General features: G+C 39.9%; 3 protein-coding genes across 3 annotated transcripts in view; 2 read left to right on the top strand and 1 right to left on the bottom strand.

Annotated features, from left to right (window-relative positions):
- Nucleotides 1–3,700: 3,700 nt before the first annotated feature.
- Nucleotides 3,701–30,368, bottom strand: smarcc1a (SWI/SNF related, matrix associated, actin dependent regulator of chromatin, subfamily c, member 1a). The gene is made up of 28 exons (XM_037676110.1): nt 30,121–30,368; nt 28,462–28,581; nt 28,297–28,382; nt 27,875–27,956; nt 27,641–27,733; nt 27,488–27,557; nt 24,341–24,410; nt 22,260–22,335; nt 21,791–21,916; nt 19,833–19,951; nt 19,412–19,542; nt 18,392–18,451; nt 18,224–18,261; nt 16,522–16,640; nt 16,181–16,252; nt 15,985–16,098; nt 15,548–15,707; nt 15,037–15,144; nt 14,749–14,811; nt 14,274–14,532; nt 13,578–13,739; nt 12,493–12,548; nt 11,495–11,648; nt 10,952–11,124; nt 10,624–10,758; nt 7,680–8,049; nt 7,017–7,142; nt 3,701–5,874 (listed from the first exon to the last, which is right to left on the bottom strand). Exons 1-28 carry the CDS (start codon nt 30,304–30,306, stop codon nt 5,783–5,785), a joined length of 3,420 nt encoding a protein of 1,139 aa, XP_037532038.1. The 5' UTR covers nt 30,307–30,368; the 3' UTR covers nt 3,701–5,782.
- A 5,818-nt stretch (nt 30,369–36,186) lies between these two features.
- si:ch211-215k15.4 lies at nt 36,187–44,786 on the top strand. The gene is made up of 7 exons (XM_037676553.1): nt 36,187–36,226; nt 36,456–36,533; nt 37,532–37,820; nt 38,478–38,626; nt 41,560–41,839; nt 41,986–42,136; nt 44,580–44,786. Exons 2-7 carry the CDS (start codon nt 36,470–36,472, stop codon nt 44,784–44,786), a joined length of 1,140 nt encoding a protein of 379 aa, XP_037532481.1. The 5' UTR covers nt 36,187–36,226; nt 36,456–36,469.
- Nucleotides 44,787–49,088: 4,302 nt separating this feature from the next.
- The window catches only part of trim33l (tripartite motif containing 33, like), a 15,233-nt gene continuing 11,297 nt past the window's right edge, over nt 49,089–53,024 (top strand). The window contains exons 1-3 of the mRNA XM_037676552.1: nt 49,089–49,107; nt 49,561–49,687; nt 49,791–49,907. Coding sequence (XP_037532480.1) covers nt 49,089–49,107; nt 49,561–49,687; nt 49,791–49,907 — 263 coding nt within the window. The remainder of the gene's footprint in view (nt 49,108–49,560; nt 49,688–49,790; nt 49,908–53,024) is intronic.

Genomic DNA, 53,024 nt, shown 5'->3' with positions numbered 1-53,024 from the left:
ATACACACACATATATATACACATATATATACACATATATATATATATATATATATATATATATATATGTATATATAACTACCACGCAAACAAGAAGAATTCAGTTTCCAACAAAGTCCATGCTCAATAATCCAGGAATAAAATCCAACATTTTTCAGTCAGGTCATCTGGACAGTTTCTTTTTTTTTTGTGCTGAAACGAGTCGCCTTCGATCCAGAAGGCTTCATCAGTCAAGGAAACACAACAAAACTGATTCTTCCCCCAACAGCTTACTCCAAAGTGTAACAAACCAGTTCTGCTTGTGACTTCCTGCAGGTCGTTTATAATGAAAACATCTGGAGCTCCAGAACGATGCAGATGTTCGTGATCAGATCTTTTTTTTTTCCAACCTTCCTTTATTTAGACAGGTTAATGAGCCTCGAGGACTCGTTTACAAGAGAGACCTGATTTCAACAAAGAATGATGACAACAACGGACAATTATAAAAAGACAGTTTTTTTTATATACAAATAAAATGGCAAAAAAGTAACAAAAACAGCTAGATTTAAATTTAGATCCTAAAAGGTAGTTCTGAACGCAGACTGCCAATCGTTGTTCACAGAATAATTTATGGCTCTTGTCCGTTAGGCACTCCCCCCCCCCCCCCCCGTTTCTCCCCTCCTCCCTGGATGCGTAATCACTCTCCGACCCCTCATCCTCCTCAATAACATGCTCGTGCTCAATCTGCTGGACGCAGAAATCCCTCCTCACCAGATTATATCGCCAGGCGGCTGGGATTAGGTTTCAAATGACAAAACCGACTCATTTATTCTCATCATTTCCTCATTGAGCAAACGTAACTCCTGTGTGTGTTGACAGACATAAAGTACGGTGACAAACAGCCTGATGAACCGTAAATGTTTTTCTTCCACTAGAAGAACCACGAAAGCTGAATAAGCTGTTGAGGTCACTACTAACTGTATAATAAAAACAATGTGAACCTATTATGTGCAGATGTTTAGCAAGCAGCGGCTTTATTCCCAACACAAAGGCCGAAAACAGATAATCCAGCTTCTCATCCTGGAGCTGCAGATGGTGAAAAACATGGACAGGAAGACGAAAATAATCCAACGAGTCACATCTTCACAGTACAAACCCTGAAACATAACTGACCGTGTGGTTTGAAGCAGTTTTTTATGTTTTGTTCCAGTTTATTAGAAATACATGTTTTATGAAGAAGGTACGTCATTATAACAGATGAAACAGCTTTTCAGTAAAACATTTTTAACTTTTGTGTTTGGTATGTGTTGTTCCAAAATGCACACAAACACCGATTTTAATGTCTTAAATTTGTTTGCATGTTTGTATATTTTTATCTAGGAGCCGTTATGCGCAACACTTGCTGTGCGTTTATTTTGTTGTGAACCACCTGCACCGGGTCACCGTCACACGTGTGATGCTTTACATACAGTTTACGGGACTAAAAAATCCGGCCCAGCCCGAACCCGTATAATTTTTTCCGAGTCCGACCCGGACTCAACAGATTAACTGTAATCACAGGCCCGAACCCGAAAAAAACAACTTTTTTTATTAAGCTTTTACTGCTTTTGTAAGCAAATCAGTTTGACATAATAGTTTAAAAAAAAAAAAAAAAGGAAGATAAGATTTCTTGTTTCACCAAATGAACAAACAAAACAAATAACCTAAAAAAAAAAATCAACTCTAAAGATCGGCTATTATACAGGTGAAAATATTTTTAGAGCAAAATCATTTGGACAAATATAGAACAAAGCTATTTTAATTGAACGGGCTGCTCGCTTCGGCTTTTGTAGATGCTGCTACTTCCTTCACCGCAGAAGACAACAGGTGCGGAGACGCACGCGGCCGGTGATCAGCTGATCCATCTGATCCATCTGAGCTTAACTGGACATTTTTTTTACCTCTTTCTTAACACAATTTTATATTGTGCATTTTTATTTAGTTTTATTTGTGCTGTATGATTCGTAAAACAGCATTAAAAGCCCGAGACCGGCCCGCACATTATTATGGCTCGACCCGAATTCGGGTCGGGCCGGGCCAGGCTTCAGGTCCGGGTTAGAAACAAAAGCTCTAGCTCAGTTGCATTCATCGTGCATAAAGTTTCTGCATGTAGAGTTGCATTCGGGCCTAAAAAAATCCGACCTGGTCCCGTATCATTTTTTTTCCGGCCTGACCCAAAACCGACCAATTAACTGTGATTACAGACCCGAATCCGGAAAAAAAAAACAATATAAAAAAAAACTCCACGAAAAACAAGAGTCAGTGGATTATTATAACTATAGTTATTAACCATCGGCAGACGTGCGCGATTTTGGATTTTATTAGTTTTGCTCCTACATGCTGAAAAAGGGTGAGCGGCACAAAAACACTCTGCTCTCTGCCGTTTATTATAACTGTTGTAAAACTTTGAACTGCAGCCGCCTTTAGTGTGCATGTGTCACTTCACACTTGGAGCGTTTCACGCCACCGTGGGGGGTTCTCCTGAAAACAAGACTTGGATTCAGAAATCTTTGGTTTCAGAGAGAATGAGGGCTGTTGTGTAAACGAACGGTCAAACATTTCACGTCTTGTAAACGGGGCCTCAGACTAGCTGCCCTGTATGTCAGTCAAGTGACAAATGATGTCTAGTTTTTTTAACGCAATGTGATCTACCCATAATACCTTTGTGATCGACCGGTAGATCACGATCAACGTATTGGGCACCGCTGCTTTACAGCGTCTTAGGAAAGAGTTCCGACTGTTTGAAGAGATGAGAAAAGGAAACAGTGGAAGTTAGACATCAATCTTATAGAAAACAGTTTATTTGACAGTGTCTAGGTCCAAGTACCAACAGACCCCATACAAAATTAAAAAAAAAACAACAAAATGCTACAGAGAAAACGTTCATCTACACAAAATTTCTCCTTAAAAATACATCACCATTAACACAAAAAACATATTCATTAAAGATAATATATGTTAGGGGAACTTTATCTTATCTGAGTGAGTGAAGTTACATCACGAGCCTGTGAGATGCTACAACTTAGGAAAGGTGGGTGAGGCGCAAGTGAACGAACGCTTGTGTTTCCTGCTTCCTGCAGACGGGGAGAAGAGGCAGCAGTCGTGTGGGCGGCACACGCACGAAAAGAAAAGTCTCAAAGAGGACATGGAAAGGAGGAAAGGCGTATGAGAGGTAGCACAAGGGTGTGAGAGGTAGCAGGCAGCAAGAGGAAGATTTCTAGAAGAGGTAGCTAGCCGGTGAAGGAGGAGGAGGTAGCAAAGACACTAACAGTGCTAGCAAGGCAGGAATATTAGCAGTTTTTAATTATTCACAATAAAAAATATTTAGGTTAATCAATAACGTGTGAACAGATTACTGTGAAGCCAACTTCTATGTTAGACACAAATTTCTAAATAAATATTGTAGCAAAATTATCAATCTTAAAGCAAAAAAAAAAGGTTGGCATTTATTTTTATTTTTTTTTTAGCCTGCAATTATTTTAAACACAATAAGCAAAATCTTTGAAAGAGAAAAGAACGAGGGATCGTCTACAGTTTTAAGAAGAATAAACTCGTGGGAACAAAAGCTCAAGAAACACGACGAGTTTCAAAAGATCATTTTACTCGACTTTTCCGATCCTTTGACGCTCAGACAAAAAGAAACGGAGGTCGTCACATTCTGACAATATTTCTAGAGTCGAAGGAGAGCGTTTCAAATAAAAGCACTGTGGCAGTTCTGCTAATGGCTTTAAAGAACAAACGTTCAGTCTAAACGACAAAAGTACTAAACACCGACTTAAGCTTTTATCAGGATTATAACTGGTTTTACAATGATGGGTATTTAAACAACAAAACTTGACGTTTTACTTTACAACTACAGGATCATGAAAGAAACGGGCCACAATTTAAGAAGCATTTACAATAAGTTGCTGTTTTTTGTCCGTCTAAACCCGGGGACGATCAGTTAACCATACCATGGCACTCGGCTGCTTTTAAACGTGCGTTGAATTTTCCATTTATTAAAACCTCTCCTGAATCACTGATTATTAAATAGTACAGGTTAGTGGCTCCTCCCTTGTGTATTTTTTTCAGTCACAGTATCAGGAGACAAACTATGAGGATCAACAGTCACGCAGCTCCGTGTTTGTTTTGTGTTGACAACCGTCGCCTCACATAAGAATATTGAGTTCAAGTGGCCGAAAAGCAAAAAGTGTGAAAACAAGGACGGGTTAGCGAGGTAGGCAGCAACAGGTGCAAGGAGCAGAGGAGAAGGGTTGAACCGCTACAGGATGAGCACCTAAAAACATCACCGTGCTGAGGAAGAGCGTTTGTCACGTGCTGATGCTTCGGTCGCCCCGCACCACAGCGTCTCTCACTTTGTTCAGGCCGTGTGAAGGTCAGCAGGGGATTGGTGTGTGTGGGATGAAGTCAGTGTGTGCATGCAGCCTCCAGTGTTTGCCTGAGCTTTAGCTTTACAATTTCTGCGTGTTCCAGTGCTCTGCGTGGTGCGACAGGAGGAGTGCTAGCCGTCTGCGGCTCCTCTGAAGGCCTCTTAAGCCAGTGAGATCTGTGATATTTGGTTTAATCTTTTCGGAGGAAAAAATAAAGGATGACAGTTTGCGCCATAGTGCAAACATCAGTGAAGCGCATCAATGCGACCTATAATGCTAGTTTATGTTGACCCAATTCTACTCATAAACTCAGAGAACTGGATTAAGATCAATCTGCAGCTGGAATTTACATCTGCAGGTCAGAAATCATCAAGTCAGACTTGCATTTCCAACCGGTTTGGTTGTTTACATTTAAAGGAAATTATGGTCTAAAAAGAGAAGAGGAAAAAAAAAAACTTGCACAAATGTGATGCGTTAAGAAAATCCTTGCATAATTCTTTTACCGATATTTCGTTCCATGTGCCATAAATATTAGAGTAAACCGGTTTCGTGAGCTTCTAATAATTAAACACTCCCCAGTGACACTTTGACGTTTGACCGACTTCTAATTTTGTAGCAGCAGAATATTCATTATTCTGTGTATGCAAACTTCTTGTTCTTCAGTCTTTTGTAGTTTTTTTTAATTTATTTATGTAATTTAACTAGTCCAACAGTTGAAATGAGCTCAGAACTAGGCAGAGACTGCCACCAAACATCCCCCTGTCTTACGCACACACAGAACTACAGTGTATCATTAAAAGTAGAGCGAGAGGTAGATACTCGATGAGAATAGGGGTAGGCTGGGTCTGCTGTGTCTTTTATTCATGGGACTGTCTAAAATCTGTTGGCCTGGCGTGTTTCAGCTCAGCCTACTCGACACACGGACCCTGCACGTCTCACAAGCTTCACCTAGTGCTCGTCTCGGAGAAAGAGGGACCAGACAAAAAGCAGTAAATTACCATTTTTTTTATACAAAGTACAAAGTTACAGTGTCACCTAAAACCTGTTGTTTCAGTTTAGAATGGAAGATTTGTATTATTATTTGATTCCTTACTTAGTTTAATGTACAAAGGGTCACTGTCTGCAGCCTCCCTTTAGCCCAGCAGAGCAGAAAACAGTGTTTATTACTAGAAGAACCTCGCCGCTGTGCCCTGAGAGGAAGTCTGCATGTGTTTGTGTAGCCGGGTTGCTGTTGCTGTAGAACCCTGAGTGTGAGTCTGTGTGTAACAGGGTGAAGTTCATGGCTGCTTTAATGTCAAAGGGAAAAACATTGAGCACATAAAGATCATCAAAAACGGGCTCATGTTCAGAGACAGTTAGCACGTGTGCTTTGTGTGTATTTGTGTGTGTAGGCCTTAGTTATCCGCCACTCGTCCACTCGGAGGCGCTGGAGGACCCACAGGAACTGGAGGTATCGCCTCAGGTTGTGCAGGCGGGGGACCCGGATCTGGAAAGAGCAGAATGTTGGTTTCAGAACAAGGGTAAAAAAGTCTGAGTAGACTTCTGTACTATGAACCTGTAGCTGGATAAAAGATGAGAAACGTTACATAAAACGTCCGGTCCAGGTTCACTTCGGCTTTAGAATGAGTTTACAGTCTCCACGAAAAATTAGTGACCATCAATGTGACCGAGCAGACAAAACCAGCAGGACCCAGTTTAAGGGAGCTGCCATGTTGTATTTTTGGAACCAGAGTCCGTGCACTGTGAACATCTTCATCCCTGAAAGAGTGACCGCTGGCCTGGAGATGAGTGTAGACTGCAGAGTCCTGGCCTGATGATGTTGATCTTCTGTGCTGGGCCATCCTTTTGGCCAGTGGCTGTTTTGTTTCCCCGATGTAAGACTGATCACCCTCCTGACACTGAACAGCATACACAACATTACTCTGTTTGTGCCGGGGGACTGGATCTTTGGGATGAACCAGTCTTTGCCGTAATGTATTTTGGGGTTTAAAAGCCACAGGGACATTTAACCCCAAAATACATTACGGCAAAGTTTGTTTTGTTTTTTGAATGTCCAGAGGACCAGACTTAACTTTTTTAGATTTTTCTACCTGGATTATTGAGCGTGCATCAGAAAACTTTATTTTGACTTGATGATGTTAAAGACTTTATTTCTGTTACACAGTCTTGTGTTGCACAACAATAAAACGATCCTATTAAAATGGCTCCATAAATATCAAGGAAAACAAAATGCTGGAATACTTTTATTTATAAAATCAATAAAAACACGGACCAGGTGCTGTTCAGCGTTTAACGAAAACAGCTGCAGATCAATGTGTTGCTACTTTTTTAATGCTAATGGGCTTCAGAATAAACAGAGAAATCCCTGCAGTTATGATGTACGATGTGATGCTGATGAGCATCAACTATCCAAATGTTTTGACATTTGCACCGAAGACCAGCTGCCTGCTTTGATGACACCTACAGCATAATTTGTTTTTCTCTATGTTAAGAATATGAAATTCATTAAACACACCCACAATTTAAGGTTTATTTGGTTAATAAAATATTTCGACAATAAACATAAAATAAAATCACAGGTTGCTCATCAACAACCACTATGCAACAAAGAGTGATTTTTGTACTCACACATGCCGTTGGGGGCTCCAGGGTGGCGTGGGGGCATCATGGGAGGAATGCCTCCAGGAGGGGGGCCAGCAGAGGGTGGAACAGACATCATACGTCCCGGCATCGGCTGACCTGGTTCCAGTGGTCCTGCGGTTTGGACGGTGCAGAGAAAACAAATGTCAGGCAGAGACTAACGGCAGCCGTGACTCGGTGCGATTTTATCAACTCCCACATGAGCAGCTTCAAATCTAAACAAATTATTTTATTTATTTTTTGTAAAAAATATAAGCATTTAATTCCACTGGTTTGGTCTCTTAAAACAAAAGTCTGAAGACTTTCTATGCATTTAACTGAAAGCAGATATATTTTTATGTATTTTTAAAAAAAATCCAAATTATCAATTTGATAAAATATTATTTTTATGTTTTTGTACAAGGCAAATATAAAACATAGTAAATGATGCAACCAATAATTTGCATTGAAAACTTCTAGCCATTACGGCTAATATTCTTTTATCTATTCTGGTTACACTTTTGAGAAAGTGAAGTTTTAATAGATTTTAAAATGTGTATAAAGTCTGACTCCTGCTGTCCAAAACTGTTTACAGACATTTCAACAGAAAACAAACATAAAATAACAAAAAAATGTTTATCTGTACACAAACTTTATTTTCAACCATCTCACCGGTCTGTCCTGGGTGGTGAGGTGCCATCGGGTGGTGGCCCATTGGGGGGTAACCGTGGTGGATTGCAGCGCCGGGTGGGGGCCCTCCATGATGAGGTGGGGGTCCTCCATGGTGGGATGGAGGTCCTCCATGATGAGGCGGTCCTCCGTGGTGGGGCATGGGACCTCCGTGGTGCATGCCAGGCGGATGGGGGCCAGGGTGGGGCCCTGATCCAGGAGCCTGCCCCTGTCCTTGAGCCTGGGCTGCAGCGGCTGCAGCAGCAGCAGCCTGCTGCTCCATCTGCTGCCTCGCCTTCATCTCGGCGTATTTGAGCTGCTCCATGTGAAACGCTTGTCGCTCGGTGAGGAGCTGCTGCCGCTGAAGTTCCAACTGCACAGAAACATACGGCAAACACCAAGAAACATCAACGGCCGAGGATCAGTGTCATCTAAACCAGGAGGAACCAAAAAGACACAAAAGACAAGTGGAACTTCTCACAGTCCAACCTTAGGTTTGATGATGTTTGGGAGGAAAGCATGAGGAAAACCCATGCATGTACAGAGAGAACATGCAACCTTCATGCAAAACGGCCCCAGCCTGAAAATGGACCCAGGACCTCTGTGCTGCGAGGCAGCAGTTCTAAATACACCATGATGTGGCACCAAGAAAATTGCTATTGTAACTCATAAAAAATGGAAAACCAGAAGTTTGAGCATGCATCAGGATAAAACCAGAAGTATTTTCATCACTCAACTTTTCTACATCAAAAAAGAAATCAGTTAGTTTTCAACATTTTTAGTTGTTCCGAGACGGTTTTATAAGACATAAAAGCAGTTGTTGTTCTTTCCTAACACAGAAAGTCGTCCATCTGAAAACTGTTTCGTGTCATTTCTTTCTGTACTGTGTGGATCTTTAGACTCGGTGTTTAATTAGCAGCAGCGCAGGACTGGTGTTACTCTAGTCCTCTTCTTTTTCAAGCGGCTCTCTTCATGCAGCGTTTGCAGCTGTGAAACTGGGCTTCACTCCAAACGCTGCCACCAAGAAAACACAGTTTTACTGGCGTCTCCAAGGACTGTTCCAGGCAGGACACACCTAAACACATACGAGCTACATCATTAATATGTCCTGTCGAGGCACACAACTGTTTAAATAGCATCAACAAACAACTCTTCTGCTCCTGAAAATATTTAAATATCTTAGCTTCCTTATAAAGAAATCATACTATATCTCTGTCAAAAACCTGAACCATGTGAGAACAACTCACCCAGTGGGATCATCTGCTGATTTAACTAATATTTATCTCGATATTTTTAAAATATTGAGATAATTTCATTTGCAATACAAGATGGGACTATTATCGTCTATATCGATATTTCTACGTTGCGTTCTAATTAGATTTGAAAAACCATTTAGTTCTTCCTTTTCTCCCGTCTGTGCTCATCTGCACATGGCCCCTTCTTCTCCCTCATTGAATACAAACACACAGCCCCTCAGCCACGCGCTCCCCTCGCTTCCTGTCTCTCCACGTGGGCGGGAGACGTTTAGCGCAACAAGAAAATACGGGAGATGTCGAAGAGCAGCATAAAGAAAAACAATGGCTGTTATTTCGGAGATGGTTTGGATTAAAATTGTCAGATGAGCTGCAGAAAAATGTTTTATGTAAACAATGCTGAAAACAAGTCCTGACAAAGGTCAGAACTACGAATCCTTTTCACCATCCCTGTAAGTTAAGTTATGAGCTGCAGCTCCGATGTTTTCAGCCTCCTTCCCTGAAACAAACCACGGTACAAAACTCTACCTGTGCTGTGCCTTATGAGAGCAACAGAGAGGTAGCGTGACATTAATAAAGCAGCAGCTTATCATATCGCCAAGACACGGTCCCAGTCTCAACTGTGGAATAAGGACTGTGTCTTTAGTGATACAAGCTGCTGCTTTATTAATGTCGTGCCACCCCTCACTGTAAGACTTGAAAATCTGTGTACACTAGTTCTTTTTCTGCCCGTCCAACTTCACGTGGCCTCTTTCTCCCTCTCTGAATGCAAGCAGCCCCTCACTGCAGATTACGAACGTCGTGAAGGCGGCGCAGCTGGGGAGGATTATTATTCAATATATGCAAATAGTTTTTTTTTTTTTACATTTATTTTGTACAGTTAGTGACAACTGGGACAAAGCTTTGACTCAGAAATATATTTTTGTTATTACTTTATGGAAAGAAAAAAATAAATCGAGATATATATATATATATATATATATATATATATATATATATCTTAAAATATCGAGACATTAATTTTGATCCATATCGCCCAGCTCTACTACCGGTACTTGATCAATACAGCAATAAGGGAAATTGGGCAGTAAGACTGTAATGTATTATAATTCCACAGTGTACACCTAAATGACAATAAAATATTTATCTATTAAATATTCAAATAGCATAACTTGAGCAATCCAATGAAAATTTCAATTATTACCTGCTAAAACCATATGAGTAATTATGATAAACACAAACAGTTAAATGAATATAGTTGAGGTATTCTCTCTATATTTTCACTCTGCTGTTAATTATGTTCGCTGCAAAAGAGATTCTGAAAAAAATAAGCTGATAGCAGAAAAATGGCACAAGGAAATTGTGCCAGTAAAGTTTAAAACATTAAGATCCTTTATGTTGTCATTATACATGTTTAATTGGGTTACTTGTAGTTTTTGTATGTTTTAACTGCCAGTAGATGGAGTCACAAGCTTTGTCCCGACCATTCTGTGGGTTGACAGCTAAAATATTCGGAAACCATTGGTCTAGATCATTGACAATATTTTAATTAATACTTAATCAAGGTAATAAAGAAGGTTGTTTAAGTGTTAGTTGAACAGGTTATGAATTAGTCATTTTGCGTTTCGTACTTTCTGCAGCACTTCAGTCCACTGACGTCATCTTGAACTGTGCTACTGAAATAAACGACTTACGGCTTCCTTTTCACGGTCCATAATCGTCTCAAGTTCCTCGAAGTGCCTCAGCTTGATCTCCAGCTTCTTCATCTGAGTTTCCACCAGCAGAGCAACCAGAGACTTGATCTTCCTTTCCTCAACTGCAGCCAGGTGCTGAGAAGGATGAAGTCAGTATTTCATAGACAAATGTTTACATTCAGTGCCGTTTTCAACATAAATCTTCCTGATTTTTGTATTCGCTCTATGCCTTTTACAGTAACAGTATCTTTAATTTTTGTATGCAAGAGACAGAACATTAGAGAAGCCAGAACAAAATGTGATCCGACATTGCGTGCACTGGTTTCACCTTGGCCTTGGTGGCAGCAGATGCCAGGGCAGCTGCAGCCGCGGTGGCAATGTTCCCCTCTCCAATGTCATGCTCCAGCTTCTTCTTCTTGTCCTCTCCTTCTTCTGTAGCTGCCTTCTCTTCCTTCTCCTGCTCCGAGGAGGAGGTCAGCATAGGTTCCTCCTTATCCTTGTCTAAAAAAAGATGAAAATGTAACTTAAAAGATTGGTGTTGTTTTTCATTCTCAGCACCAAAATGGGAAATCGTCATCAGCATTATCAAAAAGGGCACTAAGAAAACAAATGATGAAAACTAAACAAGAACATTAGAGACAGAAAAGTAATAATTTGAACAAGGAAGCTTTATCTATTTTATCTTGAACTAAAGTCTAATCTACACACTTTTGCCGTCTACATTAAAAAATGTCAACTAAACAGACAGAGGCAGATAAATGAACATGAGGCAAAGAGCAGATTTAAATTTTAAATTTAAAATATATATATTTCCATGAAGAAGAGACTGAAATTTGAGTGTTTTTATTTTATGTTTCCATTGTTCTGTTACCTGCTGAATCAGTTTTAGCCTCCCCTTCTTCTTCATTCTCTTCTTCGCGCTCTGATGCCTCCCCTCCCTCTTTCTTCACCTTTTCTGTCGTTTCCGTCTTGTCACTCTTCTCTGCAGACTCGCTGGGCTTCTCTGCCTCGTCTTTCAACTCAGCCTGAATGATAAGGACAAAAAACAAACAACGATTAGAGGCTGGTGCCAGAATTAATATGACAACTCTTTAGAGAGAGGTCTGACAAAAAAAGACGAGTCAAAACAAACATTTTATGAAGTTTAATGTTACAGCCTTTGTTCAAAACTGAAGATCTGCGTTGACTGTAACGAATAAACATAAATGATTAATAAATCTACCTTACTAGTAAATGCTCACATTGCATAATAGCTCAAATCTCAACCCCATTCTTTGTGATTTAGACAAAATGCTTGATTTAATGAGAAAACACACCTAACACAGGGTATTTCCAGCAAACACCACTTAATTTATAGTAAGAAAAAAAAACATTTCTTATTGTGTTCCAACAAACAGCTTGTTGTTAGGGGGTGCACAATGTCAGAAAAACCTGCAAATTTGCAATATTACAGTTTAATAGTATGATGAACCTACATTTTCCCCCCCAACTTCTCTTCTGTTGTTGCTATTATCCACACCAGGTGTGGGCATAAAATACCAGTAGAGGTCTTTTAGACTGACCAAAAATTCTATTCACAAGCACATTAATGCAGGGTACTTGAAATATAATAATCTATGAGCAAGAAACATGATTTATTGCAGTCCACGCGGTCCTCTGTAGCATTGATGTGCTCACTGGCATTGCAATGATGCTAAATAAGAGATAATCGTGCTTCCCTAATTGTTGTAGTTAATAACACAGTAACACATGAGATGAAGCACTGCTGTCCTCATAACTTTCTGACCAGCATGAGATACAAATCGCTCTGAAAAGGCCATTATTTACTCATCGTGATCGAACATTTCATAAAGCCAGTAGAAGCCTCACCTTATCCGCCTGCTGAGAGTCTGAATCTGTGTCCATCTTTTCTGGTTCTGTGGCTTCTACAAGTAACGGTAAAAGGAAAAAAGCATATAAGCACCACTTAAACACAAGACAAAAAAACACACATTTATTATTGTATGGCAGCCTGAACATATTTCAAGTTTTACCAATAAGTTGCAGCAGATAAAGTCAGAAAATACATGTTTTTTTTTAAACAAAAACAACTATTCATTTTCATAAACACCATTTTTAAAAAACCATTAGAAGAAAGGTAGAAAAGCATTTCTTCTGAATGACATCAACAAGAAAAACTGTTAAAGCCTCTAAACACGTGCCAGGATGAATACTCGTTTGGGGCTGAGTTAAACCACGTTACGTGTGCATGTAAGCGCATGTTAAGGATCTGAATATTGATTCTGTGGCAGGCAAGTGCTTCAGGCAAAGTGAGACATGAAACACTAAAGCTTATTGATCTTAACTGTAGGTCATGAGGGCAGTAATGCCAGCGAGTGCGTTTTTTTGCCAGGGATCATGTGAGCAGTGGTTAAAGTAAAGACCAGTTTCCAAAACAGCACAAAGCAAAACGAAGAGAGCGATGACCCAGTTTTCTGTTTTCCCTCCTCCCAACCTTCTGTCCCATCTGCTGCTGCTGTTGTAATCCTCTGGTTACCACGACAATATAAACACACACCAAAATCTGAACTGCTTAACGCGTGCTAACGAAAACTGTTGCCCACCACGGTCACACAACATAAAGAGTGTCTGGCAGTGTGATGAAGACTGTTCCTCATTCAGCTTTAACATTCTCAGATCATCCATTTACATCACAGACTGCCTCAACGTCAACATGGTCTGCTTGGTATTGTGTGTGCCGCCCTCTGGTGGCTGTGCAGTCCATCCAACTACCTGGCTTTTATTTCCACAGCCTGACCAAGTTCAATTCTATTCAATTCAGTTTGTTTATATAGCGCCAAGTCACAACAGAATTCATCTCAGGGCACTGAACAGAAACATGCATGCACATAAAAGTAAGTTAATAACGTTAGTTTAGATGTCACACTTTCAGCACCTCCTCTGATGCTACCCACCGGTCTTTTCTGGTTCTTCAGGGGCAGTTCCAGCGATGCCGCTGCTCTCCAGGCCGAAAGCGGGGTCAACTTTGCCCGTGCTCTTCGCCGCCTCTTGCACCTTCTTCACATGGGCTTCCACCAACTCAGCCGGAACCTCCTCACGCACACGAGAGAACTCCTCTGCAAAAACAGAACATTTTCAGCATCTTGCCAAGATTTACAGAATAAAATGATTCTTCATGTGCTGAAGACTGGTTTAAACAGTTAGTAAGAGTCAATGTTAAAAGCTTTCGGTATTTATTTCTTTACTTAATAAGGACCTGTAAAAAAAAAAAAAAAGAAAAAAGTCAGGTCCATAAACCTAAAAAAGTTCAATCTGGTCCTCTGGACATTCAAAAAAACAAAACAAAACAAGTCTTTCGGATGAAAGACAAAACGTTTCTACAATTTTCTTGTTTTTTTTTTGAATGTCCAGAGGACCAGATTGAACTTTTTTAGATTATTCTACCTGGATTATTGAGCATGCATCAGGATAAGGGTCTGAAATGCTTGCAATGCTGATTATTTGAACATCGCTGCATATTTAAAGTTCCACCATTGTGCAAAATTCAACAAAAACTTTAGTTGTCATGCAAGTCTTTATAAATGTGTCTTTAAGGATAACTTCTACAAATCTATTCTGAATTTATTTTGCTTCCTCCAATCAGTTCTCACCTAAGGCTGCCTTGGCAGCAGCTGAAGCAACTCTGGGGTCCACTACGGAGGCCAGGAAGGCCACTGTGCTCATGACAGGGTTTCCAGACTGGCTGAAGGGGATGGGCTGGTAGGCCAAAGGGCCCATGGATGTCTCTGTGCTCTCAAGATACGGATCTTCAATTGGGAGCCGAAGGAAGTGCAGGATACATTCATCTTGGGTGCGTGAACCAACATGTTCCGACACCTTGTTCCAGTCGTCTTTGTACATCTCTAGAGCCTGTGAGAACAGTGTAGATAAGTCTCAGTCATGCAGAGTTTGTGTGCTTCTCAAGTAAATGAAATAACAGAAAAGCACAGGTTGATGATTAAATTTGTGTGGTGTACAAAACTTGAAAAAGGTGAAAGAGCAGGTTGGTAAAAAGTGCATACGGTTAGAAAAACAGATGTTTCAATCTCAGCAGATGTCAACTTTTCTCCACCCAACAGAACTCACCTCGAGCAACAGCAGAGTCTCCTGCTCCGTCCAGTCTCTGGTGGTGCAGGCTCCTTTTCCCGGCTGCGAACCAAAACCAAATGATCATAAAGTTGCACAATGTACAAGTGGTTAAAAAAAAAAAAGTATGATCAGCGATTAGGATTAAAACATCCATGGTTATCCAACGTCTGTGTGTGTGTAGCTGCTAGATTTACACAGTAGTACCTCGCTACTTCGCAGTTTGACTTAGCAGACTCGTAAATACATAAATTATGTTCAATACATTAAAACAGGTCGTCTTCTCACCTTAGCGTTCTTCTTGAAGAGGTCGGGCCGGAGGCCAAAATTTTGCAAATCAATTGGTTTGTCTTTGCTTTTATCTGCAAAGTTGGGCATTGGTTGTGGAGCGGGAATCTGCAGACACAAACAACACAAATTTATCAGAGGACCGTTTAAAGTCTTTACAGACTTCTCTTTTTAAATTTAATTATTTGTATAAAATTGCAAAAATAAAAATGCTGAGCTCAATTCAGACACAGCAATATGCAGTTATTTTTAAATTACTTTTTTTCTGAAGCTAGTTATATAAGGGAAAACAGATTTTTATTTTACAATTTTGTGAGAAAATGTGACGTTTATTACAAATTTAAAACTTCCAAAGCCAAAATAAAGCAGAAATGTCTTGTTTAAAAAAAAAAAAAAAAAAGACATTTTACTCCTATAGCATCCTAGAGTTCTTCAAGAATAAAGTAATTCAAACTACTCTTGTTTTTTTTATGCTCACCTCACCTTTCTTCCCTAAGTGGGGTTTCCTTACCTGTGGGGGTGGGGGTCGGTGGTTGAGGGGCATGAGTCCAGAGGGTGTATCAGCCAGAACAGTGAAGTGTGGTGTGGGAGGGGGGCCCATGGGCAGTGGGCGGCTCTCAGAATCCACCTGGTAATTCACCAAACCCCACTGCTCCAGGAATGCATGAACCCTAAAGATGACACAATAAAACATTGTAATTTCAATTATTTTGAGTATTTTTGACTTCTTTATGCATTTAAAACATGTATTTTATTGCAAAGTATTGTATAACTCTACGTTTGTTTATTTTTTAAGTCTTACGATTTATTGACTTAAAATATTCACGTTGTTTTTTGGGGCAATTTTAGCACTTATTATAATATAATATGGTCAACATTTCACAATAACAGTCTAACTGGGGTTTGGAATGACCGATATAACCCAGAGAAGCTCAAGATTCAAAGCACCTCATGATGGCGCAGACGTCCCCGGTCAGGTTCCTGCGGCAGGAAGTGGAGGTGAGGTATTCCTGAGGGTTCAGCCGATACGTGTCAATCATGAAATTACGATAGGCCAAATATCTGTTCAGGAGATACCAAGCAAATTATTAAGACAGAATTTTTTTTAGGTTTGCTGCAAAACATCGTGTAAATATAAACTCACATTTCTGGAGTTTTGGACTTGTTTTTCCCGTTGAAAAACTCGGGCAAGGCTCTTCTCTCAATCTGATGGATGCTGAAAGAAAATACCATTTTACAGAAAGTTATAAAGACTAATAATTCAAATAAAACTAAGAAAAACAAATGTTACAAACTCTGCTAATAAGTAAACCACTAACCATCTACTCTAATAAAAATGTGTCTTTTAATCTCATTAGGTTGTTTTGAGTTTTAAGCATTTTGACACTGATAGCTTGAACTAATAAACAGTGTTTTATTTAACACAATACGTTTGTGGTAAAAGCCTGAAGCTAACCCAACATGTTTAATTTCTGCACAATTTACCTGTTGTAATCAAACCAGGCAGCATAACTTGGGATGATGATGTGGTGTGTTTGTTCAGTCACGTTGTCTTCGCTGGCATCCAGCCGGTTGATCTCCCCTTTGCCATGTTCTTCATCATCCTGCAGACGTTCAGAAACTTTTGAGATTCAAAGAAAGAAAGAACTCAAAAGACATTTTGAAAAACATCAGAAGTTGCCAAATATCAGCTAAAATAAGAATGGGGGGGAAAATGGTGCAATACTATCCACCTTATTCCTGGGGGCTCTATTGTATAAGTGATTATGGGTACAACTTCCTGTCTGACAGGAAGTAGCAGTAAGCATTGGCTAACAATGGTAGTGGAGCACGGACCGCGGTTTATTTGGAAGTAATTTGCATTTAGTTTAGCAGATAAAACTCTGTTTTTGTTTTGTTTACATTTATTTAACAACCATAATAAAGTTTACTAAAACAGCCGTGCTGAGTTCAGGTACCTGTTGTGTTCGCAGCTGCACAAACAACCAGCCCAAACTAAACCAGTGGCTACAACAACAGTGTTTGGAACACAGACACAAAACAAAAAGAGTGTTCCTGTGAAAAGTGGTGTAGTTTCCATGTCCTACCTACAGATGAGGAATTAAGAAGAATGTGGCTGGAAAATGTGAACTTGAAGAGACCACCCAAAACGCTGTAGTTGTGCTGATTTCACTTTGTTGACAAACGGCCGACGGAGGAGAACCTGCATCCTACTTTGTGTCTGGACTACAATAAACCACCGGAGGAGAGACGCCGGATCCTCAGGATTGAAAACAGTGACGAGAACATCAGGTATGATTTCAAGTGTATGGAGGGAACAGCATTATTGTATTTGGTGTTACGATTTTCTTTTCAATTAACCCAAGCTCAGTGATGGAGGACTTTAAGGCTTTGGCTGGGCTCTGCGTCTGCTTTAAGGTAAATAAGAGCGTCCCACCTCTTTTAACAAAACACCACTGACCTTATTACCGTGTAGATACTAACACGCCTCAAAGCTTTTCAGGTTGTTCATCGCTTCAGTGTTGGCAGAACCGAGTTAATGAAGTTAACAATTGAAGTTAATAATTGCTATCCACAATCCTCTGAAAAACTACATTAGCTCATACTGTTCGCACATAAACACCGATTTCGGCCCGCGCCGGAAGTCGCACCCATAATTCAGGCAAGGCAGCACGGGGGCTAGGAATAAGGTGGATGCATAAATTTTTAACCAATAAATCAACAAAGCTGTTTAAGTAAATCCAGAATGATTAAGAGTAAAAATTAGATTTTGATTCTACTCGGTTCTAATCTGACATATTGTGCATAATTTGATACGACCAGTACTTCATTCCCCAATAAATACACAATCTTTCAGATGCAAATGTACAAAATGTAGTTCTTTAAGTTTAAGGTTCATTTGAGAGAACTGAAAAGTGACATTTTCTTTATCTTAACTGTATCTGAAGCTATTAACAACAAAAATCCTAAATCAGAGAAAAGCTCGACTGGAAAAGGATCTCTAAACCACATCCGTCACTCCTAACAGTTTCTGTCGAAACTATTACTAATCCATAAATTATAAATATATTTTACAAAGATTTTTTAATAGGTGTAGCCCAAATAAAGCCATATCCAGGAGGACAAGCTTCCAACGAACATTCCTCACTTCATACTCCTATTGCTTAAGTTTGCCATCGTTTCTTACCTTTCCACCAGACAGCACAGAATCATCTTCCATGTCATCTGAAATAATAAAACAAAATTTTATCTATGACTTATAATACAGCTTGAGCTTTTACCTTAACATTTATTAGCTATTTTTTAATGAATAAATACACAACTAAGCATACAAATGCAGTTAAAATATACAAACCCAAGTCTGCCACGTTCCCTCCTTTGACTGGAGTGTTCTCGCTGTCTTTTTTTGAATTTGCTGTACATGAAGCCAAAAAGAAAGATGACCCAAGTGAAACGCACAGGAGACAAAAGGTTTAAAAAAAACCTCTTCAAAGACGGTATAATACAGCTGTCGGGCGTAGAGGCATAAAATGACACGGAAATGACGATTGCTAATATAAGCTACCAAACACTGTCTTTGCTACAGAATATAGTTCTCATAAGTGGGACATTGCAAATGGGACTTGGTCTTAAAAAAGCATTTTAAGGTCAGGTTGGTGTTTGGTTTGAAAGAAAATCTTTACAATAGAGTCCAAAAAATAATACTGTAATCCAAAACAACCATATTGTTTTTTCTTCTCTTAATGAAAGACTTGGTGAGAACATTTTCTGATGTTGAGCGGACGTTTTAAAACCCCGCGTCAGTTTATAGTTCTTACATGGGGGGTCGGATACAATCCACCACAAATCAAGAATAACAGAGAAGCAGAACAAAGCAAGCAACGACAAAATAAAAAGATTTTGTAAACCCAAATTTAAAGAGGGCAAGTTTGATTAAGAGTAAAATCCAGATAAACGTAGACCTACACAACATAGACTCATGTTATATTTGATGTGTATGCATCTCAAATTAGTTGATGTAACTAAAAATAATGTGTACTTGTGGTACATTATGTCTTTGCTCAACAATCAACTGACCCTCTGTCTCACAAAGAACTAAAACCATTTAAATCTAATAGTAAAACTAAACTTTACAGACTTTATGTGAATAACCTGCACCAGCATATGATCCACAAGAACCTGTTATAAAACATTAATTTTACACTCTTCAAAATAAAAACTGTATAACAGCATTGATGCATTCTTTTGTTTTGTAGATTATAAAAGAGGTTAAACATTTAAAACTAATTTTCCAAACAGAATTTCGCAAATTGATGCTTCAAGCTCATTATTTAAAGTGATTTTGTGCTGCTTTTCCCTGTGCTTCAGTACGTACCATTCTTGGACACGCAGCCGTCCTCCATGCTGGCGCCAGCAGACGAGTCGTCCAAGTCCTTTGTCATGTCGTCCTCCGTGTCTTCCTCTTCTCCTCTGTGGCCTCGTCGCTTCCAGTGCGGTCCTGAGTTCCTGAAGCGAGTTAAAGGGTCAGTAAAACTGGAACTCGTGAGAGCCGATCAACTTTCACTGCAAACAATATTTCAGCACGGATACTTTAATTAAGCTAGGAAGAAGTTAGATATTTCAAATAATAGCTTTTCTTTGTAGCACCAGCTCCCACCTAAACATGGACAAGTAAAGTCTAGCTGTTGACTCTCTGAGACCTGTTGCACTTTTATTTTTGAGCAGCGTTAAAACAGATAAAACAGTTGAAAACCTATATTCTCATTTATTCTCCAGTGCCAGACTGGACTTCTTACCCCTTCTTTCCTCCCTTCCTACGGGACTCTGCAGGAGTGCTGGGTGGCGAGGGCGAGCGTCTCCTCTTCTTGCTGGCAGAGTTTGCCTTGCGCTCCTTGCGATCAGGTGTACGGGAAGACTGATCAGACAAACCCCGAGCAGCGCAGAAAGCGAGGGATGGAGGATGAGAGAAAGAGCCGCAGTATGAGAGGATGGACTGGCTGCACACATAAGGAGGGGAAGCAGTAGGAGAACAACAGCAGGTGGGGGGGAGGATGTTGGGTGGTGGAGGACACAAGCAGGGTTCCTGAACACTGACACCTCATAAAAATACAGACCTTAAACAGTGGTTCACTGCAGTTTGGCCAGGTTAAATTCTTGCAAATTGAAAAAAAGAATATCTGACAACAAGACAGATTTGTCATAATTTGCTAGGTCTGATTGTCATTTTATTTGCTTTCAAAAATCTAATAAAAATAATAATTAACCCCCCCACCCCATAAGAAAATATGTGGCTTTGAAGTTAGAATTGTGTAGGGGGTAAAACATCTAATGTAATTTAACAGGGTAATCTCAAACTTCATAAAATTCATATACAGTTGTCCGTCATTTATCTAGGGGGATCCGTACCCTGAAGTCCCATGATAAGTGAAAAACCATAGGAACAGTAGTACATGTAGTAAGCAGTAGTAGTTTATTTTATAGAGATCTGTCTTCTACCGGCTAACTGCAGTAATGCTGTGTCTGAAGTAAAATCAGAGTTGTCAGTTTAGTCGTTACTTTTTTTTTGTTGAAAACTGTGCGCAAGTGGCGTTAAAGTCATTTCTTCAGGAGCTAAGTAGAGAAGCTACAAGCTAACCACAGCCGGCTTGCCGTAGAGTTGTCGTATTCTGACGCATGTGCAAAACCTGTGTTCCATCTAAAGTTTTTTTTTTTCCGTCGAAAGTTAAAGTAAGCGTTGGTCAGCTTTAGAGAAACCTGCTCTCTGATCTGTGAAAAGAACGCTGTGTTGTGTGATTTTACTGCCAGACCCTCTGGTCAAAGCCACAGATTCATTTTGTGTCAGCTCCCCTTAAAGCAGAAGGAGTCGCCCACTAGATGGTTGGAGGGTGAAGTGTTTTCAGTTGCTGCTCTGTTGCTGTTCATTTCTTAAGTGAAAAGACTGGAAACTGTTAAAAGTTAACAACATATTCTTTTGTTTAAAACATATGGCTAAAACTACATTTGATATCTTTTGCACTGTTTTGCACTACAAGAAATAAGCCTAATACTTGATTTGTTTATTATTTAAAAACTCTCTGAACCTAGTAGTGGAATTTTTGTTAATTCAAAATATGATGGCAAAAGGGCATCCTATGCTTTTTTTTTAGCAAGTTTTATACCAAAAACATATTGCGATATATATCGTTATCGCCAGCCTTCTCAATACATATCGTGATATGAATTTTATGCCATATCGCACATTCCTAATATATAGGAATATACATACGGTAGTCCCTTGCTACTTATATATATATAGATATATATAGATATATATACATATATAATATAAGTAGCAAGGGACTACTGTATGTATATTCCTTCTCTAAACATGTACAGGAACCCTGAAATATAACACAAGACGGCAAAGTGCGAGGAAAAGTTTGAAAAGGATGACCAACAGACTGAAGCCAAATACGAACAAAGGAAACCAACAAAGAAGGATCCACACGGCAAAACTACACACAACAAAATACAAGCGTGCAACAAAACACATCCTCACTCACAAACATTCACACAAGCTCTTCAACTAAAAAATAATAATCACTGAGGTTGCATACAGTGCAGGAATCAGTAATAGTGCTTAAACTTTGACAGAAAGCCTGCTCAGTCAGGAAAGCTGCTGATATTCACAGTAATTCTGAGGTGAAATGATAAAACAATACTAAAAAAAATCATTAAAACTTAAAAGTGAAACGCATTCAACACAAACACATACCTCTTCCTCTTTGGGGAAAATCCTCTGCCTGAAGTTCACTGGCTTCTTGTTCTCGTCTACTTCATAGTCTTCCTCGTTCATCCACTCATTGAAGGCATCTGTGTCTTGAACCCACTTGGCGTGAACCTGATTGGAAATTCAATGAAGATGAGAAGTGAAACAACAAAGTTTTGCTGTTTTTCACCGGCGTTTTAAACTAGATAACTTTCATTGATTTATACTGATACCAATACTGATTAAATCAATAAGATTAACTAGATAAAGTTTTTTTTATGTTTAAACCAAATTCATGTTTTGTAATGAACAGAATATAAAAGCAGAAAGGCCAACACTGAAAAAATTTATAAATCTGAAATGTATAGTTTGGACAGACAAACCAGTTTTAGTGTTTTTAACTAAAAGCTCGTTCCTCAGAAATGCAGTTAAGGTTTCAATACCAAAAACATCCATTTGGTAGAAGACGCCTCACCTTCCAGGGTCGGTCGGTGCTGAGAGGATCTTCCACATCACTCTCCACGTCACCAGCAGACACCCACGTGTCATAGCTAACAAAACAGAACAATAACGAGTCAGTGCGTTCAGTAAATTTGCTGCTGGACCAAAAGCAATTAGCAAAATAAACCTTGAAAATTAGATTTTTTTGTGCGTTTTATTTATTATGGATACACATCTATATTGTTTAATAAAACACAAAATAAACAATTTGCAAATTCTATAAACACAGAATGAAAACTCATCCAGTGTAGCAAAAATCTTTGTCAATGCCCCTTGTCAAGTAATGTCATATTTGATGAAATCGTCCCCTGCCTATAGGCTGCAAGTGTGACAGATTTATACTGTATTCTGTGATTAGAATAGAGTGAACACTGCATGTTGAGATTATATAAGATTTATACTGTATTCTGTGATTAGAATAGAGTGAACACTGCATGTTGAGATTGAGATGGAGGACAGTGCATTACCTTATCCTGATTTATGATTGTCCACTTAAAGAGAGCCTGAAAGCATTCCAGGATAAATAAGGGAGCTGAGTAAACAGGTGGATGTTATTATTAAAACGAGCACCAAGAAAAGTGCTGTAATAAGACTCATGTGTTAGTAACTGAGGAGCTGAGCAGAACAACTCCATACCTTCAAAAAGGGCACAGTTAGGAGACAGTCTTTTTGTGTTCCGAGAAACCAACGGCTCTAAAGAGCTGAGGCCAATCAGAGGATGACACCAGAATGGTACAATGGAAAAACTGGTTCTGTCCAGCAAATCCGTCTATATAAACCAGGCACAGCAACAGGGAAGTGCTGAACGGACCATGGAGTCGACAAGACAGGATAATATAGTTATCGCCCCAGGAGCCACTCAGAGGGATTTGAACAGCTCAGAAGGGACTTCTTTTTCATCAAGATAGGAATGCTCCCTTGTTCAGCCGAGCTGATGCCAGACCAGACCCCTCAAGATTAGGACTGCTTTTGGGGGCTAAGGGTGATTCCTTCCAGGGCTCTGGAGGAGAGACTTCTCTTGCCATTTTCCAAAGGTCTTCGGACAGAAATGGTGAGCAACCCCTAACATATTGTCCAATTGCTAAATTTTATACGAAATAACAGTGTTTCCATAATTGAGAGGGAAAGGTTAGATTAAGAGTGTTGTCCTGCTTCCAGCCCTCTTGAAAAGTTGTCACATAAATTGTGTGCTGTCAAGGTTGATTGTAACAGTTTTGCTTAGAAATCTGATTGGCTCATGGGAGAGTCTTAGGTGTTTGTGGGGATTTAAAATGCATTGGGGCTCCAAATGCATAACAGTCCATTCCAATAAGACGAGGCTGCACTGTAGTGGACCAACTATGCTCTAGGATTCAAGATTTCCTAACACAGCTCATCGGAGCTAGGAGAGCCTTACCTTGGTGGACTCCCCAAATCTTGAACGTCCCATCTGACCAATAGGATATTTCCTGGAACAAGGCATGGACTCTCTATCATTTATCTTTTTGAATAATTAAATGTAACCAATTATAGTGCTGATAATGCTGTACCCCTGCAAATCATTAATTAAAGCAAAGCATAAAACGTAAAACTCTGGACTATCATTTCTACGCTTCGTACTCATGGATTTGGAAAGCTTGGTTCAATTCTAACAAAAAGAGGAGGTTTTTCAAGTTTTCTGAGCTTTGATTAAAAAAGATCCTGGAATCTTATGTCTAGATTCTAAAAAATACCAGATCTGTAACAATTGCAGTTCTACAACCGAAGGTGGGCGACCGTTAATGTGAGTTTTCCCCATGGGCAACGATCCAACCCCGGCTGCTAGGTTGGGCGAGTCATGGGGTGAGATAAGGGTGTGACTTGCAAATGAAGGTTGTTAATAATCTGGGTGAATCACCTTCAACACAGCCTTAAGCAAAACTAACCTAAGGCTACTTTGGGTAATACTCAAGTGATAGATTAGTTCGATACAGTATACCCCTTGGAGGAGAGGCTGCAGTAGGGGTTAGCCATAATTCTAGCGGTGACCCCTCTGGGTAGATTGAGACCCTTCCGGCCCCCTGCTCCTGTTTTTACCTGTCTGGGTAGAAGCCCCAGTGAACGAGCACCTGCTTGTCCTTCCTCAAGACAGGACGCAACCACTCCTCTGAAAAACACAAAACACACAACTCACAACTTCAGAAACTAACTGCAATATTTTTACATCCTGCTTGCATTTTGTGATGTCCTAAAATACCTACACCGTTTCAAAAAGACAAATGTGACAGATATAGCTTCTGCACTTTTAGTCAAAGTTCAGTCATTAATCTTTAAACAGAGCAATTACAAACAAACAAAAAAAGTTTTGTTTACAAACAAAACAGAACAAGACGTTAAGAGAAAATTACAAGCTGTTTAAAAAGTTGTATTCTTATATTTAATGTTTTATTTTGTAATGGTACTTTGTACTAACATGCAACTAGAAAAAAAAAATTACTGTTTAATCTGATTATAAAGTAGTCCCTCGTTTATTGCGGGGGATCAGTACCCTGAAAACCCGCGATAAATGAAAAACCGCGAAGTAGGAATATTAGTACAAGTAGTAAGTGGTAGTTTATTTTTATATATCAGGTCTCTCTTGTAAATGAGTCCCCGAGGCTCAATGGGATTAACCTATATAAATAAAGGTTGAATTAATATATATATATATTAAGGCATTTAAACCTTTCCCACACTCTTGAAATATTCTAAACAATGTTTCTAAACTCTAAATCAGGGCTATCCAACAAAACTGCTCAGGCAGCCACAGTTTCTGAAAACGAACAGCTCCGGGGTCGGACAGCCAGCGATTAAAAATCATTATGTAAATAAACTCATTATGCAAATAAACCAAGTTTTACAATGATTTGTTACTTTTTAAATGCGTTTATTTTATTGCACTGAATCATAAATGCAATAAACAGAACCCAAAACCCAAACTCAGAACCAAAAAAGAAATATATAGATATTTATTTATTTTTAATGAAGTGGGTTAGATTGTAGTCACCTGCGGGCCAGAAATGACCCGCAGGCCGTAAGTTGAATAGCCCTTATCTAAACGCTTTAAAAGAGCACAGAATGTCATGATTTCAGCTCTCTGCCTCAGCTGCACTCTGACACCTGCCCAGCGCTCTTGGCCACGCCCACTTCTCCACTGCAGATAAGGAGATATGACACGATGCATGAAGAAGCTTCTCCTGCAGCTTGAGCTGCACACAGGTGCTAAATAATTTTAAATGATTAATTTTAAATAAAAAGTCTATGCCGATCGTGCAGCTCATCCATCAATAAGCCAAATGTTCGTCATGTCCAATCTTGTTTTGAAAAATTGTGATAGAGCGAGTCCACGAAAAACGAACCGCGAAGCAGCGAGGGACTACTGTAAATTGTTTTGTTTATAAAAGTAAAATAAAAACAGTTGCAATCTGAATTATTCAACATGCCAAAAGTTTTAATGATTTATCAATTAAAGATTCTGCTTTGGATGAATTCCTTGAGTTTAGTGGTACATAAAAGCAATGTAACACTTTATTTTGCCAAGCCAGCAATGTCGCACATTATTCAACCCCTGCATAATATTTTTATTTTCAAAGCCATTTAACAGTTCTTCTGGCCTAAAGTGGAACTGATAATGACCCTTCATTTGCTTCAGCTGTAATGTGTATAAATAAACTCACCCATGAAAGTATTAAGGTGAGCTGCAATCATAGAAAAGACAAAGGAGCGTCCAGAAAAACCAAGAAAGGAGACTATTTCATTACACCTGAAGGGCTTTGGGTATAAAAAGATTCCCAAATGTTTAATATTCCAAGACACACCTTTGGGAGCATTATAAGAAAGCTCAAAAATTATGGAACAGCTGCAAGCCTGCCTGGCTGTGAAAGAAAACCCCAAATTTCATCAGGAGCTCAGCACTTTAGTCTGGACAGCTAAGAAAAACCCTCATGTGACTGCAAGACACGTACAGGATGACATGAAGGCTGGCACTAGTGCTTCAGACGCAACCATAAGGCGTACACTGCATAAAGGTCTTCATGATCCAACCAAGACGCACTCCACTTTTGACCATAAGGAACATAAAAAATTAACCATAATATGCCAGGAGGAATTTGGACAAGTCTACAGAGTTTTGGGAGAGTTTTATGGACTGATGAAACCAAACTGGAAGTGTTTGAACATATGGACCAGCGGTATGTCTAGTGTGTGAAAGGCCGGGCTTATGATCATATGATCAAAAAAATGCAATAACTACAGTCAAGCATGGAGGTGGATCATTGATGATGCTTTTCTGCAGCAGGAACTGGCAATCTTGATCATGTACCTGGCATTGTGGATTCCCAGAAATATCAGGACATTCTGAAGAGGAACGATGCCTTCAGTCAACAAATTAAACTTTGGTGATCACTGGAATTTCCAGCAAGACAACGATCCCAAGCACACCCACAAGTCAACCAAAGCTGGGTTGACAAAAAGATCCTCAGTCACCAGATTTAAATCTGATTGAAAATCTGGGTGGGATTTAAAGACGGCAGTTGCAGCAAAGAAGCCATCAAACATCACCCAGCCTGAAACTTTTGAGCGTGAAGAATTGGCAAAAGTTCCATCGGAGAGATGTCAGCACTTATCAAAACCATTTGTTGGCAGTCATAAAAGATAAAGAATGCACCACAAAGTATTAAAGTTGGGGGTTGAATAATACTGCACTCTCACATATGTTGAGTTGCATTTTTTCCGTTTGAACTTCAAAGTTAGGTCAACTTATTTGTACCCAATAAACATTTTAATTGTTAATTAGGTATTTTTGTCATTTGTCGTCCATACTACTAAAATGTCTGTTGAGGCTGAGGTGGTTGAATTGCAGTTGCATGTTCAAAACCCTGTGGCACATCAGCAGGACTTGAAAACAATTACATGGCAATTACAAATGTATTTAGTTTTTTTTAACCATGCTTCTCAGAAAAATATCTGAACTCCAAGATTAAAGGTTGTTACTGTGGAAAGCAACTGCAAACAAGAACATGGAATTATTTTAAATATCCTAAATGCACTTTTAGTTTGTAGAAAAATTAAAACATTGGAGTAAGATTTGGTATAGGCAAATACTCTCAAACGAGATTGATCAAGTTAGGAACAAAACAAACATCTTTGCTGAAAAACCCAACAGTAAATGTCAAATTCAGTCTGTCACAGAGATGCCTAACAAACCTTCTTCCTGCTGAGACAGAGAAGGGTAAATGTGGTGGGTGGCCTTTGACTTATCCTCTGTAATGGAGCCCTGAAGATAAAGAGACAGACACATTACATCTAGTCAACAAAACATATTTTTAACAAACATTTCCTAGATTGATATGGGCTCACCTGGTGTCTTTTGATGATGTCTTTGAGCTTATTGGCTTGTTTCTGCTCAATATCTGGTGACAGGTAGACGAGGGGCCGAGTCAAGCAGTTATTCTAGAAAAAACTTTAAGTAAGAATCAAAATGTCTAAACAATCAAACAAAAATAAAAAAAGATCATACAATTAAACATATCCACACTATGCATGAATACCATCTACAGCTTGCACCCTGTGTGAAGACTTCATTGCTCATACCTGGACCAGGTTCTTCTCAACATTTAGGAACATTTCAACATTCCTGTCCATCCGTGAGGGATTCTGCAGGTCAAATCTTCGCCTAAGAGAAGAATTCAGAATGCAAAATATATTACCATGACATATGGTTTCAACAAGCAATCACAACTCTTAAAATGTTAAAAGTAATCTCTTGGATTTGGACAGAGACAGAAAGTTTATTTTTCCGCCCGCTTATTTATATTTAACAACCATCATTTAAAATTTGCATAAGAAACACCATAAGTTCTAAAAGAAATATGTATCCGTCAGTAAAGATGCTTTTGAGAAAAGTCTTTACCACTGCCAGTACTCCTTCACAAAGAGCCACCAGTGTCATGCCTACATTACACAAACAGCAAATAATGTACAAAAGTTTTGACGTTACCAATAAAAGCACTCACCAGCCCTGCTCGCTTTTAAATTTGTAAACTGATCCTAAAATGTGACAGAGAGCACCTCCCGCCTTAAAATCCAAAAAACACTTGGCCTGAAAGAAGATGATAAAGATAGAGAAAGTGAAATTTTAGCATTCAAGTCAAGTCACAGATTAATGAGAGTATACTTACAGGTAACTTGGTAAGAGGAGGATTGTTGACCCTCCGTCCAAACGCATCCTCTTGGAACTGCAGCAGCTGGACCACCAGGCCAGCCAAAGACTTACTGGAGGGAGAGTCGTTCTGGACATACTAGTAAGAGAAAAGAAAACAGCCTTCATTAACACACTTCGTAGTGATGATGTGCAAAAACATCTGAGAGTAGCACATCTGCAGATTACAATTCTAAATAACAAACAAATATGCATTTACTTCTTTTCACACTTTAGTATTCAAGGTTCATTTGTCGTTCACACCACGTGCTACATGCGCTGGAACGAAACTGTGTACGCAGGGTCCCAGTTACATCAAACAAAAGTATAAAATGTAAAAGAAAAACAGTAATAAGATCTAAGATATGAACTAAGAAAAATGTTAACTAAAAATACACTAAGCACTAGCAGCATAACAACAATAGTACGTTGTTGTGATTAACTATGAAGAACATACAAAAGTTTAACAATATCACATGTTGCAGTATGGAACAGAACAACAACTGCACAATTTATCAGGTACTAATCACAATTATGTATTTCATGAACAAATCTGCAGCTCATATGATGACCTCAGAATTAGCAACCACTGACAATTTAATTTGTAAATAACAGCAAACTGGTTAATGCTATAAAAAAAAACTGTCAGGTACCAAAAGGTTGTTCAGCAGTGCGATTTGTTTTGTCTTGTAACTGATAAACGTACGTAACTAAATTTACTAGGATTTCCACACAAAATAGTTTTTTGGCTTGAGGTTAGTTTTCTCAAGCAATAATGACAAATTCTAATTTAACAGTAGTCTCATTTAAGCCCTGATCTGACAAATGACTGTGCATACAACTTGTTTTTGAATGGGTTGCTGTAACAAATGAGCCTCAAACCAGCATCCACATTTTCTCTCGTGTTATTTACGGTAATTCAAACCATACCTAGATTATAATTCAAGCCGTCTAGACGTGATGGTTTGAATCAGTGCATGAGAGGACACGAACACTGTTTATTCAGCTAGCTAAAGTGGGCGAGCATCTGCAGCCTCCACTGTCTCATATGTTGCTGTGTTGACACAAAACACTAGAGGAAAATGTTCACACAAAATGTAACCGAACCATCACACGAAGTTCTCAGGATTAGTTTCTGGCTTAAACATTATTTACAATAGAATAAAAAAGGCATGTTGTGTTTATTTTAATCCTGAATGGATGACGTCCCGTGACTTTTCCGTTAGCTTCTGTGATCTCTCATTAATGTAGCATTAATGTTAAAATAAACAAAGGCACATGCATTTTATGCGTGTGTTTATTACCACAACCAGACCGTTCGTTTACTATTTAAAAATTTACATACACTATTGTTTTATATAGTTACAATTACGAATAGCATCACTGTGTGGTTAGCGAGCTAACTTTTGAGCTAGGTGACAAGCTCGAATGGGAACAAAGTGTGTTGATATTTTACAAAAGCGCCCTCCGTGCATACTCAGAAAAATAGTTTATAAATACGAATAAAACTGAACAACTTTAGCTCAAATTAGCTTTATGTACGTAGCTAAAGTTTCAAAATACTCCAGCGCTCCATTGTGCAAACGAGACGCGGGCCTTGATGGAAATCAATGGATAAGCAGCATCTAAGCTAACCCACCTTCTTGTAGTGCTTTCCGATCCAAAGCCGCACCGTCTCCAGCTGGGATATCGTCTCAGAACTTTCCCAAAATTTCGAAGAAGGGCCGCCGTCTTTCTTTCGTCCTACAGCAGTTCCGCTGCCTACCGAACCCGTAGCTGGTCCGCTTGAGCCTGTTCCGCCTGCTGTTGTCGCCGCCGTCGCCATTGTGTGTTTAGCTGCGTTGTCTAGCTCCTCAACCGCGTCCCTCACCGTGCAAGTTTTCAAATGATACTGCGCATGCGCAAAATTGTTGACGTAACTTGCGTAGGGATTTATGGGAAATGTAGGCATTACAACAAAATCCATGCTCAATCCAACATTTTTCAGTCAGGTCATCTGGACATCTGTAGGCATTACACACGTTTGCCTACAGATTCCAGTTAAATTATCAAACTTCCACAAACAAGTTCTTCAGTTCTGGAAAATGATATTTCACCATAATTTCTCACCTCATGGATCAACTTTGTGGAATAATAGAGCAATCACAGTGGGCAGAAAGTCAATATTTAGAAAAGACTGGTATGAAAAAGGCATCATTTTTGTAACAGACATCTTGGATTGTAATGGAGATCTTTTAAATTTCTCATCTTTTGTTAGAAAATATAACCTTAGCTGCTGCCATAAAGATTTTATGAAGGTATGTAAAGCAATCCCTTTAGCCTTGATTCAGTTAATTAAAAATATCATTATGTATTCAAAGGTGACCGTTTCCATGCCCACATTAAAACTAAATGACTGTAGTTTAGTTGATCTCAAATGTAATAACAAGATGATCAATGAATGCATGCGACAAACGATTTACTATGATTACAACAAAGATTCATTCAAGAAACCTCCCAATATAAATCATAAAACCATAATGACTTCTGCTCATTCAAAATTTGTCAAATGGCCTATATCTCCTAAAGTGAAAGAAAACCATTTTAAAATAATAAATAAGATCTATCCAGTAGCCATGCTTCTGCACAGAAGATTTAAATTTGAGGTGGATTTGTGTACCTTCTGTAAATCTGAAGATGAATCCCTTGAACATTTGTTTTTTTCATGTCAATACTCACAAAGTTTCTGGACTGACATTACAAACTGGATTAATCTAAAACTTAACATTCCTCCCTTTGATGCTGATGCCATTTTATATGGATAATTTAAGCTCAGCTTACTCTGATGCTATAAATATAGTCATCCTTATAGCAAAGTACCACATTCATTGTAGTAAGTGGAGGGATAATAAGCCCTCCTTCCCGTGTTTTATGAACGAATTCAAGTTGTACTATTCTTCAATAAGTAGATTAAAAAACTGGAAAACTGCTAGAACCATTTCACAACAGATATCAAAAAACTTGTTGTTTTAAGTTTCTCATATTGTTTTGCTCCTTTTTGTTTCTTATGTTTATTCTTTTCATTTAATGTTTTTTTATATATGTATTACTCAATTTTTATCATTTTGTAACCCCCCCTAGCTTGTAAACTGTAGTTCTGACACCCTTCACGAGTGTTTGTATATATCTTTCTCTTTTGTAGTGTTTTGTAGTTCTGTGTGTTATTAATAATAAAAAATAAAAAATAAAAATAAAAATAAAAAAAATAAAAAACACACTGCGCTCAATACAATGGCAACTGACGGTGCACGGCAAGATTTTAGGCAGCCATCTTGAGAAGACCTTTGTCTCGCTGAAACGCTTACATGGGATGCATGTTTGTTTTGCAACTTGAGACCAGATAATATCCAGGTGTTTATTAGTAGAACAGCTGATGAGGCTTAATTGTTTTTGTGACATGGGGCGCAGGTTCTGATGGACCATAGCCTCTAGTTAGAGGGTAGTAGTTCTAAAATATTATTTCTAAATTAGAAAAAGTCTTCTGCATTTTTTTTTCCTGTCAGTCTGAAGGTTCCAGGTGTAGAGACCCAGGAGACAGGACACATTGCAGTGAATCATCTTCTCATCAGAGAATTATTGACAACCCAGAGTCAAGTCCAGGAAGCAGAGTTGTAGTCCTCCACACATGTCTTTTACCCACCCACACCACCATTGAAACTGTGTCAACACGCCAACAACTCAAATTAAATAAACCAAAAATCAGCTCTAAAAATATAAACCATAAAAATATTATTAAAATAAATAGTTACTTTACCAGAGCAAGATCATAAAATTATTAAATGTGGATTAGTGAACATCAGATCTCTTTCCTCTAAATCCCTGTTAGTTAATGAACTGATAACTGATCATATTGATTTATTCTGTCTAACAGAAACATGGCTAAAACAGGAGGATTTTGTTACTATGAATCCACTCCTGCTAATTATTTAAATGTTCACGTTCTTAGAACGGCAGCACCGTGGCGCAACTGGTAGAGTTGCTGCCTCTCAGTGAGCAGGCCCGTGGTTCAAATCCCGGTCCCGGGGCGCCTCTGGGTTTACTCCGGTTACTCTGGTTTCCTCCCACAGACCAAAAACATGCATGTTAGGCTAAATGGTAATTCTAAATTGTCCCTAGGTGTGCATGAGAGAGTGAATGCTTGGCTGTCTCTATATGTGGCCCTGTGATGGATTTGCGACTTGTCCAGGGTGTACCCCGCCCCTCGCACAGTGACTGCTGGACATGGGCACTGGCGACCGCCGTGACCCAAAAATGGAAGAATCGGGAAAAGATAATGGATGGATGGATGGATGGATGGATGGTTTCACCCAAAATGTCAGAACACCTACTCACTCTCATCATCACACTCTTGACCTTGTTCTGACTTATCAAAGTCAACTTTATTGTGAAAACTGCAATATGTACAGGATTGAACTTCCGTTACTCTCAGACCCTTGGTGCAACAATAAACATTAAAACATTTAATAAACATTAGCATAAAATGAAATAATAAAAGTATGATACTGTCCTAAATTGTAAGTATAGCAGTATAAAAATATATATTAAAAAAGGTATATCTATAAAATGAAGGTCCTGACATTTACATTTGTACTAAAGTGACAAAGCAGCATATGACATGAATGTACACAGTATATGTATGAAGTCTTTGATATTGGTATTCAAATTCAAATTCAATTCAAAAATACTTTATTAATCCCAGAGGGAAATTAAGTGTTGTCGTAGCTCATCATTCTGGTTTCATTCAAGATTTGTTAGATGCTGATAGCTGTGGGTAGGAAGGATCTCCTGCAGCAAATTCGAAGAATCTGGCCACGGATACTGATCTGTCCACCCTGATCCAGCTTGCTGTCAGATCCGACGGGCCTCTCGGTCCTCCTGGGCAGCAGGACTGCCCGAAAACTCCTCGTTGCAATGGACATACAGCTGAAGGTGCCGGGGTGCGATCGACGTACTCCCGTTGTCACGAGCCGATTTTCCCAAGAGCTCCATGAGCTCGATGATCAGGTACTTGATCACCCCTGCCAGGTTGATGGGAATCCATCCACAGCGCCTCCTTTTCAAATCATTTGGGATTTGGGGCTGTAGCTGAGGTATTTGAGCTTTTGAGATGTTAATCAGCAGCTCCTGGTTGTTAAAAAACAACTTGTTGCCATGGTTACGCATCATAACAAATGCCCAAAAGTAAAACGGTTTCAGTAAAAATCCTTCCAGCTGCACAGCATCTCAGAATGAAAGTAACATATATGTATAGAGGTAAAGTGACCTATGCACTAAGGCTAGTAAAAAATATATAAACAGTAGTATAATATAAACAGTAGTGTAATATAAACAGTAGTGCAAATTGAATGAGCACATGAGCCTGTGTTGAGTGTATAACCCGTTTTTAATGATGCAGAGTTCAGTGTTAACAATCTTTATGTTGTGTGGTAATGTGTGAAAGTTTTTTGAGTTAAGGCAGTACAAGAGGGAGGGGAGGCAAAGCAGGCAGAGAGTTTAGCATCCTGACTGCCTGAAGAACAGAGCTGTCTCTCAGTCTGCTAGTTTGAGCCTGGAGACTACACAGCTTCTTCAGCCTGCTGCCATGATGGCAGCAGGCTGAAGAAGCTGTGTAGTGGATGTGTATCACCCGCCATGCAGAGGGCTTTTCGAGTGAGGCGGATACTGTATAAGTCATGCAGTGAGGGGAAGGAGGTGCAGCCAATCTTCTTGGCTGCTCTCACGATGCGCTGGAGGGTCTTGCGGCAGGATGCAGTACATGCACTGAACCACACCGTGATGCAACTGGTCAAAACACTCTCTATGGCACCCCTGTAGAAGGTGCACATGATGGGGGTTGGAGCTCCAGCTCTTTTCAGCTTGCGGAGAAAGTATGGCATATAGATTAAGGATTTAACAATACATCATCAAAATCCTGTTCTGTCTGACCATTTTTTAATTACCCTTGAGTTTACAATAAATGACTACACAGTCACTGAGAGTAAATTTCATCTTAGCAGGTGCTTATCAGAAAACGCTGTAACCAAATTTAAAGACTCTCTTCCATCAGTGTTTTCCTAGGTCTTGCAGAGAAATACATCAAATAAACATCAAAGAAAGCTCTCAACAACCTGGCTCCATCTTATATTACAGATCTTATTGTTCCATACTTTCCTAACAGAGCACTTCGCTCCCAGACTGCAGGTTTACTTGCGGTTCCTACTAGAGTTTCCAAAACCAGAATTGGAGGCAGAGCTTTTGGTTATCAGGCTCCTCTCTTGTGGAACCAACTTCCAGTTTCTGTCCGTGAGGCTGACACATTGTCCAGTTTTAAAACTGGGCTTAAGTCTCTCATTTTTGATAAATCCTATAGGGTTGGTTTGTTATGCTGCTATAGGCTTAGACTTCTGGAGGACAAACTGACCACAGTTTTTCACTTTACTACTGTCTTTACTTACTCTGCTCAACCTGTTTTGTATTTGTAATTATTTTTTCTATCCTCGACATGTTTTTGTCTTTCAGGTACACCTGCACCTATATCTGGACCTGCCATTCTGTGTTCGTTTGCCTCTCCTTCCTGTCCTGTCAAACCCAGCTGGTCAAAGCAGATGGCCGCTTGTCCTGAGCCTGGTTCTGCTGGAGGTTTCTTCCTTTTAAAAGGGAGTTTTTCCTTTCCACTGTCGCCATTGTGTTTGCTCAGGATGGGAGACTGCAACAAAATGAAGGTTCAGAGAGTCTGCTGGCTTCCTTAGATAGAGAACTTTACTAACTGGCATGCCTAACATGCATGATTTTGATCTGTGGGAGGAAAGTGGAGTAGAGATAACCCACGCATTTACAAAGAGAACATGAAAACCTCACCCAGAACGGCCCCTCGGCCTGGATTTATTCTAGCAACCTTCTCACTAAGAGGCAACAGCTCTACCAACTGAGTCACCGGCCATGATGATGTGACCAACCTCCTAATAGCGACTAAGCTGAATCACTTTTCAAATATAAACAGCCCTGACCCAGAAAGACATGAACTCATCTTAACCTCTGAATGTCTGCTTTGCTATTAAGCACCAAATAGTCTGTAGCAATATTTTCAAGTATTGTAAAGTAAATTGTGGATCTTTATTAACTGGAGTAAATTGTTAAGCAAATCATTTAAATGTTCAATTCATGTTGCACTGAGATACAGATACCAGAGCAGCCATGTCCACATCTAAAACTCATTAAACATATAAATCTGGCATTTATTGGGCAAAACAAAACAGACAAATGTTGCAATGAAGAGTTACTTGATACATTTACTGTGTACTTCAAGAGAAGGTAAGGCTGAGCATAAATTGAGGAAAAAGAAACAAAAACAGTTTTAACACAAAACTGAACTGTTTCTTGTCATGGAGTGAATAAAGTTTTTTTTCTAGGAAAGAAATTAAGGTCAAACTGGAAAACCCAACATTAATTTTTGTGCATTGTATTACCAAGAAAGGGGGAAAACACATGATTTTCCATGTACTTATTTAGTAAAACATTTGCAAGATTGTGATGCTTACTCTGAGAGTACTCTGAACTTAAGTAAACATTGCGCAACATGTTCTGTGATGACAAATTAATACATTTTGAATCAAGAGGAGTAGACTGCACAGAGCGTTATGATTGGATGTGTTGTGTTATAAAGGTAGACACCAGACAATGTAACAGAAGATCTTCATAACAAAACATCTGTCCATAAAGGATTTTGGGTAAGCACTTCATTTTTTTGTTTCTCTCATCTCATCAGGACTCTGGTCTGGAATTCATCACCCCATTAAACATTCACTTACTAGTGAAAATGTGAGTTCTGTAAATTTTTGGGTTTGTTATTTGTCAGAAGTTAGTTAAAGAAATTATCATTTTTACTGCTTACATTTTTTCAACATGCACTGAAGATAATTGTAACAATTACAGTTTGTTAATTTTTGTTGTTGTCAGATTTATCTAGAAACATGAAACACTCAATATTACTTCATTTGCTGCTCTTCTTGCAAACACACTCTGCTTCCACCTACCGTAAGTATGCTGCAATTATATATATATATATATATTACTGTGGAAACTAGAATTGTTTAATGACGTTGAGTATTACAATAAAGGAGGTAAAATGTGTGATAGTAATTGGAAGTCATGGGGAATAAAACAAACAGAAGTTAATAGTAATTTATTTGAAATAAGTTTTATTATTGAGAGAAATGGTTTGCTCAAACAAGCAAAAGCGAATATCATCTCTTCAAAGTTACTCAAACAGGTTCAGGTTCTTTTGTGACCCTCATCTGGGTAAACGTTAGTACAGTAAATAGACGGATGTACAGAGATTGGACTTTTGTGGCTGTGCGGACTAAACGTGCCATAATAAAACTTTCATTTGAAAGGAGGATTTTAGACCTACCACTAAAGTAAATAAATATACAATAAATGTAAGCAACAGAACCAGTAACTAAGAAAAAAGAATCTTTGCTTATTTGGGTCTATAACCATAACATTCATTTATCATAGGATATTTCCTTATTTGCAGAAGTCATGGGAAGATTGTTCTGTGCCAAAATATTCCAGCATCTATTTCGTGTTTGTACCTGATCATAGAGTTGTCAGTTAATCACATGTGTTTACACAGCTGGATGTGGTTTTTTTAATTTTTTTTTAATTGGTTATTTTGTAGGTGTGGTTGTTTGAAAAGTCAGTTGTATGAAATGGCAAAGAAATATCAATGGGATCTTTCTGTGTCAGCAGGACTTGAATCCATTAAGTATTTGCAGAAAGTGTGAGGCTGACACTGTGCTCATAGTTGTGCAAGTCTGGGTTGGTATTTTACTACTTCAGTTTAAAGTTTTGGAAAATCTTTATTTTAGTGTGCAAGCAATTGTAAAAAAAAATAAAAAAAAAAATAGCTGAGACAGAATAATGACAACACATTAAAATCAAATTGCAATAAGATGACTGGCACAGAGTTTTTCCAGTGACTACATAAATCTCTAGAAAATTTTATACATAATTTTGTTTTCTTCTTCCAGAAAATGTGGCTCTTCGTGGGAAAGCAACTCAGTCAGACCGCTACAGTGTGGTCTTTTTTGGTGCTGCCTACAATGCTATTGATGGAAACCGAGATTCTGACTTTGGCCATGGATCATGTACCCACACTAAAGCCCAACTCAACCCCTGGTGGAGAGTGGATCTACTCGACTGTTATATAATAAACCACATCACCATTACCAACAGAGGAGACTGTTGTGCAGAGCGGATCAATGGAGCAGAGATTCACATTGGTAACTCTTTAGAAGACAATGGCACTGCAAACACTCTGTAAGTGGAGCTTATTAATTACACCGCGTGATACAAGTAGATAAATGACAGATGATTATCGATAAGAGTCAGCCACATTCAAGATGGCTTCCAAAGCTAACTAACGTTACAAAAATGGGTATACATCAGTCAGGTTTACAGATACTGACTTGAAGTTTGGGGTTGTGGTAGCTGAGACTGACCAAATATTAGTCTGTTAGCAAAATATACCCCATTCAAGTCGGCTACCGCAGCTAATCTACATTCCCTAACACAAGAAAGGCTCAAACTTAGACATTAAGCTAAAATGTGAAGCAGTAGCAGCTGTGAGTCATTTACAACGCGTACTCATGACATGGGATATTGCATGAGCATGCAATTATTTTCAAGGCTACAACTTTATCGTTTCCCAACATAAAATATATGTTAGTCTAAAACTATACCCTATAAGGCAATATGCATTTCTTCAAGGAACGCTGGGATTTTATCACTAATTTTTTTCTGGGCATTCTCTCGTGGGAATAAAACAGGTTTTTAGCAATTGATAGTTTTTTTTTTTATTGTACGCACAATGTTACATTTGATTTAAATAATCACATTGTCAAATCTATAGACATGTATATCTGTTTTTGTTGTTGTTTACTACTTAGAAATTCATCATCAAACTTCTTCCATTAGGGTTGCAACAATTTCTTCAGTCCCTGGCACTCATACTATAGAGTTTTCTCAGCATGTGGAGGGACGTTATGTGGTTGTTTTAATACCAGGTTCACAAAGGATTCTTACACTCTGCGAAGTGGAGGTCTATGGTTACCCTGCCCCAACTGGTGAGACCTGCTTTTATTTATTCCAATGCATTCTGTAGCTACACTCTTCTTATTTCAACTCTTCCCTTTTCAGGGGCCTCAATGAGTCACGCTCCTTCATATCACGCTGTCCTCTGCTTCCTCTGTCCCACTCCATCTACCTCCATGTCCTCTTTTAACTCCATTAATTCATTTAACCTATATTAATACAGGTTAGTCTCATTGAGCCTCAAGGACTCATTTACAAGAGACCTGTTTTAAACAAATTTCACAGAAATATAGCTAAATAAATTAAATGAATAAATAAAATAAATATATTCATTTATCTCCTCTTTGTCTTTTTCCTGGCAGCTGCATTTCTAACATCCTTCTACCAATATACCCACAGTCCCTCCTCTGGGCTGGACATGTCCAAACCATCTCATTCTCTGCCCTCTGTAACTTTATCTCCCAGTTGTTCAACCTGTGTTGTACCTCTGATGATCTCATTCCTAATCTTATCCATCCTCGTCACTCCTAAGGAGAACCTCAACATCTTCATTTCTGCCATTTACAGTTCTTTCTCCTGTCTTTTTGTCAATGCCACTATCTCTAAACAATAAAACGTAGCTGCTCTCAACACTGTCTTGTAAACCTTTTATTTGAGCTTTGCTGCCACCATTTTGTCACAAATCACTCCTGAAACTTTTCTCCATCCACCCCATCCTGCCTGGACTCTCTTCTTCTCCTCTTTACCACACTCCCCATTTTCCCAGGACAGTTGACCACAAGTACTTGAAGTCCTGCACCTTTGTGACCTCTGCTCCTTGTAGCCTCACTGTTCCACCTCCTCCCTCTCATTCACACACATGTGCTCTGTCTTACTACGGCTGTTTCATTCCTCTTCGTTCAAGTGCATACCTCCACCTCTCCAAGTTCTCTTCCACCTGTTCCCTGTTCTCACCACAGATCACAATGTCATCTGCAAACATCATAGTCCATAGGGATTCCAGCCTGACCTCATCTGTTAGTTGGTCCATCACCAGAGAAAACAAGAAGGGGCTCAGAGCTGATCCTTGATGCACTCCCACCTCCACCTTGAAGCTACCTTTATTTAGCTTGAATGTACAAGCTAAATAAAAAGTGTAAATCTTGAAGAAGCAGAGTGTGTTCGCAAAAGTTTAGAAAATGTACGCAGTTCATATGTTAGTGTGTGACATCATCACACTCAGTCAAGCATTCTGTGATGTAATACTCAAAAAACAAACAACTTAAACTGTGACCATGCATTGACCATACAAGATATAAAAACGTCTCTATAGTTGTGTAAGATTTGATATTCTATAACTTGTTTATACTCTGAATTAATATTTCCACTATGTAAGGGCCTGATGACTGCCCCCCTCCCCCAATCATGAAGCAAACATGAGTAATATGGAAATTCCTTCTGTGCATTCAAGCGTGCATGCTTTGAGCAAGATAACTTCAAAAATAGGTGAAGTACTGACTTCCATTTTGGTATGTAGCGTCGTCTAGGCATAAGAAAGTTTCCTTTCAAAAATTAGGTTGCCACGTCAAAATCTAAGATGGCTACTGCCATAAATGTCTGTCCATCTTGTGAGATGAATAACTTGAAAAATAAACAACGTGCTGACTTCCATTTTGGTCTGTGGCTTCGTCTAGGTGTAAGAAAAATCAAGAAAATTGAGTTACCACACCAGAATCCAAGATGGCTGCCACCATGCGTATACGTAAATCTGGTGAGGTGGATAATTTGAAAAATAAGCAACGTGCCAACTTCTATTTTGTATGGCTGTGTTTATGTGTAAAAAGATCCTTATGGCCAAGGCCACTATTGGCCACCACTGGCTCCAACATTGTGCTGGTGGTGATGGATAAAATGATAAAATTCACTCATCGGGATTTGTCACTCGGCACTGCCTCAGACAAGCAAAATAAATAAATGAACGTGTAAAAAAACTACTTTTATTCTTATACACAGTGTAACTCATACCCACTTCAACATTTTGAACCAAAACCATTTAGGGTCCACTTGCATTCCCTGATCATTTCCAGTACAGAAAAAATTACAAACATTCACTATTCAAATCCCTCAGCGATGGGAAACATCGACGAACCACATTTTTACTTGTATTACAAAAATACCATTGTTGTGTATTTGGAAATTTGTCACTTTTTGACCAATTTTGTTTTATGTATGATGCATTGCTACCAATAATCTTTTTTCTTACAAAGAAGCACCTTCTGAAATATACTTGCCTATAGGCTTTTCCAAAGCTGTAGAAGTAGTAAATTGAAAATTTAATGGAAATTGACAAATAACAAGCAACAATACAGTAAAAGCAATTAATGGTAGTAACGATATGGGCAGCACGGTGGTGCAACTGGTAGAGCTGCTGCCTCTCAGCGAGCAGGTCCCTGGTTCAAACCCCGGTCCAGGGGCCCTTCTAGGTGGAGTTTGCATGTTCTCTCTGTGCATGCGTGGGTTTTCTCCGGGTACTCCGGTTTCTTCCCACAGACCAAAAACATGCATGTTAGGCTGATTGGTAACTCTAAAATTGTCCCTAGGTGTGAGTGAGAGAGTGAATGGTTGTTTGTCTCGTTTGTCTCTATGTGTCCCTGTGATGGACTTGTGACTCGTCCAGGGTGTACCCCGCCCCTCGCACAGTGATTGCTGGACATGGGCACCAGCGACCCCCGTGACCCAAAATGGAAGAAGCGGGTAAAGATAATGGATGGATGGATGGATGGATGGTAGTAAAGGTGCTTCAATACGCTGGTACTCTTAATTAGTTGCATCACTGGAATGAGCAAAAATGTGACAATAGTTGCATTTCAGTGTGTCCCAACAACAACAAAAAAACAATCAAAAACCAGAGCCCTCGTTGTGCTGATGGCCTCAAGGCAAACTATTTATATCAAACCTGACATTTTTTAATTTTGTTGTTTTTCAGAAGATAATGTGGCAGTTTATGGAAAAGCTTCACAGTCAACAGTTTATCCCGGAGCTATTGCTTATTACGCTATAGATGGGAATCGTGCCAGCCTCTGGGACCAAGGTTCTTGCAGCGCCACAAACAATGACTTCAACCCCTGGTGGAGACTGGATCTGGGCAGAACCCATAAAGTGTTCTATATTAACATAACCAACAGGGTAGAACATCCAGAACGGATAAAGGGTGCTGAAATTCGTATTGGAGATTTACTTGATAACAATGGAAACAACAATCCCAGGTGGTGCACACTCCTTACTCTCTTTCTTTTACCAATTAAAATAAAATCTCAGTAGAGCATTGATCCTCTTGTTTGTTAAATTATTTTGCTAAAATTGCATTTCTTTCAGCTTATGCTTGAATCACAATTTTTTTTCTCTCTGACAGGTGTGCTGTGATCTCAAGCATTGGTCCAGGTTTTACTGAAACCTTTCAGTGCAATGGGATGGATGGTCGATACATCAACGTTGTAATACCTGGAAGAAAAGAGTATCTGACTCTGTGTGAGCTGGAGGTGTATGCCTCCAAATTAGACAAGGTCTCAAAATGCTGAAAAATGTTGCAAAATAATATGACAACATTTTGCTTTGGAACTGTAGCTTTAAGATCCGTTCCCCTGACTATGACCTCTGACCCTTGGGTTGTTTTGAACCATGATTTACACCAAAGATCATTTTGTCTGTTTTGCCCATCCTGATGTGTTCGTCTGATGTCCATCTTTGTTTATTGCTGAGCAAAGAAACAGGTTTACTCTGTCAATTTTTGTTAGAAGCAAAGTAAAAGTTTCCAGTAACTACCTAAGATGAAATATTTTTCTCACTGTGAGACTCATGTCGGCTTAAAGTGTAAGCTGGCTTAAAGTTGCTTCTACACAACTTCTCATCAGCTGTCGCCCTCACTGACCCCTGAAGTGGTCACAGTGACTTACGGCTACCTTGTGCAGTTTCTGGTCAGTCCTCTCCTTGTGGTTTATCCTGATCTGATCCACCAGCAATATTCCAGAAAGATGAGTGAACTTGTGCCCTCAAACTGACCTGGTAAGGAGCAGAAACCTGGTGACAGGAATGAAACTTTGGGTCTGGTTGTGCTGGTTATACTGAAGCAACTGGATAAAACATTCCCTGGATTGCAGCGATAATAACTTGATCTGGTCACACTAAATATCATCTCTCAACCAAATTCCAAAATAAATAGTTTATCAAAACGTTAAACTTTGCCTAAATTTGTGTGTATATAAAAACAAAAATTCCTGCTCAAACAAATAATTTTGACTTAAAATAAAGACAATTAATCCTTGACTGATTAATTATTGTTGATTATTATTTTTGTAATTACTTTACTACTTTTCAAACAAGTTATTCTCCAGATCATTATGCTTTATCAATTGTGTTGTTCAATGTGTTTATTGTTGGTGATGATTCTTTATTTGATTTAAAAAAAAAATAGTGAATAAAACATCAAAGACAAATTTGGTCTTCATTTGGATGAATTTGTTATTTGTAATTTCATTTGTTAGGATATAGAAATCCCTAGAGTTAACAGATTCTACTTCAGTGACTGAGTTCTGATTACTAAAAGTTGAATACTTAAGCAAGTGCAAAACAAATAATAAACGTGTAAAGTGACGAGCAAGTGTCTCCCTTCTGACTCCATTTACTCATATATGATACATTTTATGGTGCTCTGTGTGAGGCCTTTGCCGGAGACAGCGTCTCCACGAAACAGCTGAGACTTCAGAGACCTATCTCACACAAAGACTATGAATGGGATGTCTCCTTCAGCCAGCGTCTAAAACAGAGTCAATAAAAGTCCATCAAGCAGGAAATAACGTTGCTTTCATTACACATACTCCACTAGACTGAGGAACAGCTTCTACCCTGAGGCTGTTAGACTCATGAATCTCTAACTAGAATAATCACTGTGAAAAACCATATCATGTTGCTGCTGATCTGTTTCATGTTGCTGCTGATCTGTTTCAATGTTGATGTGTTCATGCGTGCACATCCGCTCACAGACTCATGTTCATGTTTGTGCTGATGTTCAATGTTTTATGTTATGAGTGCTTAGTGTATATTTAGTTTATGTTTTTCTTAGTTCATATCTTAGATGTCATTACTGTTTTTCTTTTACATTTTATTGTTGGATGTAACTGGGACCCTGTGTACATAATTTCGCTCCACCACATGTACCACATGAGGTACGAATGACAATAAAGAAACTCTGACTCTCTGACTCTGACATAACACAAAGAAGACTGACCCGAAGTCCTTCTCGATGGCTTCCCCAAATTCCTCCCATGCCCTAGTTTTTGCTTCCACAAGCACAGAAGCCACAGTCTTTCTGACCATCCTGTACCTGTTAGCTGCTTCATTAGTCCTCTGAAACAACCGAGGGCCAATCGGTAGGTGGAGAACGACAGTGTGACCTGGAGGGGCGTGATTGGGAGGAACGGCCTCTCTGACTTGATCTCGAGCGTTGTTCTGTTGTTGGACTTCTGTGCTAGTCATAGTTTGTCCATCACAAACACCATGTTCAAACGGGGTGTCCATCATAAGTATACTTGACACCAGGACGTCCTAGGTCGTAGATCTATGATTGCCTTTGTAGTTATGTCAACTGATTTGCGGCCATTTGTTTTGGACAATCGGGTGAAGAGAGGAGCTCAGCTGTCAAATGGTCACCACCTGGTAGTGAGTTGGATCAGATGGGGGCGGAAGATGCTGGACAGACTCAGTAGACCCAAACATATAGTGAGGGTCTGCTGGGAACGCCTGGCAAAAGAACCCATCAGAAAGATCTTTTACTCACATTTCCCGGAGAGCTTTAACCGCATCCCAACTGAGGTGGGGGACACCGAGTTTGAGTGGGGCATGTTCTGCAACTAAGTTATTGAAGTGGCTGCCTTGAGTTGTGGCCACAAGGTTGTCGGTGCTTCTCGCAGTGGCCATCCTTGAACTCGGTGGTGGACATCCCGGGTTAAGGAGGCTGTCAAGCTGAAGAAGGAGTCCTATTGGTCCTTGTCGGCTGTTGGGACTCTGGAGGCTGCTGAGGAATACTGGAGGGCCAAGTGGTCCACAGCCTTGGCTGTTGCTGAGGCAAAAGCTCAGATGTGGGAGAGTTTGGTGAGGTCTTGGACAAAGACTCTCGGTTGGCTCCGAGGAGATTCAGGCAAACCATCAGGCAGCTGAGGTAAGAAGAAAGCAGCTCTTTACTAACACTGTGTTCAGCAAAGGTGGGGTGCTATTGACCTCAACCAGTGATGTTGTCAGGAAGTGGAAGGAATACTTCTTGGACCTTCTCAATTCTACCGGCATGTCTTCCATGGAGGAAGCAGAGTTGGTCTGTCCAAAACCACGGCTGAGGTCGCCAAGGTAGTTAAAAGGGGTGGATGAGATTTGTCCTGATTTCCTTAAGGCTCTGGATGTTGTGGGGCTGTCTTGGTTGACACACCTTTGCAACATTGTGTGGGCATCGGGGGCAATGCCACCACATTGGAAGACTGGGGTAGTGGCTCCCCTCTTCAAAAATGGGGACCGGAGGGTGTGCTCCAGTTACAGGGCTCTCACTTTCCTTATCCTCCCTGGTAAGGTCTATTCAGGGGTTGTGGAGAAGTGAGTCTGATCATTGGTCGAACCTCAGATCCAGGAGGAACAATGCAGGTTCCGTCCTGGTCGTGGAACACAGGACCAGCTCTTTACCCTCACTACAGTCCTCGAGAGCTCATGGGAGTTTGCCCATCCAGTCTACATGTGTTTTGTGGACTTAGAGAAGGCATTCAACCGTGTTCCTCGGGGTTCGCTGTGGGGGATGCTCCGTGAGTATGGAATTGGGGTCCCATTGTTACTTTCATTTATTCAGCCTTTATTTATACAGGTTAATCCCATTGAGCCTCGGGGACTCATTTACAAGAGAGACCTAAATTTTAACAGAGTGATGACAACAGTGGACAAAAATGACAATAATAGAAAATCATAAAGGATGCGTACAATTTTAATATTTTTTAACAAGTGAAAATAAAATAGTAATTAAAAGGATAATTTAAAAGAAAAGGTGCAGTGGAGTGGGTAGAAGATAAGACCATTAAAATCAACCATGTGCTCAGTTCCTTGGCCAGTTTGTAACACAGCCAGTCAGATAGTAGACCAAATGTATTAATTGAAATACAACAAACACTTTATAGAATCAGCATGATGGGGCTTACAGTAAACTTTATATGGGTTCCACATCACGGGGTTATGGGGAATGAAATGGCAGACAGGATTGCTAATGAGAGCACCATCAAGTACTGGTTGATATTAATGTTAGGTTTAGTATAACAGAAATAAATGGTATAATAAAACGAAAGAGAGGAGGCAAAAGTTATGGGAGGTAGAAAGGAAAGGGCGGTGGTTTTATAAAATCCAAAGGAAAATATGAGAAAGGAGAATAACGGAAAGGAACGGGAGAGAAGAGACAATTATTTCATGACTCAGAATTGGGCACACTGGACTGAATAGCACATTATTTTTAATAGGGAAATATCATGCAGGGAAATGTGAGTGTGGGAAGATGAGACAATAGAACACATTGTTTTGCATTGCAGGAGTTACCAGATACAATGAAACAAGTTCATTAGGAATCTTAGTAATATGAAAGTGAAATTGGACATTGCTGATTTTTTTGTAGAAAGATTCAGGAAGCAGAGGATATCAGACTTTATTTTACTTTGTAAAACGGATTTATTTTTTTTTTTGGTCATGTGGCTCACACTCCTTACCAGGTGGTGGCGGTACAGCTTCCTTCAGTTGTTTGTCAACCACCAATATAATGAAATAGAAGAAGAAGGACGTTTGCGCATGCGCTGTCGACGTCAAGCCGTTTCGTAAGAAACTTTTGTTATTGTCACTGTGAGTTACCAGCAAACTACAAAGTGCTTCACAAAAACGGACCAGTATCGAACAAACATCTTAGGGGAGGAGAAGAAGTGGTTCCGAAGAGGCGGATGAAGTCAACTGTGTAAGTGACTTACGTTCAGTAAACAACGAGCTAACAGCTAACATTTCGTTCTTCAAACATAGCGGCTTGTCGGTGTTTTGAAAATAAATGAGAATCTGTTAAATATAGTATTAGTGTTTAGCGTATTAGATCTTTTAGCGTATCGTTTAGCCTACATCTTAGTGTATATTTTAGATCCTTGTATACTTTTTTATTGTTTATATTTTTGCTATTTTGGGGTGTAACTGACCATCCATCCATTTTCTTCCTCTTATCCGGGGTGGGGTCGCGGGGGTAGCAGCCTAATAGGGAGGCCCAGACTTCCCTCTCCCCAGCCACATGGTCCAGCTCCTCCGGGGGAATCCTTCCCAGGCCAGCCGAGAAACATAGTCCCTCCAGCGTGTCCTGGGTCTTCCTCTGGGTCTCCTCCCGGTGGGACGTGTCCAGAACACCTCACCAGGGAGGTGTCCAGAAGGCATCCTAACCAGATGCCCGAGCCACCTCAACTGGCTCCTCTCGACGTGGAGAAGCAGCGGCTCTACTCTGAGTCCCTCCCGGATGATGGAGCTTCTCACCCTATCTCTGAGGGAGAGCCTAGACACCCTGCGGAGAAAACTCATTTTGGCCGCTTGTATCCGAGATCTCGTTCTTTCGGTCACAGCCCAAAGCTCATGACCATAGATGAGGGTTGGAACGTAGATCCATCGGTAAGTGGAGAGCTTCGCCTTTTAACTCAGCTCTCTCTTCACCACGACAGACCGGTACAGCGCCCGCTTCACTGCAGACGCTGCACCTATCCTATGTAACCTATGTAACTGTGACCTTGAGTACCCAATTTCGTTCCACCTCATGTACCACATGTGAGTGACATAAAGAACGTTGAACCAATAGTTGCCCAGCCTGTAGAGTGGATGTTCCGGCCGCACCACGCTCCTGCCCGGCAGAGACGCGGACTGCTTGTCCCGCGGGGAGCGTCTTCATCCACCTTCAGCTGTGCGCCCAGTTGTTTTACGCACAGCGTCTCCAGACAGCTCTGCAGGACGCGCCACAACTGCTGTGTTGGAACTCCTGCATACATTACTGCGGTGCATAACATTTCAGACATAATAAATAAGCATACAGTAAAAAATAAAAAAATACGAGTGAAATGTTTGATGTGTAACATTACATCACGTATCAAAACAACGGCACTAATTTGTCAAAATAACCGCGATCAAAATGTCGAAAAGACAATCCAATTTATTATCTAAAATAAATGGATGGATGGATCGTCCTTAGCTGGACAACTGAGAATTGAAGCAAAAGCAGTGGCAATTGAGATTGGAGCAGAACAACGCGCAGGACTGAATTCAGCAGAGTTCGGGTCGGACGGTGGGGGGGGTTAGGACGCTTGACAGAATCGGACCTGCATTCACACACAGGCTTGTTAATTGTTGTTGTGCTCAAATAGTAATTTCAATTCAACCTTTTATTTATACAGGTTGTTAGTCTCATTGAGCCTCGTCATTTACAACAGAGACCTGTTTTTAATCAATCTAATCAAATGTTTACAGATGTTTTAACAACCTGTTAAAATACACCAAAATGCAGGAAATGGCATCTCTTTTGTTCCAAATTTTCCAGGGGAGGACCCACAAACTTCATAAAGCACCGTTCTACAAAGTGTTTTAAGTTGATGCCTGTCATTCACACACGCTAATACATTTGGAAAACAAACAGGCACCAAAGACAACGTTTGCAACTTTTTAAAAGTTAAGACTGCGTGTTGCAGCACCTCAGACTGAAGAAGTCTTTTGGATAAAAGACTAAATGTTTCAACAAAGAATAATCTGTCCAGAGGACCTGACTCAACCTCGTTAGACACTGATGGAGAACTTCCTGGTGTTGCAGGAGTGTCGTTTTAAAAGCTTCAAACTTGTATAAATACAGTCTGTGTTGCCTTCTGTCCCTCAGGAGACGACTTCTCTGATCGCCATGGAGACGACGGATGAACGAGGAGACATCCAGAGTCAGCAGGTTAATTACCTCATGTTTTTAGAAACGGAACAGATGATCCAAGTCCGATGGAACAAATGATTCTGCTGCTTTTACCTACTGTATTTAGCTTAGCTTGCTTCATCTCTATTTTAGCTTGTTTTAACTTTTAACATATTTGTTTTAGCGCTTTTGGTTTCAGTCATTCAGCATTCACTTTTATTTGGAAATTTCTTTAGTTTTTAATGTTTTTCTCCCTGTCCTCCCCTGTTCCTCCTCCTCCTCCCCTGTTCCTCCTCCTCAGTGCAGTAACTGTGAGTGCTCATTGGCCAGATGCTGGTGTCTGGACTGTGATGAGGCTCTGTGTGACGATTGTGTGTCGGACCATCGGCGGGTCACGTTGACCAGATCGCATCGCCTCCTGAACCAGCCGTCAGACGGTGAGCTCACAGCAGACGCAACGTCTCGCCCCGACAGGAAGCTGATCAGATGCACGCTTAGCTGTGTGGCAGAACGTTTATGTAGAAGGAAGTGACTTCATAATGTTGAGAAAATATTACTGTAAAGAGCTGATTGCTTTTTAAGGTTAATTAGTTGTGGCAACCATCTTGAATGGAGTATAATTCATAATTCTTCATCGGTAGACGTTCTCCCTGTGATTACTTCCTGAAAGTTGCATTCATCTCTGTAATTTGATTAAAAACAAGTCCATCCTAGGATTCAACAGTTTGTAGAACCTCCTTTTATCTACAATCATTCTCAAGCCCAGACCATCAGCTGTTTGCTGCAGTGCATTTTGGGTAAATGTCTGTCTTTTGGTCCGGTTCTGGTCCAGAAGTCTTGTGGCTCCTTCAGATAAAGCTTCCCAACCAACGTCGTGCTGCCATGTTGCTTTTAGAGTGACGAGGCGTTGACCTTTGACCTGCTCACTTTCTCTTCAGACTCCCTCTGAGCTGGTTTCATTTCGTCAGACTTGTTGCACGATTCTGACGTCTGTGTTGTTTTTATCCTCAGATTCAGGTTTTGTTTCTCCTACGAAGTTCTGCAAACTCCACTCGTCTGAGCCCCTCAAGCTCTTCTGTCTCACCTGTGTCCAGCTCACCTGTAGAGACTGTCAGCTGGTGTCTCATAAGAACCACAGGTGCGCAAGTCAGACCACCTCACAGTCACGGTGTTTAGATGTTAGTTTTGTTTCACATGGCGAGCTGTTCGGAGCCCTCACCTTTGCTTCTGGTTCCTCTCAGTTTCGGTTTCGTCAGCGAAGTATCAGAAAATCTGAAGAAGCAGCTGGACTCCTACAGACAGCTGCTCGGACAAAAGATGGAAGAATCAACAAGAAGTCTGCGGGACATGGAGACTAGGTACTGACTGGGTCTGTGACCCATTCTGAAAACATCTGAATAATGTAAAGGTGGTTTATTTTATTTATTGTTTTACTTCAATCATTAAAACTAAGGCATCATCAAAAGACAACACTAGAACTTCTTCATTGCTCCATCATCACTGTCAGAATATGTATTAGGTGATGATAATGTTGCAAATGGGGGTTGAACGAGTATATAATTTTTAAACTCAACATTAACATAATAAAACCCGAGTAGAACTCGAGTATTTGATGACGTCATAGATCTCAAGATACAAAAATAAATAAATAAATAAAACCGCAAAAAAAGGTAATTATTTACCAAAAAAAAAGACCAACAAAACATTGGGAGCGTATATTATGCTCCTACCATTTATCATACTGCAAATAAGTCACAGGAAACACTAAACTATTAGTTATTATTATTATTAAACTGCAAACGTGAAGAAACATGCAGCACGTCAAAAACGAAACTTAAACCGAAACTGGTTCTGGTTGGGTGGATTGGACCCGGTGTTACACCATAGTCTGTGACCTGCAACAGTGCAACACCGCCCCCTACGGTCATACGTGGTCACATAATATGACGTCACTACGGATACCCGACGTTACATTTTTAACATCGATAGATGTACTAGCAATCGATGTGTAGATTACTCGAGTACTCTGTTAATGCCCTAGTTACGAAGTGATTTAAAACCTGACTTTTAGTGTTGCAGCCTGATGTGCAGGTTTGGTTTATTTGTCATATGCGAATCAACACAAGGTCAACAATGCAATGAAATGCTAAGAACTAGAAGAACCGTCTCAACTCGCCTAAACAAGCGACCGGTTCATATAACGACAAATATGTTCTTAATCTCAACGGGACTTTACCTGGTAAAACAAAGGTTAAATAAAATAATATACTACAAGGATTTTAATATTCAGATAATTTATTAGTGGAGGTTATGAAGGGTACACAAAATCTGAATTCCTGGACATTTCAGCATTAAACCTTTTTTCAGATCCCATTTTTAACCGTATTTTAAAATTTGCAGTATCCTTTGTAAAAACCTAAAACATTTGTTCTATTAAGTTTTGGCCCACGTAGGTCCCTCAAAGTGGAACTAACCTCATTAAGCTAGCTGTGCTGACAGGTTATGACCAGAGTTTTCACTTTTCATCACTAGTGTTTCTGTCTTACCTGCTCCCTTGAACAAACATTAATTTACTGCATTTTGCTGCATCAGCACCAGTGCTTTTCTCTTTTTCATCCTCTCTCTCTGCTCCACCTTTTACCTTTGGCTGTCTCTCGCTCCAATCTACACGCTATATACCCAAACCGGAGAAACGATGGACGTACAGAGATGAACACACAAACATAACCTTCGTGACCTGTGTGTCTCTGCTTTGCTCAGTCTGCTGTGACAGACACAGCCTGAGAAAGAGGAAGGGCAGAGACCAGGCAAGAGCAGCTTGTTTATTTAAAATAATCGTACGCGGCTCAAACCGAGCCTTTAGTCCAGTCCCTCTGTGGGCACTGAGCAGGCCAGGCCACCGGGAAATGTCTCTGCACTTCCGACGGCCAGTTCGCCCCTGCATTAGATTGTTCACAAAAGCACAGGAACTTATGCATAGTGCAAAACTAATTATATTTTTGTATTGTTGTTTTTTTTTAGGGGTGCACCGATTGCAGTTTTCTGGCCGATCACCTATTTCTAAAAAGTCTGACTTGCCGATTCCGATTTAGTTTTATAAGCGACACTGTCGGGTGTTATAAGGTCACAATGCACCTTCAATGTTCCAATATTATTTTATTGAAAAACAGACCCTTGAACAACATCCTACAAACAATACAAACTTGTTTAAACTGGTCATGAGGTAGTGCTCTGAAATTTTAATGAAGTTCAGACAATTGTTAAAACTAAAAACGATCAAATCAGTTTCTCATGCAAGTATCGGCCGATTTCTCAAAATTAAGGAAATCGGGGCCGATTTATCGGTGCACACCTAGTTTTTCTTATAATATTGCGCATGACTGAACATATAGGGGCGGTTATTTTTTTTAAGAGCAGAAGCGGAAATGCGAAGGAGCAGCTCTGATGTGATATTGGGAAGCTTTGTTTAAAATTATAGTTTTATTTAGTTATAGTTTTACAGTCACCCTTTGTCAGGCGGGTTGAAAAATATGCAGTGTATTACTTCAAATGCACAGATACGGCCGCGCGCCTCCACGTCTGCTCCAGACCACGCAGCTGAATTACTCGCCACTCGGACGGACAACGGAGAACCGTTCGGTGCATGCACGCCAAACAGAAACTGAAACTAACCGCTTGTGTATGTTGACCTGCATCAAGAGTGAGCCATTGATGGGAAGCCATTGGTGGGAAGCCATTGACTGGTCTGGGAAGCTCAGTCCTCACCTCCTTCTACAGGTGTGCAGTGGAGAGCATCCTGTGCTCCAGCATCAACGTGTGGCATGGAGGCTGCACAGCTGCAGAAAGAAAAGCTTTGCAGAGAGTGGTGAAGGCTGCACAGAAGATGTTGGAGTCAGCCTCCCCACCACCAAAGACATTTACACCTCCAAAGAGTTTTACGTCCGATCCTCTTCCTGACACAACCCTCGCCAGTTACCCAGGCTTGGAATCAGAACCAGAGATGCACGGGCTTGTGCTCCCTGGTGGCTGAACAGCTGTGGCTGAGTAGTCAGAGCGGTTATCCTCTATTATAATATAATATTCATATAATTTCTGTTATATTTGATTTAAGAGTTGTTGTTTTTTTTTTAATATGTATTCCTTTAAATCTGAGTCGTGTAAAATTGTTAATCTTAACCTGAAATTAATTTTGGAAACCACAGACAGCACATCCTCTGTACTAAAATGGAAGTGGGACAGCCAGACTTTTTATGAGCACACAGTTGTAAAAATCCTCCTTCTCTGATGGTATGGGGGTGCATTAGTGGAAAGGCACTATAAAAGCAGAAAACTACAGATTTTAGTCAAGTCAAAAGTCACTTTACTGTCAAAAGAACATCTGCTTCCATCCAGCACAGAAGATCTAGAACTTCAGAACAAAATGAATCCCCTCCAAAACCTGCGCCAGCTGGTCTTATCAAGTCCTCCAAAACCTG

This window comes from Nematolebias whitei, chromosome 5 (genome assembly GCF_014905685.2).
Source record: "Nematolebias whitei isolate Nwh7 chromosome 5, NemWhi1, whole genome shotgun sequence".
NCBI lineage: Eukaryota > Metazoa > Chordata > Actinopteri > Cyprinodontiformes > Rivulidae > Nematolebias > Nematolebias whitei.
This window is presented reverse-complemented; position numbering and strand designations above follow the sequence as displayed.

Coding starts and splice junctions, on each gene's coding strand:
- smarcc1a (XM_037676110.1), bottom strand. CDS start 30,306: ATGGCGACGGCGGCGACAACAGCAGGCGGAACAGGCTCAAGCGGACCA. Junction 18,452..19,411: donor CGGCTGCGTGTCCAAGAATG/GTACGTACTGAA, acceptor CTTCATGTACAG/CAAATTCAAAAAAAGACAGC. Junction 15,708..15,984: donor GACGTCTGCGCCATCATGAG/GTGCTTTGAATC, acceptor TGTCATCTTTAG/GGTTCATGCATTCCTGGAGC.
- si:ch211-215k15.4 (XM_037676553.1), top strand. CDS start 36,470: ATGAAACACTCAATATTACTTCATTTGCTGCTCTTCTTGCAAACACAC. Junction 37,821..38,477: donor AATGGCACTGCAAACACTCT/GTAAGTGGAGCT, acceptor TTCTTCCATTAG/GGTTGCAACAATTTCTTCAG. Junction 42,137..44,579: donor ATGCCTCCAAATTAGACAAG/GTCTCAAAATGC, acceptor TCCCGGGTTAAG/GAGGCTGTCAAGCTGAAGAA.